General features: G+C 35.9%; 1 protein-coding gene across 1 annotated transcript; it reads right to left on the bottom strand.

The window, feature by feature from the left end:
• Positions 1 to 1,708: 1,708 nt before the first annotated feature.
• On the bottom strand, positions 1,709 to 36,016 carry LOC141342196 (beta-chimaerin-like). Its single transcript, XM_073846596.1, has 12 exons — positions 35,971 to 36,016; positions 33,271 to 33,326; positions 33,018 to 33,049; positions 30,020 to 30,133; positions 29,529 to 29,799; positions 16,736 to 16,822; positions 10,161 to 10,245; positions 6,240 to 6,413; positions 4,710 to 4,787; positions 2,943 to 3,080; positions 2,500 to 2,605; positions 1,709 to 2,076 (listed from the first exon to the last, which is right to left on the bottom strand). The coding sequence occupies exons 3-12, from the start codon at positions 33,047 to 33,049 to the stop codon at positions 1,905 to 1,907; spliced, it is 1,257 nt and encodes a 418-aa protein (XP_073702697.1). The 5' UTR covers positions 33,271 to 33,326; positions 35,971 to 36,016; the 3' UTR covers positions 1,709 to 1,904.
• Positions 36,017 to 60,495: the final 24,479 nt, after the last annotated feature.

Raw genomic sequence — 60,495 nt, 5'->3', positions numbered from 1 at the left:
CTTCACCTGTGATTTGGTGAAAAAGTCACTTTGGGGCATATTCCGACTCAGCTGTCTGATACTAAAACAATGCTGTTGGTCACACCCCTAAATTTGGAACAGGAAAACCGAGCTTGGAAAAAAACCAACGCCTTAAGAGCTGACCAAGCAGTAATTACAGAAACATATTTCACATACTGCAAATGTGAGGTGTTACAGCTTCAAGTAGTAATACAAAACTACTTACTAAAGTTGATTTTGACTGTCAGTAAGTCGAGAATCGAGATTTAAAAGTAACCAGATTTACATAATTTAATAAATCAGCATTTGATAAATTACAATCATAATTACAATCATTCTTCACAGAAATATCTTCAAAATAAAATGTAGAAAGGTCTTTTTTATCAAATCAACAAGGTGACGGTACCGTATGTGGGGGGGGGGGGGGATCACTGATCTCACCTCAGGAGTCTAAGATGAACACAATACACGCAATTTTGTTCAGCAACATTCTTGAAATGGGATCAAGTCCAAGGAGGAAGGAACAAGCACTAAATAAAAGCTCACAGAATCATTTTGTCCATTCACAGGGTGATGACGTAGATCACTCCTATTGTTGTCAGGGTGACCAAATAATAATTTGAAGGAGACATAGGTTAAACAGCATTATTAACACTGGGTGAACAAAAAAATAATTATTTACACTACATGTAAAATTAAAAAGTGCTTTACACATGATCTTAACTGTTTTACCATTATAGCACACCTACATTTACCAACCTCATGGCCCCCAAAAAATATTTTTTTTTAAAATCATACTTATACATATAATTTGAAAGGAATCCATCCCCCCCAAACTTAAATTTGCATAACCTTTAATCACTCTCAAGCCATCCAAAATGCAGATGAGTTTCCTCATCGGAATAGATTTGGAGAAAATTTAGTGTTGCATCACTTGCTCACCAATGGATCCTCTGCAGTGAATGGGTGCCGTCAGAATGAGAGTCCAAAAAGGGTCAAGAGCTTTTTCTCTTAATTAATAGTCTGGAGTTGTGTGGATTATTATGATGTTTTTATCAGCTGTTTGGACTCTCATTTTGATGGCACCCATTCACTGCAGAGGATCCATTGGTAAGCAAGTGATTTAATACTAAATTTCTCCAATTCTGTTTTGATCGAGAAACAAACTCATCTTGAAACTACAGTTGAGGTCAAAAGTTTACATACACCTTGCAGATTCTGCAAAAATGTTCATTATTTTACCAAATTAAGAGGGAACATACAAAATGCATAAAATGTTATTTTTTATTTAGTACTGAAACACAATGCATTAATTAACGGGGGTTAATTTAACTGATTTTGTCTTCTAAGAAGCATGTAAGTATCTTCTGTAGATATGATATTTAGGCAAAATAAGAAAAATCTACACATTTTCATTTTGTTCAAAAGTTTTCACCCCCAGCTCTTGGATCTCAAAATCATGGTAATTGTTGGAAAGGGTTCAATTACACAGAAATGTATAATTTTAATGCCTTTTATGTGAAATATATTATTCAGGTCAGTACTAAATAAAAAAATAACATGCATTTTGTATGAACCCTCTTATTTTTGGTAAAACAATTAACATTTTGCAGATCCTGCAAGGTGTGTGTAAACTTTTGACCTCAACTGCATATCTAAATTTTGGGTAAACTGTTCCTTTAAACAAAAATGCCCATCAATAGTAATCAATTCTGTATTCAGCACAAATATTTATTTGCTCCATGCTTAACAGTATTTGTTTGGGGGTTTGAAACACATTGAGTGAAATGTGCAATTAAATCCAAACTTTGTATGCAAACAATATCTCTGAAATGTGTGGCAGGCTGCTTTTTAACATGTACACGCTCTTTAAAGTCTTTAAAAGATGTCTTCATTTCAGCTGTTTAAAACAAGATGTCCTCCTGCTCTATCAGGAGCTGAACGATCAGTTTCTGGTATCTCATGTCGTTGAGAGTGGTGAGTGTGTTCTGGTCTGGGGGCCGCATGAGCGTTGGGCCAAAAACGATTCCTAGGTTCTCTGAGTTCATATAATTGTCCTTTTCGTACATGGTGACCCTGGTAAATATAGAAAAGACATGGAAAAAACACCTCAGACATTACAATTTTGATTATAAACATGCAGGTAGGTACCTGATATACAGTACTTTCCATGAATGGGGAAATGTGGCAAAGCTGGCTTGGCGAGTTAGAGGTAAAGCACAAATCCTTGAGGATTATTGTGTTGGTTTTTTAGTTCCTCAAGTGCACTGAGCTGAAAGTGCCGTATTGTGTTTCTTGTTTCCTTCTAATCAGTCTTATAAGTTTTATATTGCAGGGTGGCAGGAAGTAAATCGCTTTTTAAAGCCGTAGGGAAAATTCTTAAATGGAACTAAAACCTGAACCGGCTCAATGAGGTATAGAGTCATGTTATGAACTTTGGGACCGGTACCTAAGGGAGCAGTAAATGTGTGTGGAAATTCAATCCATTTGTCGTTTTACCTCTTCAGGTGTGTCATCAGGTACCGCAGGGTCTCATAGTGGGCTGGAGGAAGTTGGAGGAGACCATCATGAACTGCCTCCAGTCTAGAATCAGGGTCTGTTATTTCTGATAACAGAAAATGTAAGAAAATGTTTCAAAAAATACAGTTTAGACTTGTGAAAAGGCTGTTTTTAACTGCTAAAACTGGCAACTGTTCTTTATTATATATACTTCATTAATGTTATAGCACATACAATTTAAAATCTGAGACCACTAGTGAAAATCTATCTATCTTTAAAAATGCATACATCATTGTCAGTAATTATTTATTTATTAAGCACTGTATCAGATTCAAAATGTAGTTTAAATAATGATCATCAAAATAGATTACAATAAAAAGTTGATTATAACTGATATATAATTTATATTTTTTAATTAATATACAGATGTAAAAGTCTCTTACTGGCAGCTTGAATAAATTTGGAGTAGACGTCATATGTGATAACTGGAATGGGCAGATCTCGCAAGTAAAGCTTCAGAGCACCGGCAATTATATTGATGTCTGGGTAGATGATGGCACTGATGTCTGCCTTATCACCATCTGCAAATGAGAATTAGTTATCTGTTATGAATAACAGATTAATTACTATACTGTACCAACAATACATTGTTTTGAATGGAAAAGCGTGGGTTTTTCCATTCGGGTCGTGTGTTGATAAAACAACAGTGATATACAGTGAGGGAAAAAATTATTTGATCCCCTGCTGATTTTGTACGTTTGCACACTGACAAAGAAATTATCAGTCTATCATTTTAATGGAAGGTTAATTTGAACAGTGAGAGACAGAATAACAACAACAAAAATCCAGTAAAAGGCATTTCAAAAAAGTTAGAAATTGATTTGCATTTTAATGAGTGAAACATGCAAAACATGACTTAGTACTTGGGGGCAAAACCCTTGTTGGCAATCACAGGTCAGACATTTCTTGTAGTTTTGCACTCATCTCAGAAGGGATTTTGTCACACTCCTGTTTGCAGATCCTCTCCAAGTCATTTAGGTTTCGAGTTGGCAACTCAAACCTTCAGCTTCCTCCACAGATTTTCTACTGGCTAGGCCACTCCATGACCTTAATGTGCTTCTTCTTCAGCCACTCCTTTGTTGCCTTGGCCGTGTTTTTGGTCATTGTCACCAATGATACCCATCCACGACCCATTTTCAATCATTCTCACCCAAGATTTGACCGTACATGGCCCTGTCCATCGTCCATTTGATGTGGTGCAGTTGTCCTGTCCCCTTAGCAGAAAAACACCCCCAAAGTATAATGTTTCCACCTCCATGTTTGTCGGTGGGGATAGTGTTCTTAAGGTCATAGGCGGCATTCCTTCTCCTCTTTCAAACAGGGCGAGTTGAGTTGATGCCAAAGAGCTTGATTTTGGTCTAGTGGTACCAACAATTGGTAACACGCTGTAGCGTGTTACCAATTGTTTTCTGTGTGACTATGGTCCCAGCTGCCTTGAGATCATTGACAAGATCCTCCTGTGTAGTTCTGGGCTGATTCCTCACTGTTCTCATGATCATTGAAACTTCACAAGGTGAGATCTTGCATGGAGCCCCAGACCGAGGGAGATTGACAGTTATTTTGTGTTTCTTCCATTTGTGAATTACTAAACCAACTGTTGTCACCTTCTCACCAAGCTGCTTGGCGATGGTCTTGTAGCCCATTCTAGCCTTGTGTAGGTCTACAATCTTGTCCCTGACATCCTTGGACAGCTCTTTGGTCTTGGCCATGGTGGAGAGTTTGGAACCTGATTGATTGATTGATTCTGTGGACAGGTGTCTTTTACAGGTAACAAGCTGAGATTAGGAGCACTCCCTTTAAGAGATTGCTGCTAATCTCAGCTCATTACCCGTATAAAAGACACCTGGGAGCCACAAATCTTGCTGACTGATAGGGGATCAAATACTTATTTAACTCATTAAAGTGCAAAGCAATTTATAACTTTGTTGAAATGCGTTTTTCTGTATTGTTTTGTTGTTATTCTGTCTCTCCCTGTTCAAATAAAACCTACTATTAAAATTATAGACTGATCATGCCCTTGTCAGTGGTCAAACATCCAAAATCAGCAGGGGATCAAATAAGCATTCAAGAGGCCAAATGTTAGTTGAACACCTATAATACACATAATTATATCAGGTTGGTGTACAAATAATGTACAGTCTAACACAAACCTCTGTCGAAGGCCAGCCGGACGTCTTCTATGTGTTCTGTGAAGCCTGACACTCTGTACAAACCCTCGGATTTCAAACCTGGAAGAAGCAGAAGTAACACAGGTTACCTCAGCTATCCAATCACTGGATTTGGAGATAAACATGTAAATTAGTATTGATCAAACTGGGGTTGGAACTAACAACTAATCGGATAATCAATTAAAGATTTGATTATTCTTTCGATAAACTGGATCTGCATACTGCTTCTTGCCCAGTTCATCTATCATCCAATCACATATGTGTATAGGAGCTCCATCCCCAAATGGGAATTTTCTTTGTGGAACTGTTTTTAAAGGGATCTTGAACATTTTATGTGGAAAATAGCTTAGTTTAATCTTCTGTCGTTCGTGAAATGTTTTCAGTCTTCATGGTTATGGAAGCCTGTTTCCGCCACTGAATAAAAAAAGCATATTGTGATACAAACTTGAAATTCTGACTTTTTTCACAGAACTGAGATTTAACCTCAATTCTGTTTTTTCTCGCAAATGCGTGTTTTTATCTTGCATTTCTGACTTTTTGTCTTGCAATTGAGAGTTTATATCTTGTAATCCTCACTTTTTTCATGCAATTCTCACTTTTTTTTTTAGAATTGTGAGACAAACTCACAATTGCGAGTTATAAATTTTGTTCTCAGAATTACGAGTTTATATCTCACAATTTTTTTTTTTTAAAAGTCAGAATTGCGAGTTTATATCACAGAATTCTGATTTAATTTCTCAGAATTGCAAGTTTATATTTCGCAATTCTGAGAAAAATGTCAGAATTGCAAGTTTATATCTTGCAATTCTGACTTTATAACTTGCAATTGCGAGTATATATCACACAGTTCTGACTTCATTCCTCAAAACTGCAAGTTTACATGTCAATTCTGACCTTATAACTTGCTATTGCGAGTTTATATCACAATTCTGAGAAAAAAAGTCAGAATTGCGAGTTTATATCTTGCAATTCTGACTTTATAACTTGCGATTTTGAGATATGAAGTCAGAATTGTGTTATAAACTTGCAACTGCGAGTTTATATCTTGCAATTCTGACTTTATAACTCGCAATTGCAAGTATATATCACACAATTCTGACTTCATTCCTCAAAATTGCAAGTTTATGTCAATTCTGACTTTATAATTTGCAATTGCAAGTTTATATCTCACAATTCTGAGAAAAAAGTCATTATTTTTATTACTTCCATTTTAACATTCAGTGTTTATCTTTATACCAAGCAGAATGACAGTTGGCTAATACAGTAACACATTTTTTAAAGAATGCTCTCTTCACACAATAAGTCAAAATGTGGAGAATGTTTGCTCTGTTGTTTTAAGTTAGGTATCTAAGGATTTTTTCTTTTTGCACGTTTAGATATATGACAGGGAGACGTCAGAAAACAGAGCAGCTGAGAAATGCATACAGACAGTGATTAAGTGCCTTGCTGAAAGCCACAGGTGCTAGAGAAGATCTGGGATCTCCACATTAAAATGTTCTAGCACTCCAGTACCTCTGTGCTCGATCTCTTTGATACACATGTCCAGAACCATCGGCCGTGGCGTGTTGTGGGCTTTGACCAGCGTGGTGAGATCGCAGCTGAAGACCTTCTTGATCCTGCGGAGGTCCGGCTGACAGTCGCTGGGCACTAGTTTGGAGCACTGCTTGTGCACGTTCAGCCCACAGTCTGCAAGAGTAACCGGTCAAAAGGTTAGAAGAGCGTGACCCTGTTGTCTCCAAAGAAGCAAAAAGACAGACTCCAAGAGAATGGAGACCCTAAGTGTGTGCATGTGTGTCTAGGGGTCTGATGGAGGGTACGTCTTCAGGGGTAAAGTATACGTGGAGAAACAGGTGCGTGTCAGTCAAACTGGGTGGTAAAGTGTGATAATATCTGTCACATGCTGCTGTGTGTTTGTGGCTGTGTCGATCTAAGAGCATAACCTTGAGTGACTCTGGGTGTGTTTGCCAGCGGGCCTACATAGGTGTATCAGAGGCCTCTTGTCACATGAGTGAAGGAAACCAATTAAAAAACTAATTTTCCGCTCTTGCCCCCAGCAAAGATGGATTTTTGTGTCCAATTGTTTTACACATATTTAGTGAATCTGAATCAGGAATCTGTGGCCATACATTTCAACTGTTAAACACATTTTGCAAGTTTGTTTATTTGCTTTTCAGCAACACAATAAAGTTCAATTTGTTAGCAGTACTTAAAGTGATAGTTCACCCAAAAGCTATCCTAGGTGAATATTACTTTCGTCTTTCAGACAAATACAATCAGAGTTATATTAAAAAAATGTCCAGCCTCATCCAAGCTTATAATGGCAGTGAATGGGTGTTGAGATTTTGAAGCCCAAAAAAGTGCATCTAACCATCATAAAAGTACTCCACATAGCTTTGGTTGGTTATTGAAGGCCTTCTAAAGTGAATAAAGGCATTTGTGTGAGAAAAATATGCATATTTAAAATTTTATAAACTGTAATCTCTAGTTTCCTGCTGACAGGCGTTCACGCTTTAAATATGCCTATTTTTCTTACACAAATGCATTTCTTCACCTCAGAAAGGCCGTTATTAACACCCCAGAGCCGTGTTGGAGTACTTATGGATGCACTTTAATTTGCTTCAAAATCTCAACCCCCGTTCACTGCCATAATAAAGCTTGGAAGAGCCAGGACATTTTTTAATACAGCTCAGATTGTATTTGTCTTAGAGAAAAAAAGTTATATACACCTAGAGTGGCTAGAGAGTGAGTAAATCATTTGGGGGAACTCATTAACTATTTGTTTTGTGGCTATACCACTGAAACAGAGTTTTTGAAAGAGTTTTGCTACCAATAATGAGTGTAAAACTCCCCTTTTAGCTCCTCCACAATAAGAACATGTGGGAAATTTAAGTCATTTAAGTTGTAAGACACCTGGTTTGATAGCCTGCTTTGGCACTGGGACTGTGTGTGTGTATGTAGGGGAATGTGGTAGTAGGGTGGTCTGTCTCTCTGTGTGTCTCCAGTAGCATGCACATGCTGTCCCACTGTTCCTCATCTTCAGCAGTGCCATTAATCACACTCTCTGTCAGTTTTACTGCCTGCCTGAACCCCTCCTTCACATCTTTAGGCGACTGAGAGAAAAAACAAAAAACAGAAGAAGACAAAAAGAAAAACACTCTGTGTTCCCTCCATATGGGCCTAGGGACACATTCAACTCTGCTCTAATTCTCAATGTGTCTGATGACACTGGCTCGCCTGGGGGCCAGAGTGAAAGAAGAGAGGCTCCTGTGTGAAAAGAAAAGGCTTGAATAATGGCCCGAATGGATGAGACCATTTACAGTGTGAAAAACCAACAGTAAAGCCTTGTGACTGGATTAAGTTTATGTACTGGGTGTTTTGGTGAAAGTGCTGTCAAACAATAACCAGCTCCATGTTAACATGAGACCTGAGCAAACCTGTAATCTTGGAATTAAGGTGCATTTGCTTATCTAGGCCACATCTAGGAACATCCTTTATTGAAAATGGTTTAATGATTTATTATGGTTGGTATTTTAATATTTTATTTCATTTTGCCACTTACCTCACAAAACAAAACAAAGCAAAAACAAACAAAAAAACTCAGCCACAACAAAACAAAACACAAAATCACCAAAACCCAGTCACAAAAAAACACAAATCGAAACAAAAAACAAACTAAAACCCACTAAAAACAAAACCAAACAAAACCCAGTCACAGCAAAACAAAACACAAGACAACAAAATACAAAAGCAAACCAAACCAAATAAAACACAACTAAACAAAACACAATACAACAAAACCAAACAAAACAAACTAAAACCCAGTCACAATAAAACACCACACAACAAAACACAAAAAACTAAATAAACAAAACAAAAAATAAACAGAACCCAGTTACAACAAAACACCACACAACAAAATAAAAGAAATCAAACAAAACAAAAAACAAACCAAAACCTAGTCAAAACAAACCAAAACCTAGTCAAAACAAAACAAAACCCAGTCACAACACAACAAAACAAATCACAAAATGACAAAATACAAAAGCAAACCAAAAAACTAAACCCTAAACAAAACATGACATAACAAAACCAAACAAAACACAAACAAAACCCAGTCACAACAAAACATCACATATAACAAAAACACAAAACTAAATACAAAAAAAAAAAAAAATTAAAGGTAATTTGTGATTTAAGGGTGATACAAAATCACAATGTCAGGATTTATTTTGTAATAGAATTAACTTTTTTTTTCAACACTTATTAATCTTGTTAATTAATTAACAAAAATATGTTACTTAAAATTATTTATAAAGTTTAGGTTAACATAATATAGGTTAATTTCTATATACAAATATTGTGTATTTTTAACATAAAGTTCTACTCATCAGGATTAGGCAAGTTCAGTCCTAGAGAGCTGCAGCCTTGCAGAGTTCAACGCTAATTAAACACACCTGAACAAGCTAATCAATGTCTTCAGGATTACTATTTACTAAGGCCATAGACAGGTGAGGTTTTTTTTTCATGGTCATCAGCTGAACTCTGAAGGACTGTGGCTCTCTAGGACTTGCCTACCCCTGGTACAAATGAAATCCATAGTTCACACAAAAAGCAAACAAACAAAACAAAATATTGTCTTTTGTTGTCAGTCATACACATAACATAAGGGTCATAAGAGAAAATGATGACAGATATCTATTTTTTGTGTTAAACTATCCTTCATGTGTTATGCTCAAACATGAATGAACAATATAAAACAATAATAACAAAGATTTACTTAGAAATTAACCTAGATTCCCTGGGATTATATTGATATCCTACAAAAATTGTTAGTTTGTGATACAAATGTATTAATTGAAAAGAAATGTAACTTTATTGGAAAGCTATTGTATAAATCATATGCATCACTTTTATGTAACCTATAAAGTCTCATATTTTGTCATTCAGTACAAGTGTGTGTGTGTGTGCATCCATGCATCTGTTTATGTATGTTTGTCTGTGTGATTTGAAGTGTAGTCTGATGCAATTGGCTTTGATACAAGGAGACTGTCCTGGTTTACCTGGGTGTGCCTCTCTCACAGTACTCCATAGTGTACACAGTATGTTCCACTATAAATAGTCAACACTCAACAAAAGGCACTCAACTGGTTTGGACCAGGTGTCATTTAGGAATGCAAAATACCCACACATCAGCATACTAGTTAAAACCCTTATTGTCCCAGGTATCACTTTCAGTATTTAGCCTCAGGTAGCCACCGCTCGTTGGAAAAGTTTTACAGCCAATTAGGCATTGTGACCGGAATGGCATGAAAAATTATCTGGATCCTAAGCGGCCATTGGATTGTAATTTGAAATGAATAATGCACCTTGGCCGGTGTCATAATTCTGATGGAAATTTTATTTGTGTGGGGTTTGTGATTGGTGGAGAGTTACCTGAGCAACGGACGCCCTGGGCGATAAGACCCCACATGAAGTTTGCACAGTATTCACACCAGTGTGGCCCTCTGAAGGTGTGCACCTACAGCAAAGACAAAGCAGTCATTGTAAGTCAAACACACACTAGTTCACAAACACACACTGTAAACACACACATACATACATATTAGGCCAGTGATTCATTCATCTCTAGATTTTCATTTCCAGCTAAAGCTCATAATGAAAGTTCCACAGAAAATGAATGATTATATTTCCAGAGTATCTCTTACTGTACCTGACAACTAACAGAGTGTGTCTTGCTCAGACTAGACAAACATTAAGACTAGACATATATACATATAGACCTATTTTGTAGAAAGAACTATTGGTATTATTATTTTATACATTTTGGCAGGTACTGTCCAACATTGTTTAAGTTTAGTATTTTTTCTAGGGTAATTGGCTAATTTAAATTACATTAAAATCATTGAATTATTTTTTATATTTAGTTTAATTTCAGTTTGCCACCTTGCCTCAAAGAAACAAACAAAACCCAGTCAACAAAACAAAACAAAAACCCAAACAAAACAAAAACCAAATACAAAACAAAAACTCAAACAAAACAAAACCCAAAGAGAAAACCAAAACCCAGTCACAACAAATTAAATAACAAAGAACAAAACAAAAACCCAAACAAAACAAACCAAAACCCAGACACAGCAAAACAAAAACCCAAACAAAACAAAAAAACAAACCAAAAACAAAACAAAAAAAAAAACAAAAAAAAAACGAGACACAGCAAAACAAAAAACAAACAAACCAAAAACAAAACCCAGACACAACAAAACACAAACCCAAACAAAACAAAACCCAGTCACAACAAATCAAAAAACAAAACAAAAACCCAAACAAAACAAAACCCAGTCACAACAAATCAAAAAAACAAAACAAAACAAAACAAAAACCCAAACAAAACAAAACCCAGTCACAACAAAACAAAAACCCAAACAAAACAAAACCCAGTCACAACAAAACAAAAACCCAAACAAAACAAAACCCAATCACAACAAAACAAAAACCCAAACAAAACCCAATCACAACAAAACAAAACCCAATCACAACAAAACAAAAACCCAAACAAAACAAAACCCAGTCACAACAAAACAAAACGTAGTCACAATAAAACAAAAACAAAACAAAACCCAAAGAGAAAACCAAAACCCAGTCACAACAAATTAAATAACAAAGAACAAAACAAAAACCCAAACAAAACAAACCAAAACCCAGACACAGCAAAACAAAAACCCAAACAAAACAAAAAAACAAAACAAAAACAAAACAAAAAAAAACAAAAAAAAAACGAGACACAGCAAAACAAAAAACAAACAAACCAAAAACAAAACCCAGACACAACAAAACACAAACCCAAACAAAACAAAACCCAGTCACAACAAATCAAAAAACAAAACAAAACAAAACAAAAACCCAAACAAAACAAAACCCAGTCACAACAAATCAAAAAAACAAAACAAAACAAAACAAAAACCCAAACAAAACAAAACCCAGTCACAACAAAACAAAAACCCAAACAAAACAAAACCCAGTCACAACAAAACAAAAACCCAAACAAAACAAAACCCAATCACAACAAAACAAAAACCCAAACAAAACCCAATCACAACAAAACAAAACCCAATCACAACAAAAAAAAAACCCAAACAAAACAAAACCCAGTCACAACAAAACAAAACGTAGTCACAATAAAACAAAAACAAAACAAAACCCAAAGAGAAAACCAAAACCCAGTCACAACAAATTAAATAACAAAGAACAAAACAAAAACCCAAACAAAACAAACCAAAACACAGACACAGCAAAACAAAAACCCAAACAAAACAAAAAAACAAACCAAAAACAAAACAAAAAACAAACAAAAAAAAAACGAGACACAGCAAAACAAAAAAAACAAACAAAAAACAAAACCCAGACACAACAAAACACAAACCCAAACAAAACAAAACCCAGTCACAACAAATCAAAAAACAAAACAAAACAAAACAAAAACCCAAACAAAACAAAGCCCAGTCACAACAAAACAAAAACCCAAACAAAACAAAACCCAGTCACAACAAAACAAAAACCCAAACAAAACAAAACCCAATCACAACAAAACAAAAACCCAAACAAAACAAAACCCAAACAAAACAAAACCCAGTCACAACAAAACAAAACGTAGTCACAATAAAACAAAAACAAAACAAAAACCCAAACAAAACAAAACCCAAACAAAACAAAACCCAGTCACAACAAAACAAAACGTAGTCACAATAAAACAAAAACAAAACAAAAACCCAAACAAAACAAAACCCAATCACAACAAATTAAATAACAAAGAACAAAACAAAAAATCAAACTAAATCTAGTCACAACAAAACAAAAACAAAACAAAAACAAAACCCAGCCACAACAAAACAAAAAACTAAAACAAAACAAATAAAAAACAAAACAAAAACAAAAACCCATTCAACAAAACACATTGCATCAAAACACCCCCCCCCCCAAAAAAAATCCCAGTCATAAAAAAACAAAACAAAACGAAATACTAGTCATAACAAAACAAACAAACAAAACAAAACCCCAAACCAAACCAAACCCAGTCGCAGCAAAACAAAACCCAGTCAAAATACATAACAAAAACCCACTCAGTCACAACAAAGCTAAACAAAAAAACAAAAATCAAAACAAAAACCCAGTCGCAACAAAACAAAAACCAAACAAAACCCAGTCAACAAAACACCTTGCATCAGAGAAACAAAACAACAAATCAAAACTGCTGTGAAAACAAATACAAAAAACAAACAAAAATCAAAACACAAATGATAAATACAATTTTTTGTTTCAATTTGCCACTTCCCTCCCGAAATTCAAAAGAAAATAAAAATAAATAAATCAGTCTTGCAAAAAACAAATAAACAAAACAGCTCTGAAAACAAATACAAATATAAAAACAAAAACATCTGTTTCATTCCAATTTGCTATTTGCCTTAAATTCAAAACAAAATAAAACACAAAACAAAAAGAAAAAAAAACATAATACAAACAAACTTGCCTCAGGAAACAACAAAATATAAATTAAAAAACAAAAACAAAACACCACAAATAGAAAAAAAACCATCCACAAATATCGAATAAAACAAAAGTTTGGTTTTTCATTTTCACAATACAACCATCAAACAAGTTAAAATGAAAGAACCAGGAAATGTGACTAAAGTGATCACCCTTTCTGTCTGTCATCACCATCATGGCAAAGTGTTTGTACACTTACTCTTGGGTCATAGTTCTAATAATGTATTTAAATTCAGCTTATTTAGATTAACATGACGCGTGATGTTTGATGTAAGCAACAACAGCCAGTGACGTCAAACCCTGACACAGCAGCCAACCACTTAAGGGTCAGTCTGATGGCAAAAAGAACAAGACAAAACTGCTTGTATCCGACTTCTGAGGAAATTATCAAGCTTCTAAGTAAAGTCTAGAGAGTGGACCCCCCGTGAAGATTTAAATTATAATACATGTGAGTCAGATTGCAGGATTGCAAGGGGAAAAAATGTGTCTGGCATCTGTAACCAAGCTGCTGAAAGTCACACGCAAAGCATGTTCCCATGCACGCCCTTGTGCTGTCAAAACACAGCACGAAGACGCACAAAAGAAAAGACGCAACACAGGGTTTTGGAATGGAGCCCAGGTGTATGAATGCTGTAAAGTAAATATTGTCTCATAATGAGAATACTTTTCATCTCTGTCTGGAACTAGCAGCTGTTCCAAAAACCCAGTGAGCTATTGATTACTTTTACTCAAATAATTATGATGCATTTTTGATTGACACATTTGGAACACACCAATGAAACCTTAAAGTGCTACCTACGGAGTGTGCTCACTCGGTTTTGGAACACAGCCTCTCATCAAAGAGGTGATACTGAATAATCAATGATGCTCTTATGACCACCAGTGAAATTATGAGGAGGATGTTATAAGGAAGCTTTAAAGGGACACGTTGAAGTCAGATGATTGCTTTGTTTTGATCTTTCAGGGTTTAAAAAAGGAAGTCATATGATGGACCACTGTGCTCATTTTCAGCCTCAGTCATTTTTCAGAAGCTGAAAAAGCATAAAACGGAGGGAGAGTCCATTCAGCAGCAGGAGGTTATTGATTTGTGCGATCGATCCTATCGGTCTATAGCGCTGTTAATGGATTAAAAGCCTAAGCAGTTAGGCTCATAGGATAGAATTAAGCGTATTGATATGAGGCTCACAGTATGTGTACCGTGGATTTAAATGCTGTCAGCACATAAACATTTGAACGAGACATTAGTAAACATCTGAACAAACTCTATTGCCAAATATAGAATGCAATAAAAGTGACTGACTTCATCAGGCCCACACAACCAACATTTAACCATCATAACTATTCAGTCAAAACAACTGAGAAATCACAAACATATATAGTACATGCACAAAATATCAGCATATACTGCAATCCTGCATGTCATGTCAAAATGATCGCAATGAGGAGATATTTAAGTAATTATTTTTATCCAGTTTTGGTTCATACTCCCAAATGGATCCATGTGCGACTTGTTGATGGGAGAAAAATACTTAAATGATTTAATTCTACTTTAATATGTTATGTAACATAGTTTTTAAAACAACAAAATCATACCAGGTTCCATTGACTGTAATATATGAGCATTTTAAATTATTAAATTACCTTCACCTGTTGGCAGCTAGTTTGGATATTTTTATACTATGGCAATTAAGAGTCTGTGATGAGATCGGAAAATAGCTAGTAAGTTTCTAAATTCTCTTATGCTCGCCAAAACTGCAATAGTGTTATTGTGAAATATTATTACAATTATTATTATTACATTTTAACATATTTTAACATATTACATTATAACAGTTTTCTATTTTAACATATTTGAAATAGTGCTTTCAAATAATTAATTACGATTAATCGCATCCAAAATAAAAGTTTTTGTGTACATAATATATGTGTGTGTGTGTTGTGTACATATATTTGCACACTACAAATACATGCACACACACACACACACGCGCACACACACACACACACACACACACACACACACACACACACACACACACACACACACACACACACACACACATATATATATATATATATATATATAGTAGTCAACATTCAAAGTGGATCAAAAAAGTTCATCAAAGATAAGAACGGGTATTCTTTTTGGTTTTAGGACAAATTTGATGAAAGGTTTTGATCCATTTCGAATGTTGACTACTGTATATATATATATATATATATATATATATGAAAAAAACAATATATACTGTACGTGTGTGTCTTTATATATACATAATACATATACATAGTACACACACACATATATTATGTAAACATGTTTTGGATGCGATTCATTGCGATTAATTGTATGACAGCACTAATTTTAATATGTAATTTATTCCTGTGATGGCAAAGCTAAATTTTCAGCATTGTTTCTTCAGTGTCACATGATTCTTCAAAAACCATTCTAATTTGCTAATTTGTCAGTTACAAAAAAATTATTAACAATGTTATCCATTTTTGATATGTAATGTACATTTTTTTCAGGATTTTTTTTTGCTGAAAAGAAAGCAAATTTACATAATTTATTCAAAATAGAAGTCTCCATTGTCATCCTTGCTGAATTAAAGTATTCATTTATTCCTTTTGTTTTTAAATCTTTCAATCTTTAAATCAAAGTTTTGGACGGTGTAGACTACCAGTCAAAAGTTTTTGAACAGTTAATGTTTTTTAATGTCTCTTCTGCTTACCAAGCCTGCATTTATTTGATTCAAAGTACAGCAAAAACAATACAATTTTTAAATATTTTACTATTTGATTTGCTCAAAAAACATTTATTATTATTATTATTATTATTATTATGTTGAAAACGGCTGAGCAGAATGTTTTAGGTTTCTTTAATCAATAGAAAGTTCAGAAGAACAGCATTTTTCTAAAATAGAAATCGTTTGTAACATTAATAATGTCATTATAATCACTTTTGATCAATTTAAAGCATCCTTGCGAAATAAAAGTATTAATTTCTAGCATTTCTTTACCAAAAAATAAATAAAAAAATTAATTATACTAACTCCAAGATTTTGAATGGCATAATGTTACAAAAGCATTTTATTTCAGATAAATGCTGATCTTTCTATTCATCAAAGAATTCTGAAAAAATGTACTCAACTGTTTTAAATATTGATAATAATAATAATACTAAAAATGTTTCTTGAGCAGCAAATCAGCATATTAGAATGATTAGAATGATGCTGAAAATTTAGCTTTGAAATCACAGAAATAAATTGCATTTTAAAATATATTCACATAGTATTCAGTTATTTTAAATAGTAAAAATATTTGAAAATTTGACTGTTTTTGCTGTACTTTGAATCAAATAAATGCAGGCTTAGTGAGCATTTACTTCTTACTGTTCAAAAACTTTTGACAGGTAGTGTGGACACTATAATTTGACATTATATTAACATAACACAACCAGCACCCACCTTAAAGTTGTGGATCTTCTCATAGTTGCAGTGCTTCTCCGGTCCATCCCTGATTGTGGTCCGTCTGCTCAGTGGTGATGGGCTGATCTGTGAACAAGCCAAAATCTTAAGAGGCTTCCAGAGGAGGGCACCCTTACTGCCTAGATTCACCCCTAGAGCTAACGCCAACAGCTCCTGGTGCTTACGGTCCTTCTGGTTGGCTTTGTGAGGGGCTAATTCACCTTTCGCTGACCCCTTAGTGCTAACAACCTGGGCCCTGGGCATCGGAAGAGCCTGCATCTCCTCTAGAGGAAGATGAGAATAATGTGGAATGGGGGATAAAAGCAGAAACTGAGTCAGTCCTTCGCTCCTTAGTGATCTGGGTCGAATGAGAAGGGGGACAGTCCTGGTCCTGCATGGGCAGGGCTGGGGGTGGGGGGTATGGTGGGTGGCCTGCCTGGGGGCAGGAGTGTGTCTCACACAATAGCATACATTCAGCACTCTGAGAGAATAGCAATGCGAGAGAGAGGGAGAAGAGACAATGTGTCAGTCTTGTAGATACATCTCAGCAGGTTTCTGCAGTGGGATCAATGGAATCCTGAACACAGCGTTTGCAGACACGATTCCACCGCAGTTGCTTTGAGTGCGGATAATCCTGTAGCTCAAAGCCGAAGAGCTCGGTTTTATATGAAATAAAATCAGAGATTTGCTCTGAGAAGTGTAGGTTCACTCTTAAAAAAGGCTTTTTCGGGTTGTGGTTTAGCCTTCTAGCCCTCTCTCTGTCTCCTACTCTTCTTATTGTAACTTCTGTTACAAATCGGATCAGGATTGAAGCAGATTTACAGTCGTAATCCGGCATCACGGGATAATCCTATAGTGCCGGAATCACTTGTTTCAGGATTCAGACTTGCTTAGACTCTGTATAAACCTTGTCTTATGATCTATTTCGGGTAATCTAATCAAAAGTGCATAGCGAAAAATACAAATGTAAACAGGGCGCAAAATATATTGAGATCTGGAGCTCTAAAGGGACATGTTGATGGTATAGTTCACCCAAAAAATGAAAACTCTGTCATTAATTACTCGCCTTCATGTCGTTCCAAACCCGTAAGACCTTTGTTCATCTTTGAAACACAAATTAAGATATTTTTGATGAAATCTGAGAGCTTTCTGACCCTGCACAGACAGCAACTTGAACCACATTCAAGGCCCAGAAAGGTAGTAATTTAATGCAGCTATGAGAATACTTTTTGTGCACCAAGAAAACAAAAATAACTTCATAACATTTTGGTCGAACCACTGATGTTGCATGGACTATTTTATCAATGTTCTTACTATCTTTCTTGATCTCGAACGTGTCAGCTGCGTTGCTGTCTATGCAGGGTCAGAAAGCTTTTAGATTTTATCAAAAATATCTTCATTTGTGTTCTGAAGATGAACAAAGGTCTTACGGGTTTTGAATGACATGAGAGTGAGTAATTAATGACAGAATTTTCATTTTTGGGTGAACTATCCCTTTAAAAGTTTTTCAAATGAACCCAAAGTGGATCGAGGGGAACACACTTTTTCAAGAGAACACAAAAGCATTAAAAACGAATGTTTTTCTCCTATAGAATTTGAATAGAATTTGGTGTAGGATCTCCTTTGAAACCATTTTTAATATTTTTCAAATTTCACAAATAATTATAATGAAACATCAAGTATCGCAGGGAATTAGACTTGAATTTTTCATGTAGAAACACTAAGTATTTTCTTCCCAAATACATCACAATTAGGGCTGTCAAACGATTATTAATCGTGTCCAAAATAAAAGTTTGTGTTTACATAATACATGTGTGCACACTCTGTATATACATAATAAATATACACAGTACACACACATATATTACGTAAACACAAACTAGATGTGATTAATTACGATAAATCACGATTAATCACAATCTACAAAAACCTCATTGGTTCTTGCATGTCAAGCAAGCATGTTTAAGCTTCTGTGAATAAATGACTAAACTGAAGGATTAGTTCACTTCCAGAACAAAAATGTACATATAATTTACTCACCAGCTTGTCATCCAATATGTTCATGTCTTTCTTTCTTCAGTCGTAAAGAAATTACGTTTCTTGAAGAAAAAAACTGTTAGGGTATGTCGCATCTCATTTTCTCCTCCAAATTCAAAATTGTCCTACATCTTTGTAGAAGTACCGATCCAGTGTTGACAAAGTCAAAGTCCCAAGTGCAAACGCCCTTTACAAAAAAAAGGTAAAAAAGCAATATAGGTCGATTTTGAAGTTGTAGGAGAGAATGAGATGGGAGTTTTTTGACCTACCCTAACTGTATTGACCAGGCTTACACAGAGTACACATGCACATCGCAGACCTAGACAAGATGAGCATTTGAGATTAAAAAGTATATAAATTGTACTTTTTTTGGAAAATAACCAATTGTTTCGCTAGATACGGCCCTTCCTGTTTGCCTGGGATTGTTTAGAGCCCTTTGAAGCTGCATTTAAACTGAATTTTGAAAGTTCAAACTCGTGGTCACCATAGAAGTCCACTCTATGGAGAGAAATCCTGAAATTTCTTTACGACTGAAGAAAGAAAGACATGAACATCGTGGATGACAAGGGGGTGGGTAAGTAATCCTGAACTAATCCTTGAAGTGAACTAAACCTTGAAATCTGTTCATCATAAAGTGATGTGGTTTAACATCCACGGAAACTTTCTATTACACAAAAGGCTCTTTATAGTAAAAAATGTTTTTTAAAATCATTAAAATGTTCTTTAATCCAAGAATATCATGGTTCAAGTGGTTTTCTGTGGCATCACAAAAAAATATTTGGATTCTTTATTTTTAAAGGGATAGTTCACATAGTGATACTGTTGAGAATGTGCATCGAAGACATGCCATGGGGAAAAAAATATTGAATAAAGTTGTTATTGTTGTTTTCTTTGAAAAGTATTCTCGTAGCTTCATAACAGTACAGCTGAACCACTGATGCCACATGAACTATTTTAACCGTGTCTTTACTAACTTTCTGGGCCTTGAACTTGGAAGTACCATTGCTGTCTACGCAAGGTCAGAAAGCTCTTGGATTTCATCAGAAATATCTTAATTTGTGTTCCGAAAATTAACAAAGGTCTTACGGGTTTGGAACGACATGAGGATGAGTAATTAATGACAGAATTTTTATTTCTGGGTGAACTATCCCTTTAGTTTATCGGGGAACACATACTTTTGCAAGACAACGCAAAAGCATTGAAATATAATTTTCAACATGAATTGGTTCTTGCACGTCAAGCAAGCATGTTTAAGCTTCTGTCAATAAATGACTAAATGAAATCTGTTCATCATATGAAGTGATTGTGTCTCTTAAGAGCAATCAGATTTAACTGCTTGATTTAGATGGATTACTTTGTGAACTTACTGGTGTGTCAACATTTTTGCTGTGTGGACTTTTGTTTTCACAGATAAACAAAAGTCTTTGGGCTTGGAACAATATGAAGTTAGGTAAATAATGCTATCATTTTTTTTTATTACTGCCTACTTACAGTACCTGTATCATTCACTGTGTTAAAACGGATGTAGTAACATTGCAGGTTAAAAAACAACAACAAAAAAACTAATTATTAGAACAAAACATTACTACAATCTTAAAAGTAAAGGGTTTTAGTGGCATTGATGGTTCCATTAAGAAACGTTAACATCCACAGAACCTTTCTACTGCACAAAAGGTTCTTTAATCCAAGAATTTTATGGGGTTTTTTTTAAAGACATGATCTTTGGGAACCACAAGTGGTTTTCAGTGGCATCACTTAAAAATATATGGATCTTATATTTTTTTAAAAGGATAGTTCACATACTGATATTGCAGAGAATATGCATTGAAAACTGACACAGAAGAGACGAAACTGCTGAATAAAGTTGTTATTTTTGTTTTCTTTGTGCACAAAAAGTATTCTTGTAGCTTCATAACATTAAGGTTGAATCACTGATGTCACAAGGACTATTTTAATAATGTCCTTACTACATTTCTGGGCCTTGAACGTGTCAGCTGTGTTGCTGTCTAGACAGGCTCAGAAAGCTATTGGATTTGATATAAAAATATCTTAATTTGTGTTATGAAGATGAACGAAGGTCTTAAGGCTTGTCTCACAGAATCATCAGCCGTTGTCGTCGGATCTTCCAAGATGGATGTTACTGAACACCAGGCGTAAATGAGGATTTCTGTTGTTGCACCTAAACTGAGAAAGACACAGGCTGAGACACCGTGACCTTTCTCAGCAGGGGGCTGATGCCGGATCCAGCAACCCTGTCTGAGTATTTGCTAAAGCATCCAGTAGAACACACATGAGACTTCCTAACCTCACAGATACAGCAGAACTGATGGACCAGAATGGGTGGAAGGTCATTTGCATGATTATAATTAATTAACAAAATGATGAGATTAGGAAAGAATAATGGAGCTCTGACGAGTAAAAAAGAAAGAATGCTGAAGAGGAAGAAAAACAACTTGGCCACGGCTCACACATTCAAGAAGTGCCGCATTCAGAGACACGATGTACCTGATTTCCTAGAAAAGGTGAATAGAAGCCTGTCAGGGTTGTGTTGACTAAAAGTATGAGCACTGCTAAAAAAGCGCTGGTGTGGTTTTTATTGCCGCTGACCTCCACAGTGACACACATTTTTGTGTGCTGGGGGTATAGGGCTGTTAACATGTGCTCTACTGGTCGACTAATATGGGTTTTTAAAGCTGATGCCAATATCTAGGGCACAAAGCAGCTGATGGGCAATCTAATGGCAATTTATATAATCCACATAGTGCTTTTTGGTTTGTAGTCATAAAACCAAAGAGTTTAACATGTATTAAAATTAACAGCTTCAAGGAAAGCATTACATTGGTTTATACAGTTGAAATCAAAAGTTTACATACACCTTGCAGAATCTGCAAAATGTTAATTATTTTACCAAAATAAGAGGGATCATACAAAATGCATGTTATTTTTTATTTCGTACTGACCTGAATAAGATATTTCACATAAAAGACGTTTACTTATAGTTCACAAAAGAAAATAATAGCTGTTCTTCAGAAAAATCCTTCAGGTCCTACAAAAATCCTTTCCAACAATGACTGTATGATTTTGAGATCTATCTTTTCACACTGAGAACAACTGAGGGACTCCTATGCAAATATTACAGAGGGTTCAAATGCTCACTGATGATTCAGAAGGAAAAATAATGCATTAAGAGCCAGAGTAACTTTAACTTATTTTGTCTTCTGGGGAACATGTATCTTCTGTAGCTTCTGAAGGGCAGTATAAAATGAAAAAAAAAAAAAAAAGAGATTTAAGAAAAATAAGAAAAAAAGTGCACATCCTCATTCGGTTCAAAAGTTTACACCCCTGGCTCTAAATGCATTGTTTTTCCTTCTGAAGCATCTGTGAGCATTTGAACCTTCTGTAATAATTGCATATGAGTCCCTCAGTTGTCCTCAGTGTCCTCAGTCATTGTTGGAAAGGGTACAAATACACAAAAATCAGGAAAACCAAATAATATGTTGGACCTAAAGGATTTTTCTGAAGAACAGCGGGCAGTTTAACTGTTCAGGACAAACAAGTCACTCATAAACACTAAACAAAACAAAACAAAAAAAAACAGCTGTGGCTCATTCAGGTAACAACACAGTAATAAGATTCAAGCGTATGTAAACTTTTGAACAGGGTTATTTTTATAAATTCAACTATTATTTTCTCTTGCGGACTATAAGTAAACATCTTTTATGTGAAATATTTTATTCAGGTCAGTACTAAATAAAAAACAACATGCATTTTGTATGATCGCTCTTATTTTGATAAAATAATTAACATTTTGCAGATTCTACAAGGTGTATGTAAACTTTTGACGTCAACTGTAAGTAAAATAAGGTTTTTAAAGGGTTAGTTCACAAAAAAATGAAAATTCTGTCATTAATTACTCACTCTCATGTCGTTCCAAACCAGTAAGACCTTCGTTCATCTTTGGAATACAAATTAAGATATTTCTGACGAAATCCAAGAAATCAAAAATAATAATAATAATTGGTCTTCCAAGTTTGGAACGACATGAGGGTGAATAAATAATGACAGAATTTTCATTTCTGGGTGAACTATCCCTTTAAGCATAATAATCTCAACTGCTTAAGTGCATGTATTGTTTCAAAATGTAAACTACATTATCACTAATTCAGTCTGCTTAGAGCACCAACATCCAGTTCAGATAATCTAATCTGCAATACCAACACTGCAGCAAAAACAGTGACTGAGTCACACATTTAAGCTGTACAGTCAAAAGACAAGATAACTAGATGTTGGGGAGTGATAAAAGCGAAGAAGGAGACGGGGCGCGCAGACAGTGCGAGTGCATGAGCAAGACTTGCACTTTTTGTCTCAAGGCAGATGGCTTCTTGTCTCCTAATAAAAGAGGCACAAAGCGAAACACAAAAGAGAGACAATAAAGCCTAGCCTCTTTTTAGAGACCACTGTATTGACAGAAGAGACCCCCGCAGCTGAGGAGACAGACAGAACGAGGGCACAGAAAGTGTGTACAGTACAAACCCACATCTTATGTGAAACACACAGTGGGAAATGAATTCATTCAAAATACTGTCTATCACTGTCTGCACAGCAGGACATGAAGGACAAAAATTGCATTTTGTCTAACCGGCCAAAGAGACATTATTATGACTTATGTACAAGGCAACTGGAGGAAAGCAAAAAACGGATAATTCCAATCTTTCATTTTAAAAGCTGCAGTGCTGAAATATAATGTAAACAACAGTGATAAATCACCACAAAGCTCAGCGCTAATTCTAATAACTCCGATCCATCAGCAGCAAGTGGTTTTAGTTGGAACTTGCCAGGCCTGCAGAACACTTAAGCGATTACTTATTAGAAGAAGAGAGCCATGTGAACTCTAAGCTGCGCAGGTGACCGGACAGGCAAGGTAAATGTTTTATTCACATTAGCACGCATGAAAATTGCCGTCATAGAAAGACACACCCATAAATGTGACCAACAAATGCTTAGACACAAATAATGTAAATCAAGACGGTGACGTAGAAGTGATTTCAGGGTGTGTGAGGTCATAAAAATCTTAAAAAAGACAAAATTACTTTATAATAATTGACTGTTAGGTTGATGATGATGATGATGATTATGACGATGATGATTACATACTAATTGTAACACATCATCTATACCTTCAAGAGTGAGCCAATTATCACGGAAAGCCTTAAATATAGATCTATAACAATTTACATCATTAAAACAAAATGGTAGGTCATAAAGACTAGAACTATTATTGTTAACGAAAACAAAAACTATTCTAAATTGTTTTTGTTAAATAAAACAAAGCTAAAATAAATTGAGTTGAAGTAGTAAAATGACTTAAAACATTAACACTTAAAGTGCTAAAAATCTTATACTGCAACAGTACACACATAATACTAAAATAACACTGTTTATATTGGAATGAGTCTTGTAAGTGTGCAAGAATTGCAGTCACACTGTAATACAGTCACACAATATATTACAGCCAATATTAAAATGATAACTGCACAGTTATTATCATCAATCACCGAATTATAAGTCAGAGAATACCGAAATGGCATATTCATTGAGTTTTGGGTTTGTCATTTTATCTTCATTGCGCCAGATGTAAAATGCTGTCCGGATTAAGCTGAGGGAAATGTTCCAGAACGTTATGTGCGCTGTGAGACCAGATCAAAGTATGAAAACTGGATTTCTGCTGGTCTCAGCAAAATGACTGTGATGATTTATTTCTATTGTCATGACTGCACTGTACACACACTGTATTGAGAATAAACAGACAATCAAAATGTAACATGGTCATGATGCGTTTTAAATTTCATGGCTTTTAAATGTAAAACGCAAATGTTGATTATAGCAGGGTGGAATGCTCAGAAAAAACGTACGGTTTTAACTGGTGTCCTTACTACAATAAACTTGCATCACAGTGTGTGAGACATCAGAGAAAGAAAATCCAGTAAAGTGAATACTGGGCTGCAACAAAGCAGATGTAGTCTGAAGTATATACACTATATTCCCAAAAGTATTGGTACACCCCCTTCTAATGAACAGGTTTGACTAATTTTAAGCATATAATGATATTCTAGGGGACATTCAAGAAGTGAAACTTGTATAATGTATACATTCATTCCACACAGGCTGATATATTTCAAGTGTTTATTTCTTTTCATTTTGATGATTATAACTGACAACTAATGAAAACCCCAATTCAGTATCTCAGAAAATTAGAATATTACTTAAGACCAATACAAAGAAAGGATTTTAGAAATCTTGGCCAACTGAAAAGTATGAACATGAAAAGTATGAGCATGTACAGCCCTCAATACTTAGTTGGGGCTCCTTTTGCCTGAATTACTGCAGCAATGCGGCGTGGCATGGAGTCGATCAATCTGTGGCACTGCTCAGGTGTTATGAGAACCCAGGTTGCTGGTATACAGCTGCGTTGACCTTGGACCACAGAAAACACAGTGGACCAACACCAGCAGATGACATAGCACCCCAAACCATCACTGACTGTGGAAACTTTACACTGGACCTCAAGCAACATGGATTCTGTGCCTCTCCTCTCTTCCTCCAGACTCTGGGATCCTGATTTCCAACGGAAATGCAAAATTTACTTTCCTCAGAGAACATAACTTTCTGACGCTGTCTGTTGTTCAAGAGTGGCTTGACACAAGGAATGCGACAGCTGAAACCCATGTCTTGCATACGTCTATGCGTAGTGGTTCTTGAAGCACTGACTCCAGCTGCAGTCCATTTTTTGTGAATCTCCCCCACATTTTTGAATGGGTTTTGTTTCACAATTCTCTCCAGGGTGCGGTTATCCCTATTGCTTGTACACTTTTTTTTCTACCATATCTTTTCCTTTCCTTTCGCCTCTCTATTAATGTGCTTGGACACAGAGCTCTGTGAACAGCCAGCCTCTTTTGCAATGACCTTTTGTGTCTTGCCCTCCTTGTGCAATGTGTCAATGGTCGTCTTTTGGACAACTTCAAATCAGCAGTCATTCCCATGATTGTGTATCCTACAGAACTAGACTGAGAGACCATTTAAAGGCCTTTGCAGGTGTTTTGAGTTAATTAGCTGATTAGAGTATGGCACCAGGTGTATTCTAATTTTCTGAGATACTGAATTGGGGTTTTCATTAGTTGTCAGTTATAATCATCAAAATTAAAAGAAATAAACACTTGAAATATATCAGTCTGTGTGGAATGAATGTATACAGTATACAAGTTTCACTTCTTGAATGGAATTAGTGAAATAAATCAACTTTTTGAAGATATTCTAATTATATGACCAGCACCTCTATATGGCAAGGTTCAAAAAGAAATTATTGGTTCAGTCAGTGTGGTCTGCAGACAGCAAAGTCCTAATCTCAGCTGAACACCTTTGGTGTGACTTTAAATGCAGAACTTGAGCCAAAAACCCATCACCAAACACCAATGACCAGTGCATACACTATATGGACAAAAGTATTAGAACACCCATTCTTTAGAACAAAAAAAAGTCACTTTTGAATCTGTGGCAACAAAGATGGAAACAATTCATGCATTTATAAATTGTATTTCCATCTCTGTTGCTACCGTTTTGGAAGTGTCAAAAATGACTGTATCCATAGTTACAAGTCATTGGTGTCTGCTGATGAGTTTTTGGCTCAAAGTCTGCATTTAAAGTCACTCCAGAGGTGTTCAGTTGGGATAAGGATTTTGCTTCCAGACTGACTGAATCAATCATTTCTATGCACCTTGTCTTATACACAGAGGCATTGTCATGTTAAAATAGAAAAGGGTCCTGTCAAAGCTGTTGCTATCAAATTAAAAGAACACAGTCCCCTAGAATATCATTATATGCTTAAACATTAGGATTTGTACCCATGGAAGTTACTACAGTAGTCAAACCTGTTTATTAGAATGGGGTGTCCCAATACTTTTGGCAATATAGTGTATATGCAAATCCATATTCACAGTTTGACAGCTTGTTGAGGCTGCCCCCTAGTGGACATCTGTACAAAACTGTAAGATGAAAAAAAAAGATTAGAACCCTTAGCCAACTGAATCACATTAAAAATCCTCTAATGTCTGCAACAAAAAAGCAAACATGACTGGGTAAACAAACCATTGTACATTACCTTTGACTAATTCACAGATGTTTGATCATCATCGCTTATGTTTATTTCATAGAGCTCCCATGAAGAGCCATTTCACCTCAAGAGTGAGGCAACAGAATTCATAAAGAGGTAACGGTAGACTGGACTGATTTGATAAAAGTCTCCCGTCAGTGAACCAGACAGTGCGTCTGATAAATGAGAGACGAAACAACACATTCATGGCATTATCTTTCATCAAAGATGCACACCATGATGCTGAAACTCTCTCACACTTTTCTAATCTTCCAAATGCATGCAAAGAAATGCTCCTTCTTATTTGTCTAAACACCATTCTAATAATGATTTGCAAAAGAAGGTGTCTGACAGCACAATTTGTGTAAAAAAAAAAAAGGAAATGTGTGAATAAAAAAACTTTCTTGTGTTTACTCTTAGCAATAAAACCTTGATAACATCTATGGGCAATGCATAATGAAGCAGTGCCAGTGTCTACGTCCTGTTTTCACTGTGTGCAGACACAGAGATGTGCATTTACGATGAATTCTCTTGTTGAATTCTGCATATAAATACAATCTTAAATACCAAACATGGCTGAAATAAAGGAGCTAAAACAAAATTTACAGTATTACCGTTAGTTGAGTGTGGAAATGAGCAACAATATCTAAAAACAAATATATATACAATATATACATATATACAATGAAAAACAATAAAGGATCTAAAACAGAGCCATGTTGGAACTTTTTATGACTGATTTTAACAGTTACTATTATTTGGCATAAGTGATCATGGCTTGATTATAATCTCTATTGATTATTCAGTATATTATATCTTTAAGTCATTAGTCGGAGTGCAGAAATAAGCAATAACATCAAAAAATAATCAAATGTATCCCACATTTTCTGATTAGCCTACATTATATGCAACAAAAAACAAAGGTCCTAAAACAAAGCCTTGTGGAACTCCACACAAAACAACATTTTTATGATTGATTTGAAAAAAAAAAAAAACAACTGTCACAATTTCTTTTGTCACCATTATTTGGCATAAGTGTCCATGCTTTGTTTGCAATTTCTTTTGTTTATTCAGTATATTATATCTTTAAGTCATTAGTTGGAGTGCCAAAATAAGCAATGACTTCAAAAAACAATCTAATGTATCCCAGGTTTCCTGATTAGCCTACAGTATATGTAACAAAAAATAACAAAGATCCTAAAACAAAGCCCTTTGGGTCTCTACAAAAACCAGAACATTTTATGACTGATTTTAACACCATTATTTGGCATAAGTGATCATGGTTTGATTACGTCTATTGATTATTCAGTTTATTATCTCTTTAAGTCATTTGTCAGAGTGCCAAAATGAGCAATAAGGTACAAAAACAACTAAATGTATCATAAGTGTCCTGATTAGCCTACAATATATGCAACAAAAAATAACAAAGGTCCTAATACAGAACAATTTTATGACTGATTTAAACTAAAACTGTTACAAATGGTTTTGTCAGCATTAATTGGCATAAGAGACCATAGTTTGATTATAATGTCTATTGATTATTCAGTATATTATATCTTTAAGTCATTAAAGTGCCGAAATGAGCAATAACGTCCAAAAAACAACTAAATGTATCATAAGTTTCCTTATTAGCCTACAATATATGCAACAAAAAAGATACTAAAACAAAGCCCTGTGGGATTTCACAAAAAAATAGAACATTTTTATGTCCGATTTGAACAAAAACTGTCAACAAATTGTTGTATCACCATTATTTGGCATGAGGGACCATGGTTTGAATATAATGTCTATTGATTATTCAGTATATTGTATCTTTAAGTCATTAGTCAGAGTGCCTAAATGAACAATAACGTCAAAAAACAACTAAATGTATCCCAAGTTTATGGTTTAGACTACAATATATGCAACAAAAAATAACAAAGATCCTAAAACAAAGCCCTCTGGGACTCGACAAAAAAACAAAAGTTTTATGACTGATTTGAACAAAAACTGTCACAAATTGTTTTATCATCATTATTTGGCACGAGGGACCATGGTTTAAATATAATGTCTATTGAAAATTCAGTATATTATATTTTTAAGTCCTTAGTCAGAGTGCCAAAATGAGCAAAAAGGACCAAAAACAATTAAATGTATCATAAGCCTCCTGATTAGTCTACAACATATGCAACGAAAATAACAAAGGTCCTAAAAAAAAAAAAAAAACATTTTTATGACTGATTTTAACAAAAACTGTTACAAATTGCTTTATCACCATTATTTGGCATGAGGGACCATGGTTTGAATGTAACACTAAGTCGTTAGTCAGAGTTCCAAAATGAGCAATAACATCCAAAAACAACTAAATGTATCGTAAGTCTTCTGATTAGCGTACAATTTAAGCAACAAAGTAAAAAAATTACAAAGTTCCTAAAACAAAGTCCTGTGAGATACCACAAAAAAACACAAATTGTTTTAGCACCATTTTTTGGCATAAATGACCATGGTTTGATTACAGTGTTTATTGATTATGCAGTATATATTTAAGTCATTGATCATATATTGCAGACACTGTATGCTGTAATCTTAATAACGTGTTCTAATCTATATAAGAAGAGGTAGGGACCTCACCTTTTCTTCCTGCTGGAAAGTAACTTTTTTGGGCTCAGAGCAGGTCCGGTTGAGTCGGTGAGTGATTTTGTCCCTCAGGAGAGAGGTGTAGCCCAGATGCTGGTAGATGGGGTTTGTGGTCATCTTGGCAATGTATTCTGCTGCCTTTGTCTCAATATAGAGAGTAATGAGGCCATCTGTAACCAGATCGTGAACTGACTCGAAACGTTTCTCTCCCACAAAGTGCTTTCCATCATAAAAGAGTCGGTAGTTCAAAGTCTGGCCACCAAATCTGAGTGATAGACAGCAGTATTGCATATTACAGTATATTACAATATATTATTATATATTATTATACAGTATTATATAATATATTATTATGATTATATTATAATGAAAAAAGTACTTTTTATTAATAATTATTTTAAAGTATTAGGCAGCACAACTGTTTTCCATCTATGAAAACACTGTTAAAACAATATGAAATGACAATAAGACAAATGGTGTGTAACCTCAAAGCAAGTGTATATGTTCCTGGTTGTCTCTGACTCTCTCTGATGAGGTAAGCACCTTCTGTCCCAGCCAGCAGTTCATCTGCACGTTCTCTGGAAATCAGACCATGGAACCTGTACACAGACACCATAATTTACCCTGGTACACACACACACACACACACACACACACACACACACACACACACACACACACACACACACTTTCTTATGCTTACATATTCAAATGCACACACTCTCACTCAATTGACACAACATAAATCACTCTCTTTTTCTCTCTCCCGCATACACTATTTCATATTTGCACCCTCATGCACATCACTACACAAAATCAATATGGACCACCACTTATAACACTCACACACAAAAAAAGTGAAACGTTTCACACACAATCTTGAAGAAAGGAGGTAAAAAGTAACCAGATGGATATAAAAAGTAATATATTTAAATATAAAAATATAAAAAATATTTCTCAGCTTTACTTGACATTTGAACAAAAAGTGGCAGGTCCAAAATTATTCATACCCTTTGCAAACTGTTACAGTCTATGGGAAAATCCAAAGTTCTATACCATTCCAAATAGTCCAAGCTGTTCTAAAGCATCCTGATTACCCTGATTCATTGGGAACAGCTGTTTTAATCAACTCAACAGGTGAAAAACAGAAGCTCTCTACTGTTGGTTTGTGGACAGTCATGGCTAAGAAAAAGGAGCTCACTGAGGACCTGCGGCTGTGCATTGTGGCTGCCACAAGTCAGGAAAGGGCTATATTTAGACCATATCTAAATGTTTTGAAGTTCCTGTGGCTACAGTGCAAAGTATTATTAAAAAATACAAGAAGTTCCGCACTGTGAAAAATCTGAAGCCAAAAGTGACACCTGTGCTGACCAGGAGGATAGTGAGAGAGGTAAAAAAGAATCCAAGGATCACCACCAAGGCCATCCTGATGAATCTGGGCTCTGCTGGTGGCAACATCTCAAGGCAGACAGTCCAACAGACACTTCACACCGCTGGGTTCCACGGACGCAGACCAAGAAGGACACCACTTCTTCAGATAAGACACAAATGCTCATCTGGACAAAGAAGAAGACTTCTGGACTTCTGTTTTATAGTCAGATGAAACAAAAAATAATTTGTTTGGCCATAATGATGTAGCCTTCATTTGGCGTAAAAAAGGAGAAGCCTTCAACCTTAAGAACACCATCCCCACTGTCAAACATGGTGATGGGAACCTAATGTTTTGGGGGTGTTTTTCAGCCAGAAGACCAGGGAACCTAATCACAGTAAACAGCACCATGAAAAAGGAGCAATACATCAAAATTCTCAACAACAACAACATCAGGCAGTCTGCAGAGAAACTGGCCTTGGGCACCAGTGGACATTTCAGCACGACAACGACCAAAACACACAGCAAAAGTGATGAAGAAATGGTTAGCTGACAAATACATTAACATTTTGCAATGGCCCAGCCAGAGTCCTGACTTAAATCTAATTGAGAATCTGTGGAGGGAGCTAAAGATCAGGGTGATGGCAAGGAGACCCTCCAACCTGAAAAAGTTTGGAGCTCATCGCTAAAGATGAATGGGCAAAAATACCAGTGGAGACATGCAAAAAGCTGGTCAGCAATTATAGGAAGTGTTTGATTGCTGTAATAGCCATAAAGGCTTTTCTATTGATTATTGAGAAGGGTATGAATAATTTTGGACATGCCACTTTTTGTTCAAATGTAAATAAAAGATGAGTAATAATTTTTTCCACAATGATGCCTCTTGTACATTCTCATATTATCTTCTGGGAGACGTCTATGTCATTTCTAATAAAAAAACAAAAAACAAAACTTGATGGTTCATTAAAAGTGACTTTAAGTCAGAATTTGCCAGGGGTATGAATAATTTCGGGCTTGACTGTAGGGTCGGAAATAAATGAGGGCTTGTGGCAAAAATGCCACCAAAAGGAACAAAAATGCCCCTGCACAGTTAAACAACATATTACGGCTGTTGTGATTTAAATGAAATGTGAAAATAATTGAAAAGTGTCAATTCGTGGAATTACATTTAGATTCGCTCACACTGCATTTTTTACGCACTGTTTTGTGCAGCGTTAAGCCTTATAACCAATCAAACACGTTTCTGTTGAACTTAGAAATGCATTGGCTAATCAAAAGCGCTTAGATTAGTCAGCACTGAAAACGCCGGAGCTGTTGTTGAGTGTGCTCACTCGTGAATTCCCTCATTATAAATAACACAGTGCAGATACGATGTAAATAAAAGATTAATTTCGTAGCTTCAGTGATCATAACGGGAGTTTTTGCACAACTTGTGCTAGACTAGGCTAACAGAATGTGGTGCACCTAGAAAGAAATAAAAACGCTTTATATTGTTGTCTATATTGATAGCATTAATCCACAATAATGATTTTTGTCATAATATTGCAGCCCTTTGAGCTTCTGTTTTTTTACACATTTAATTTTAATTTTAGATACAATTTTAGATGTTTTAGAAGTCTAGATGTTTAAAATGTTGAATAAAGTAATTGGGTAAATCTATGTAGTATTTGACATTAAAGGTGATTATAAAAATTGCCCTCACAAAAGTAAAAAATCATTTCCAGGGGGTAAATATTGCCCCTTAATGGAAAAGTTAAATAGTTAACTAAAAATGAAAATTCTGTCATTAATTACTCTCCCTCATGTCGTTCTTTGACTCTGCATTATGGATGAATCACTAATGTCACATGGAATATTTTGTTGATGTTTTTGGTAGCTTTCTGGGTCTGGAACATGGTAGGACCCTTGCTGTCTATGGAGGGTCAGAGACCTGTTGGATTTCATCAAAAATATCTTGATTTGTGTTCCAAACATGAACGAAGGTCTTATGACATGAGGGTGAATAATTAATGACAGAATTGTCATTTTTGGGTGAACTAACCCTTTAATTTCTGACCTGGTACTAGTATTGATGTTTTGCTTCCAAAACACCATTAATAAAGTGAGACACTCACTCTCTTCCATAGTATTTGGGTCTGCTCTCCATCTGCAAGTCAGAGAGAAGAAGGTAAGAGAGAGAACAGACCGTTTTCAACACAAATCACTGGTGATATGGTGGTTACACACATTTTTTCTAACAAGGTTTTGCGTACATGGAGACAGTCTGAACATCTGCTCCAGTGTTTAGTAAAAGATATGCAGCATGAATCAATATGAGTCATGTTTGATAAACCTTGGGAGTGTTTACACACATTTTCCTGTATTTACCTCCTGAGGACATGTGATCCTCTTTGGTCTTGGCGCTTCCTGCTGTAGCTGGTACACTGATGAACAAAAAAGAGAAATATCTTTGCTATTTTTTCTAAATTGATACATGCTTTTTATTTGTCAACTGATTTTTGATTGATTTTGAATCTTTCACCATGAGCAGCAACCGAACAGGAGAAATTGTACAGTTTATTTTACCTCTAATCTTTATATTGCTGTGGTAAGATACTGATATATATATAGAGCATGTCAAAACACAGCATTCTCTGTTAGACATTAATCCATTAGGTTAGAGCTTCAGGACACACACCCACTATCACTGCTGTCAGACTAAGCTACAACGCATTATAAAAGTGGATTGGGTAATATTGGTAAAGCTATTGAAAAATGAACACTGCGCAAGAGGCAAACAGATAAATCAACACCAACAGTTGGTCAATATGGCAATGGCGTACATGAAGGGCCAGTATTTAGCTCAAGGGGTGGTTTAAGCTCAGATGTTTTGATTGTGCCTGTTTGTTTGAAAATGGAGTACAGAGAATGGAGGTTAATACCAGAAATTCCTCAGGTTATCCTCTCCTAAGTAATCAGCTTGCACAGGCAAGGTCAATTTGCGGTCAGTTCAAAAAAAATTCCTTTGATAGCGAGTTACTTCATTCATGATGATAAAAACTTTGACTTTGAATTTGGAGCCATTGGTTACGTTACTAAAGTGGAAATACACCTGTATCGTGTTACTCTTGTGAACGCTTGGCGAAGACTGACATGGAAGAGAAAAAATTGTTAGGGGTTGAAAACTTTTGGAATTATAAGATTAGGGTAAAATGAACTTCTGGGAAACTTGTAAGTATCTTCTGTAGCTTCTGAAGGGCAGTACTAAATGAAAAAAATATGATATTTAGGCAAAATAAGAAAAATGAACACATCCTCATTCCGTTCAAAAGTTTACACCCCTGCCTCTTAATGCAGCGTTTTTCCTTTTAAAGCATCAGTGAGCGTTTGAACCTTTTGTAATATGTTGCATATAAGTCTTTCAGTTGTCCTCAGTGTGAAAAGATGGATCTCAAAATCATACAGTCATTGTTGGAAAGAGTTTAAATACACAAAAATGTTGAAGAACCCCTGAAGGACTTTTATAAAGAAAAGCAGACAGTTTAACTGTTCAGGACAAACAAGGGACTCATGAACAACTATCACTAAACAAAAAAACACAGATGTGGATCATTAAAGGTAACAACACAGTATTAGGAATCAAGTGTATGTAAACTTTTGAACGGGGTCATTTTTATGAATTCAACTATTATTTTCTTTTGTGAACTGTATGTAAACGTCTTTTATGTGAAATATTGTATTTAGGTCAGTACTAAATAAAACATAACATGCATTTTGTATGATCCCTCTTATGTTGGTAAAATAATTAACATTTTGCAGATTCTGCAAGGTGTATGTAAACTTTTGACTTCAACTGTATCACTTTTATGATAAACATGCTTTAAAATTCTAAACTAAAATACTTTTTTTAAACTTGGATATTATTTGGGGAGGGTGGAGGTGTAAGAAAAATCATGGTGATCCAACTGTTCTGATATCATAATGATGAATAAAAAAGCTTCATTACAAAAATAAAATTCTTCTTAACATTATTAAGTATAATCTGTTATTATTATTTCTCAGGAAAAAAAACACTGCTTCACTGCTTATAATACAACAATCTTTTGTTCTGCCAAAGCAAATTCATGTGGTGCAACAAACATGTAAAAACATAAAACCTAAAATTGCACCATAGAAAGACACGCTACAGATCCAAAAGACTCTTTAAATATTAGATAATTAGACTTTTTATGACAAGGCAAGATTAGATCAGGTTGCAAAATTTTGTGTGGGATGATTCTTCTAAAACAAAATGTTATTAATTAATAATTTATGATACTAAATAAATACTATGTTTTTTATTTACTATATTATTTTTACATTGAAAAAAAAAATAATAATGAAATACATTAAAAAATTATGATTAAGTTGTGCATTCAAGGTTTGAGGAAAATCTTAAAGGAAAATCAAGAAAATCTTTATAATAAAATATCAAAATATATCCTGAAAGCATATTGACTAGAGGACTTTTGGACTCCAAAATGTGTAATAGAGAAGAGTTAAATAATGGCATTTAGATCAGTGTGAAGAGAGCAGCACAAGTGAAATGATCAATGCCGGCTCTAAAACAGCAGCAGATGTGCGGGGATACTTCAGCTCGACATGGACGTGACCTTCTCTTGATGACTTCATTAAAATCTGCTCATCGTGGAGAGCAGCAATTGGCCGCCGCAGTCCGAGCACAGACAGAGTCTGGACTCGCTACTCCGATTTTTCCTCATAGGAAGCAGGAAGGCATCTGACAACGATGCCAAGTTTTTGTCAAAGAAGCTCAGAACGAGCTGTGGGTTCTGGACAACGTCCACCAGAATGACAAGGACAGGGCCTGCTCTAAAAATACTGCACAGTGGGAGGGAATGCGAGGGAAAATGAGTTGAATCGTGGGATGGGCTACAAAAACTGAGATAATGATTACTGGCCAGGGAGACCTTCAAAAAAAAGTGCTCTTGAATCGCTCCTGTCCACTTTATCTCTGCCAGACCACATTCCCATGACGCAATGTTCTTCTGTTTAGTACATGTATAATGTTAAAAAAAGTATAATACTTACAGTAGGATTTCCATATCGGTGGCTGATAATCTTCAGGATCTACAAAGAAGGAAAAGATAATAAAACAAAGTCAGGATGTACTCTGTTCTGTGAACATGTGTTAAAATAACCATCTCTTGTCAGCTTGTTCTCACTTAACACGGCCTATGATATTTACTGTCAGGTTACAGAGTGGCTGTCATCCAAGGTTATTATATTGTTTCATTAATGTTAAGTTGTTCCGTAAGCTGTGATGGTAATGTGCATGGCTCTGACAACATAATCCTTCCTCTACAATCCCCTCAGGGGTGTGCATGTTTTAACACTTCTCTCCCCTGCTTATATAATAAATATACAAATGTGTTTGTGTAACACACTTGTACAACTAAAATTCGCTAAGCAAAGCACTCACATGGAGGAAATTCAAACACTTTATATTATTGTGGCAGACAAAATCACCGAATTCATTATAAAAAAGAATGTCAATATACTATTTGTTTTGCTTCCTCTTACTTACCATCTGTTCTGTTGTGCTAATTTTGAATTTTGAAGTTGGGCAGATGAAAAAAGCAATAATCTTTTTTTTTATTATTATTTCACATATTAAGGGAATAGCTATGCCCAAAATATAATAACCCAAAAATAAACATTTGCTGACAACCCATTCAAGACGTAGATGAGTTTGTTTCTTCATTGGAAGTTCAAACAGCTGATAAAAATCATAGACTGTAAAAAATATGGACGTAGTGTCCGTGACGTCATCCGTAGGTTTCTGCCGTCGCCATCTTGGAATCGCGTCATCGCGCGTCACTCCCGGATAATCGAAAATGGACAATAAGGACAATAAGGCGGGACGTGGGTGGAGTTGGGTGCTGAAACCACGCCTACTTAGCGCGCCAGTGGCAGAGCCATACAGAGAGCATACTCTCTGTATGGCTCTGGCCAGTGGTAACAGCAGCGGCAATCCCCCTGTCACTCAAGTGGCCACGCCCTTAATTATGCAGAACTTTACGGATTAATATAACTTAAACGGATGAGTTATAAAAAAATTCACCCCCCTCACAGTTGACATGAAGGGTGAGATTAGCTATATAGTCTAAAACCACTTTTTGAACCAGGCTGTAAACATGTTTTTTTCTGCTGTAAATTTGGGCATTTTAACATGGGGTCAATGGCACTGACTCCCTTTTGCAGCCAGTCTCTAGCGGCCAGTCCATGAATTGCAGTTTAAGCCACTTCCGTGTTGGTATCAATAGAGAGAGCGGGAGGTTGCCGCTTGATAAAAACACAATAATCCACACGTAATTGACGTGACTTTAGTCCATCAATTATTGTCTTGTAAAAATCTTGTGAAAATCTGCATGTTTGTAAGAAACAAATACAGTCAAACCTGAAATTATTCATACCCCTGGCAAATTCTGACTTAAAGTTACTTTTATTCAACCAGCAAGTTTTTTTTGGACCAGAAATGAGACAGGCTTCTCCCAAAAGATAATAAGACAAAGTACAAGAGGCATCATTGTGGAAAAAAATATTTCTCAGCTTTTATTTACATTTGAACATAAAGTGGCATGTCCAAAATTATTTATACCCTTTGTAAACTGTCACAGTCTATAGGAAAATCCAAAGTTCTATACCATTCCAAATAGTCCAAGCTGTTCTAAAGCATCCTAATTACCCTGATTCATTGGGAACAGCTGTTTTAATCAACTCAACAGGTGAAAAACAGAAGCTCTCTGCTGTTGGTTTTTGGACAGTCGTGGCTAAGACAAAGGAGATCACTGAGGACCTGCGGCTGCGCATTGTGGCTGCTCACAAGTCAGGAAAGGGCTATAAGACCATATCTAAATGTTTTGAAGTTCCAGTGGCTACAGTGCAAAGTATTATTAAAAATACAAGACGTTCCGCACTGTAAAAAATCTCAGAGGACGTGATCGGAAGCCAAAAGTGACACCTGTGCTGGACAGGAGGATAGTGAGATAGGTAAAAAAGAATCCAAGGATCACCACCAAGGCCATCCTGATGAATCTGGACTCTGCTGGTGGCAACATCTCAAGGCAGAGAGTCCAATGGACACTGCACACCGCTGGGTTCCACGGATGCAGACCAGGGAGGACACCAATTTTCCAGATAAGGCACACAAAAGCCCGCTTGGCCTTTGCAAATGCTCATCTGGACATAGAAGAAGACTTCTGGTCTTCTGTTTTACAGTCAATTGAAACAAAAATTTAACTGTTTGGACACAATGATGTAACAACATCAGGCAGTCTGCAGAGAAACTTGGCCTTGGGCACCAGTGGACATTTCAGCACGACAACGACCCAAAACACACAGCAAAAGTGGTCAAGAAATGGTTAGCAGACAAAAACATTAACGTTTTGCAGTGGCCCAGCCAGAGTCCTGACTTAAATCCAATTGAGAATCTGTGGAGGGAGCTAAAGATCAGGGTGATGGCAAGAAGACCCTCCAACCTAAAAGTTGGAGCTCATCACAAAGCATGCAAAAAGCTGGTCAGCAATTATAGGAAGTGCTTGATTGCTGTAATAGCCAATAAAGGCTTTTTCTATTGATTATTGAAAAGGGTATGAATAATTTTGGACATGCCACTTTTTGTTCAAATGTAAATAAAAGATGAGTAATATTTTTTTCAAAAATGATGCCTCTTGTACATCGTCTTATTATCTTCTGGGAGACGTCGGTGTCATTTCTAATAAAAAAAAAAAAGAAAAGAAAAGAAAAAACTTGCTTGAATAAAAGTAACTTTATGTCAGAATTTGCCAGGGGTATGAAGTATGAATAATTTCGGGCTTGACTGTATATCATTATTGCATTTTAACTTTAAACCATCGCTTCTGGCCAAAATACGAATCTATAATCTATAACCACACTTCCTCCAGTTTAAAAGTCCTTCTCCTGTTGTCCTCTGACAACAAAATCCAGTAACATATTTGTTTAGAACTGTTATAGACTGTTCTCTCTTGAAAACAGTGTTTGATCTGTGCATATTTCTCTCCTAATTCAGATTACTTTTTAACTGAAAAAAAGCAATGCTATGGATAGACAACTCACATTTTAACCAAGATGTTTACTAATGGACTAGATTTGCGTTAATTACTTGTGGATTATTGTAATGTTTTTATTAGCCGTTTAGACTCTCATTCAGACGGCACCCATTCACTACAGAGGATCCATCGGTGAGCAAGTGATACAATGCTGAAATTCTCCAAATCTGTTCCGATAAAGAAACTCATCTACATCTTGGATGGTCTGAGGGTGAGTACATTTGAGAAATAAGATGAGAAAACATTTATATCTTATATTATACCATTCTGTATAGTTTCTATATATACAGTGGTGGCCACAATTTTTGTTTGCACAAGGTGTCTGACAAGAATCTCATCATCATCCAGTCTGTCTGGAATGACATTAAAAAACAGAACAAACTAAGCGAGACTAAATCCAGAAGAACTGTGGCAATGTCTCCAAGATGCTTCAAGAGATACCTGCAAAGCTACAGTACTGTTAAGTTTAAGTTTACGTTTTAGGCACTTCTATAAAAATGCTGTAAAATGAGGATGATTTCAAAAATAATACCATAAACAGATTTTCTTTATCAATTAACTTCTAATAACTCACTTAAATCAACATTTGGTGTGACCGTCCTTTGTCTTTAAAGCAGCTTTTGCATAGTTTTTCAGGTAGCTTTGCAGGTTGGTTTCTAGAAGCATATTGGAGATGTTGCCACAGTTCTTCTGGATTTAGCCTGTCTCAGTTTGTTCTGTTTCTTCATGTCATTCCAGACAGACTGGATGATGATGAGATCAGATCTCTGTGTGGAGCACTGGCTGTTGTCAGACTCCTTGTGCAAACAAAAATCTCACTGGATTATTACAAAATATATGTTAGTAAATGTAAACTGATATTTCCTACTTGCACACTACAACAAAAGATAGAAATAACTGATTTAAAACCATTTTAACTGGTGAAAATACTAGTATTCTAATAATTTTGGCCACCACTGTATGTTTTCAAATAGTCTCAGAAATGCTCTTCAGTTAAAAATGATCAAATAACATTATAGTAAATACTTTCTAAATTAAGGTGGGATAAATGAAGGGTGAAGCAGCACTTCAAGTAAGTAAGCAAATAATTTCTCTAAGGAATGCAAGTCAGAGCCTGACAGGGTTCAGTAAGGCTGTTGAACAGACAGTCTGGAAATGCAGGTTTATTTGCATATATTATGCATACTAATGAGAACAGCAGTTCTGTACTCCCAGAGAAGGCTGTTTAAAAACACCTTAAAACAATATTTTAATGCAAATAACTGAATTACTGTTAATTTAATGTTGATTGCGGGCAGAAAATGACTTTTAAAAACATAAGATTACATATTTAATCATGCCCTCCTGTGCTGTATGCAAGTTACATTTCTCTACCGTCTGAGCAATTTAAGCTTGAAGTACCAGTGGAGAGCATGTGTTTAGGGAATCTGTAGTCAGCACAGGTACAGCTGCTACTACAAACCACACACAGGACCCATTTTAAGATTAAAAAAAACATTTGCAGGGGTCTTGAGGTGCGTTTTAAATGTTGAACTGCTTTTAACTTTGGCATGGTGTCTTAAAATGTAGCACTCATGACAAGAGTTGCATAAAAAACTAAATTTAGATGTGAAACAACAGCCAAATGCCCAACTGACAAACACATTCGTGGACATAATTAAGCACTTTGGTCAACCATAGTTGTTTTTGAAAGTGCTATATAAATAAAATTGGACTGAACAAACCAAATATAAATATTTATGTAATATATAATAAATTAAAACACTTTCATATGTTACTTTCAGTTTTTTAATACTTTTAAGTGCATTTTTTTTTTACAAAGTTTTACTGTAAAGGACATTTTAAATTATTATATTTTAATAATCTTTTGTCATGTATTAAAGAAGTACAATTAACGATTTGTTGATAACTAACACACATGTACAATAGTCTAGGAGTTGACCGATATGTGGTTTTATAGGGACAATGCCGATACAGATTATTACAGATCAAGTAGACCGATAACCGATATTTTGAACCGATAAATCTGGTGTCGAAATGAACGAAATTAAACATGTCAAAATTAACAATAACAAGGGCTCTGACAAAACTTTCTTAAAATTCTTTTAAATTATTTTATTGGCAAATCAGTTTTGAAAATGACTGAGCATAAAAAAGCTTAATATCCGCCAGACAATAATCCGATAATCGTTCCACCCCAACTTAAGTCCTAATTACTGTAAGTACTGTAGGTTATTAAGTATCTGAAATCATGATATTCAGTTCACACCTAAGTACAGTTAAAGTCAAAAGATTACATACATCTTTTTAGAATCTGCAAAATGTTCATTATTTTACCAAAATAAGAGGGATCATATGAAATGCATGTTACTTTTATGAGATATTTTACATAAAAGATGTATACATTTTGTCCATGAGAGAAAATAATTTATAAAAATTTATAAAAACGACCCTGTTCAAAAGTTTACATACACTTGATTCTTAACACTGTGTTGTTACCTGAATAATCCACAGCTGTGTTTTTTTTTAGTGATAATTGTTCATGAGTCCCTTGTTTGTTTGTGAAACTGCCTGCTGTTCTTCAGAAAAATCCTTCAGGTCCCACAAATTCTTTGGTTTTTCAGCATTTTTGTGTATTTGAATCCTTTCCAACAATTACTGTATGATTTTGCAATCTATCTTTTCACACTGAGGACAACTGAGAGACTCATATGCAACAATTACAGGAGCTTTAAATGCTCATGATGTTTCAGAAGGAAAAACAATGCGTTAAGAGCCAGGGGTGTAAACCTTTGAACAATGAATGAAGATGTTTTCTTTTCACTATCTTCTGCCAAAAAACACATATTTTTTTTATTTAGTACTGCCCTACAGAAGCCACAGAAGATACCTACATGTTTCCCAGAACACAACATAACTTAAATTTACCCTGATCTTCAAATTCCAGCTTCAAATTCCAGCTCTTAATGCATCATGTTCCTTCTGGAGCATCAGTGAGTGTTTGAACCTTGTGTAATAGTTGTATATGAGTCCCTCAGTTGTCCTCAGTGTGAAAAGATGGATCATACAGTCATACAGTCATTGTTGAAAAGGGTTAAAATACACAAAAATGCTGAAAAACCAAAGAATTTGTGGGACCTAAAGAATTTTTCTGAAGAACAGCAGGCAGTTTAACTGTTCAGGACAAACAAGGGACTCATGAACAACTAAACAAAAAAAAAAACAGCTGTGGATCAGTCAGATAACAACACAGTTTTAAGAATCAACTGTATGTATATACTTTTGAACAGGGTCATTATAAATTCAACTATTATTTTCTCTTGTGGACTATATGTAAATGTCTTTTATGTGAAATATCATATTCAGGTCAGTGCTAAATAAAAAAATAACATGCATTTTGTATTAACCCTCTTATTTTGGTAAAATAAATAACATTTTACAAATTCTGCAGGGTGTATGTACATTTTTGACCTCAACTGTATATTATTTCCATAAGTATGTAAGCTAAATTGTACCTTGTCACATGGGGTTAGTGGGCTTCTGTTCAGTGATATGGAGACTTTAGATTTTAACTGTGAAGGCTTTCATCAGCAAATATTGATATATGATTAATTGCACATAAATATTCATCATATCATACATTAAGCCAGCCTTAAGCAGGAGTAATTTATTATCTATGAATTATTAATGTTCCTAAGGTAAACAGTATAAAATCGGCCAAATAGCTCATCAAATTATTCACCCGAATCATTCTCTAAAGTCCAAAAACAAAAGACTGAAAGCATCAGTAGTAAAATAAATAAATAAAACAGGATTTTCAGGAATAAATTACAACAGTTCCTCTCAGTGCTCTCACAGTCTGGCCAGACAGGCTTCTAGAGAATCAATATTAGTACGTAAAGTGGGATTGACAGTAACTACACAAACCCATAAACAGAAATCTGGCAATAAGACAAAGACACTATTTCACAATGCACCCCACCAGTATGTGTCAGAAATAAACTCGATTTTGCCGCATCAGCATTTCCTCATTCAAAAAAGTACCTGAATCTCCTGATCATTCATGGAAAGATTACAAAAAGCTCCCCCACACAGTATCGCAAGCAATGACACACATTGTTGAGAATAGCATTATACAGCCTTGGAAAGTGTGTGAAAGTTCAGAATGAGTAAATGTGTGATCTTGTGTAAAGGCAGAAGCAGTTTGAACAAGAAAGACAGTAGCCGTTGTTTCAGTAAAACGATGTCTTTGAATGCATAAATCAGTGTGTGTTTTCATCTCCTCCATTCTCTTTCCTGCTGGTCTCTATGGATCCATGTCTTATTTCAGGCACCGTCTCTTACTGTCAGCACTTTCCTGCGGCCAGTCAGCATTTCCTCCCAGCCTACACACTCGCAACCAAACACAAGCTCAAAGTCCAAAACCACAACACACAGAGTGCTCCCTCCAAACCCGCTACAACCAAACATACAACAACATGGGTTCACTCTGTATATGTCTTCTTAAAATTCCACAGATTTTGTCAAAGGTGTTTATAAAGCCACAGGTGAAAAGCACACATGAAATCGAGCTGCCAAGCTAAGATACCCATAATGCCTTGAGTTGGAAAAAAAAAGGCAATCGCAATGCTGGGCCAAAATGAAAGGATTGCATGGTTTGAGGCTTTGGCATGTGCTTGCAAGGAGAACATTTAGCAACAACATCAAGCGATTTAGGCCTTTTTCTTTCTGGAAGACGATGATATGCCGAGGTTTATATGTTGGCTGAGGTTTAGATTTGTGCTTTTCTGCTCTCGATCCTTTGTAATTCATGAAGCAAAGTGAAGCAAAACATCTTACATGCAGACAGCAATGCAGAACTAAATATGGAGGAAAATGTTAAATATTTAAAGGAATAGTTGACCAAAAAATGATAATTGTGCATAAACTGTGGCTATTCATGTTACTCATGTTCAAGATATTTTGATATTCTGATTTAAAAATAAACATCAGGTTTGCTGTGCTTGTTTGCAGGACTGTACAATTTGGTGATTTTATATATATACTGCCTTTCAAAATGTTTGAGATAAGTAAGATTTGCAATGTTCTTAAAGGCTGTATTTATTTGATCAAAAATACAGAAAAAAAAAATGTAATATTGTGAAATATTATTGCAATTTAAAATAGTGGTTTATAATTTTAATATACTTTAAAATATATTTTATTATAGCATCAATACTCAATATTCATCAGTGTAACACAATCTTTCAGAAACAATATCTTTTTCAGGATTTTTTGATGAATAAAAGGTTAAAAAGACCAGCATTTTTTTATTTAAATCTTTTGTACCAATATATACTACTGTTGTAAAACTTTGAGGTCAGTAATTTGTTTTCTTTCTTTTTTTCTAAAGAAATTAATATTTTTATTTAGCAAGGATATGTTAAATTAATACAAAGTCATAGTAAATGAGATTTCTATTTTTAATACATTTTTAACTATTTTTAACTATTTTTGGGGATTATTCATCAAAAATCCCCAAAAAAGTAAAACAGGTTCAAAAATATAAATGCATCACAATTGTTTCCAACATTGATAATAAATCAGCATATTATAATGATTTCTGAAGGATTGTGTGACACTGAAGACTGGAGTAATGATGCTGAAAATTCAGCTTTGCATCACAGGAATAAATTATATTTTCAAGTATATTACATTAGAAAACTAATATTTTAAATTGCAATAATATTTCACACTATTACAGTTTTTTTCTGTATTTTTAATCAAATAAATGCAGCCTTGATGAGCAGAATAGACTTCTTTAAAAATCTTATTGATCCCAAACTTTTGAACTTACTACTAAAAAAAAATATTAATATTCATTAACAAACTAAAATACCATCAAAACAATATAAGAAACATTACTATTGGAATACTTAACTGTAGAACAAAAACTCCCTGTTGTCCTCTTACATCAAATTTCACTATACGCACTGTACTTGTGCATATTTCTCACCTGATTCAGACAAGACAAACCTTTCCCTGAGAAATGTTGGAAGTAAACAAAACATCTTAATTCAAGTTTCAGTGAATTACTTGTGTTTTTTTGTTTTGTTTTTATCAGTTGTTTGAACTCTCGTTCTCACAGCACCCATTTACCACAAAGGATCCATTGGCGTGCAAGTGATATATTGCTTCTGATGAAGAAACCAATTCATCTACATCTTAGATGCCCTGAGGGTGATTAAATTCAAGTACATTTTTACTTTTGGGTGAACTATTCCTGTAATTGGCCCTGTGTCCACTTTACAGTACTCAAGTGAGATGGATTAGCTTTCAATCTGTGTTTATGTGAGCGTATGTTTGGATTAGATTGAAGTTGTATTGTCTGTTGGAGCTCAAGGGTGCTGGCGTGCTGCAAACAATACAAAAAATGAATTATTCTTCAGTGGCTCATTTGGAAAATGTGATTTGTTTTGGTGATCTGCCAGGTGCTTTCTTTCGACTATCGCTGGATCTAACAGAGAGGCTGGAGAACATTGACGGAGGAAACCTCAGGGTCATGAGGTGCAGACCGCCTATTCACAAAACACTCCTGGCTACTTGCAGTATGCCAATTAAAAGTGAACAAAAGCTTCGAAAAGCCTGAATAGGAAGAATATTACAGTCAGTGCTTTTAGAATGGTGAAGGTTGTCCTTTGTGAAAGATACTGTAAAATATCAAACTATACTGCATCTTCCTTGATTAGACAGCAGCGTTGCTGCCGTCCTCAGGAGAAAAGGCTTTTAATTAAGCAAATTTCCTGCCTGAATGCTACAGGCAATCTGTGAGGAATGTTTGCCATTACTGAAAAAAAGAGACTAGATGAATCTGATTACAATGTGCCAAGGACAAATTGTTGGAGATATGCTGTAAAAGCTCTTATCATATTCTACTTCTCCCGTAGCACTATACGCATCCATTTGAGGTAATATTTTACAGGCTGGCTAATGTTAAATGTCATTCGCTTTTGATTTGAGGCTGGTGCAGGAAAGATTTGGTTGCTTCGCCTTAGAAGATTCGAAGCTGCTTTCAGATGGAGAGTTGGACGACTATCTGCAGCTCACACACACCCTCGCAGCTCCCACTTTCTTGGGCAGACTCTTATCTCTCACACAAATTAAAGCTCGGCGGATGAGAGGGAACAGGCTCTCTTAGGGCAAAACACACATAGAAATGCAGACGCGCAAGCAGTATGTACTTCAAATGAACACCCCGTCTAAAATATATGCATGCAGACGAAAAAAATAATCTATCTAATCCCAACACCCTTGCATACACACTCATCGCTTTTATTATTCTGGGGACTTTGACTTCAATTATTTTTATACTGATACGATTTCTAATGCTTGCCGCTAAACACTTGGCTAGTCCCTACAATGTGTGTTTTCAGGTTTACTGTCCTTGTGAGTAGCGTTTCCTTGTCAACAGCAGCAGCATTTGCAGGGCCATGGCAAAAAATGTTTGCCTTATGTGAATGTTTATTGAATGTGAGGCAATATTGGCAAGAAACATCTTTTTATCGAGTTGTCCTTGCTGGCGGCAAGCACTGCTATTCAGTTCATGAATCAAACATGATTTATGATCATTTCTTTTTAGTGAATCAAAAACAAAGGCTTAATTTGGAACAGGATACTAGAAAGTTATGCTGTTTTAAGTTCAGCAAAACAGCACGACCAGTGTGATTCATTAATAAATGACTCTTTTATTAAACCATAAAAAAATACTCATACGAATCCACTAAATCATTATCTTACTTAAAGTATTAGTTCACTTCCAGAATAGAAATTTCCTGAAAATGTTCTCACCCCTGTGTCACCCAAGATGTTCATGTCTTTCTTTCTTTAGTCGAAAAGAAATTAAGGTTTTTGAGGAAAAAATTTCCAGGATTTTTCTCCATATAGTGGACTTCAACAGGGGCCAACAGTTTGAAGGTCCAAATTGCAGTTTCAACACAGCTTTAAAGGGCTCTACACGATCCCAGCTGAGGAGTAAGGGTCTTGTCTAGCTAAACAAGCATTTTCAAAAAAAAAAAAAATACAAATTTATATACTTTTTAACCACAAATGCTCGTCTTGAACTAGCTTGACTTTGCGCATTATGTAGTCATGTTGGAAAGGTCACACATGACGTAGGTGGAAATACTGATCAAGAGTTTACAAAGTAAAAAGAAAGTCAAAGGCCTTTTACAATAAAAAGGTAAAACACTGATATCAGATGATTTTGAAATTGTAGTAGAAAATTAGATTTTTTATCCTACTCTACATTTCTGAACTAAGAAGAACTAACCACACGTGACCTTTCCAACATGATTACGTAATGTGTGAAGTCACGGACATGCATTGAGGAGTTCGTGCAAGATGAGCATTTGTGGTTAAAAAGTATATACTTTTTTTTTTTTTAGAAAATTACTCATCATTTTGCTACATAAGTCCCTTATTCCTTGGCTGGGATTGTGTAGAATCCTTTGAAGCTTCATAGAAACTGCAATTTGGACCTTCAACACAATGGCCACCACTGAAGTCCACTATATGGAGAAAAATCCTGGAATGTTTTCCTCAAAAAACATACTTTCTTTTCGACTGAAGACAGAAAGACATAAACATCTCAGATGACATGGGGGTGAATTAATCCTATAACTACGTGATATCACTATTCATCACTGATGAACAGTCTAAGGTGTGCAATTTTTTTCAGGGAAACGCACAGCGAACGTAGTTCAAGGCAGCTCTTGACCACATTACATGCCCTTATTACTTTGCCACATGGTTTCAGTTATTTCAAAGGACCTTACAGCCTAAAACAGCAAAATAGCCAAAACCTACAATGACACTGGCCAAAAAAATACAGTAAACAAAAGAATAAAAAAGACAGATTATTTCCATGTTTTGCCACAAAATTAAAATGGCGCTGTTCCTGAAGAAAATGAACTTAGTTTCACTATTAGTAGAGGCGCTGCTGCCAAACACTTTTCTCTTTCCAATAACTAAGTTATTAACTGCAGTCTGCTATCAACGGCTCAAGCTTCCATTAAAAATGAAAGAGGACAGGGAAGCACGTGACATGATAACCTTCGGGTTACAAGTCCAGTCGAGGTATAGATGGTGGAGAGAGTGCTGATTATTCACTCTCCCCACCTACATTCCCTGCCGGGCCTAAGACTCAAACCGACAACCTTCGGGTTACAAGTCCAACTCTCTAACTATTAGGCCACAACTGCCCCATAAGAAAAACTTGCTTAGAGAAAATGGCGTTTTGGAATTAGCAACGGAGGCGTTGGATGAGATGCGTGAGAAATTATTCCTACTTACAATAGCTTAAAAAATAATGCACACTGTGGCTTCACATCGTGACCGCATTATCACCTCGGGTGTGCATTATTTTCTAAGAATTCAACAGCCCATTGTCAATTATTTTGCATGAGGACAAAAGATTCAAACCTTTGCAGGGAGTTTGATTGACATGCGATCTGACCAATCATACCACAGAATCTGCCAATTCGCCCTCAAACAAACCACACAGGAGAGTGGATTAACGTCGATGCACTTGAACTTGAAAAATTGTGTGCATTGATGTCTTTCCATGGTTGAAATAAGATACCTTCTGTTCTGATGTTGGTTCATGTTTATTTTGTGCTATAACTAGTAAAGACGAAAAGAGGATCAGTTCACATGCCACTTGAACTGAGGCGTTACAGCGATCTGTCACAACATTAAAGAGTCATCTTGAAAAAGCCAGTTGCTAACAAGTGGCTAAAAATGGGACTACAGATTGCTGCAGACATTACATGTCATCTTGCTGAACAGGAAAACTCATCTACACACTAGTCTGTTTTTCCAGCCTCATTATGTTTACAATTGTGTTCTTGTGCTAATAATCTCGAAGAATCTCTAGAATCTCACACTTTCAGGAAAAGTGTTTTTAAGATAAAGAACGAAGAGTTGTCAGAAGCTTAACAGAGGTGATGCTGAAGTCATATGACCGTGGTGTAGTTTGTTTATTGCCTACATTTAGCTTTTCACATCTGCCAATTGTATTTGAGCTTCAACATGCATAGTTTTGTTCATTTATGAAGATTATTATGATGAAAGAATCAAAAACTTTAGTTGATTACAGATTTTATTTTATGCAAAAATCATAAAAACATACTGAGTTTTTGTTGAAGGAATAAAGGTGTATGAATTTAAAAACAGGGAGGGAGTTTGACTGACAGGTGATTTGACCAATCATAGCGCAGAATCTGCCATTTTGTCCAACAAACAAACCAGACAGGAGAGTGGATGAACATTGGTGCACTTGAACTTGAAAAATTGTGCGTATTGACTAGGGTGACCATATTCTGAGAATCCAAAAAGAGGACACCCTCCCCAGGATGCACATACTGCCCTCCAAAGGCAAAGTGCAGTAACTACGCATTTGGTCAAAATTGAGGCTTAAAATGGACTTTATGAAAACTGTTTTGTCTTGTGGCAAAGTCTCCTGATCAATTTTGTCCCAAAGAAATGAGAGTGTTTCCGAGAAACAAGAGTGTCAACATGTTTGACTAGCTGGCCTAAAAACTTTAAAGGCATTTTTCTCTGTTTCAGTGTTGGTGTAGTTACTGCACTTTGCCTTTGGAGGGCAGCATAGGTGCAGATGGTGCACAATGCTTCCCATTTATCACGACCACGAATGAACATCGGGTATTTTTTTGCAATTCGTCTGTGAAACTACATTTGCGTTTCGGCATGTTAGTGACACATAGGGCTGGGAATCGATTCCAAAAAGAATCGATTCCTCGATTCCGAGGCATTGGGAATCGAGAGTCGATTCCAACGTTTGGAATCGATCCTCTCATGGGGAATCGACTTCTCATTCAGAGCCGTTTTCAGTTCATCAAAACTTACCTCTTAAACGGAAGGCTGCATTCCATGAAGGCTGCATATTTCGGCTGTAAGTCATCAAACGTCGATTGACGAAAATAAACGTAATAAAAACGACTCATTACTAAACTCGTCTGAGTTTAAGGATGCAGCCTTCAGTATGAGAAGCACCCATTAATTTGCCTCTTGCTCGCTAATAGTTATAGTCTGATACATTTCGTTCGGATAGATCATTTAAATGAACCAGTTCAAAAAACGATTCAGATGTTATTTTACGGGAGAACTGGCTCATGATGTCCACAATTTTGAGCGCTGCACGACAGAATAGATCATGACGTGTCTTGATCTTATTTACATCTTAAATAAATGCTATTTTTAATCTTTCTATCAGCCAATGATAACTCTGAAAGAAAACGCAGAGAGCACGTATCAGTGGCCGAGAGCGCATCTGATTGACAGCTACGCCACGAGCTCTCATCCTGCATTTATTGCGAAATTATAGCTCTTATATCAGTGTTGTTGTTAAAGTTCTGTTTATTTTGTTTCAGTGTATAGTTTGCTAATTTTGTCATTTTATACACGTCACGTCTTGTTTTATTCATGCAATAAATGCATGTCCACTGCTGAGCTGTGGGTTATGACTAATTTCCTGGGCAATGAATTACAATTTGAAATCAGTCAGAGCTACAGAAAAATAGTATATATATATATATATATATATCTTTTTTTTTTTTTTTTACAAATGAAGCTTTATATTATGAGAAGGTAACTTTATACGACCTTTACATCCTGTATTTATTGCGAAATTAGCTTCCTCCAATCTAAAAAACAAGAATCGAAAAAGAATCGAAACAACAGTGAGGAATCGATTCTGGAATCGAATCCAATCGATTCCAGAACCAGGAATCGGAATCGGAATCGATTCCAAAATTTTCGGAATCGAACAGCCCTAGTGACACACAGCTCTTGCAGCGCAGCTCCTCATTTGTTTTGTTTTGACAACTGGGTCTTTCACGTCATCAGACAGGTACCTCAGAATAATGTCGGTGGGCAGTGGCTGCATTTAAAGTGTTGAATTAATGACGGTCAGTGAAATGAGGTAAAAAACCCGGACATTTTATGATATTTTACAAAATCCCCCCGGACATAATTTTATAGCCAAAAAGGAGGACATGTCCGGGTAAAAGAGGACGTATGGTCACCCTAGTATTGACGTCTTTCTGTGGTTGAAACAAGATACCTTCTAATGTTTATTCATGTTTATAGTGTGCTATAACTAGTAAAGAAGAAAAGATGATCAGTTCACTTGCTACTTGAACTACAGTGATCTGCCATGACACATTAAAGAGTCACAAAACAGTATTTATTGTTTGAATTTATTAAAAAATAACAACGTTTGAAAGATGAGACTCTGTTTCATACCAAAAGTAACCTGCTCTGTCTTGTCTGTTGGCGTGTTGTTAGTTTCGTCTTTGCTCTGCGTTGTATTTTGACTATGTTAGAACATGATTTAAGTGAGAGAGTGTGTGTTTGTTAGATGTAGCAATGGTAACTAAGGAGGCGGGTCTTTGTGAAGGGTTAATTGGTCACAGAAATTTGCCTTGTTGACCAATAGAAACCTGCTTTGTTTGAAAGTGACTTGTGTAATAGCTGTGCTCACAACACTATTGACAACTGACCTTTTCTGCCACTAATGTGGCCTCTTTTACTGCAGGTTACATTGTTACGCCAGTAGGTTACAACAAATGACCACATTTATGAGTGAGTCATTATACAGTAGTTCAACTGATTCATTCAGTGACACTGATTCATCCAAGAACAAAACACTACTATTTTGTTTTGCTCAAAGACACAGAATGGTTCTATTGGCTAGTTTGCATGTAACAATTCTTAAAGTAGCTGTCAATATTGCATGTAAAATGGAAGTGACTTATAGTAAATGGTTATTGTTGTGTCAATTGAAGTGTAGATGTGTAAAACCCCAGAAGAAATATGAAGAAAACACTGCCTGTAGAGATATTTGTTCCCAACAATGTCGGCAAAACCATATCCACACACGCAGCAGTCTGTTTCAGTCAACACACATATGTGAATACGCAATACACACACATTAAGTGCTGATCCAGTGTTTTCGGGGACATGTTCCAGCTCCTGTGGGGAGGCCATCTGTACAGTATGCTGCTCTGAAAGAGCTGGGCTATATTATATAGACTCCGCTTCTCTCTGAGGCACAGAATGCAAACCCACACATCTCTTCCACTTCACACAATCAGACTAAAGAGTGTGGGGATATAGAAGACAGGAACAGTACTGGCAAGAAATGTGGAGAAGTTTGTGACTATGTGCAAGACGAGGCATCAGACGGAGCAATTGTGAGGGAAGGCAAGATCAAGTGTGTTTATCCTGTAACACTGCATGCAACTGAGGGTGGGTTTGGGTATTTTCCTGTAAGGCTGTATGCCTTTGTTTAATTGTGTGTGTGTGTGTGTGTGTGTGTGTGTGTGTGTGTGTGTGTGTGTGTGTGTGTGTGTACAGATACAGTACATTCGCATGTACTCTTGGAAGCCCCTTACTTCTGATTAGCAAAGGAAACACACACACACACACACACACACACACACACACACACACACACACACACACACACACACACACACACACACACACACACACACACACACACACACACACACAGTCTCACGTAGCCAGACCTTTGACCAACATTATACAATGTCTGGTCTACAGTGCATTTTATTATAGCCAAAAACTGCCCACTTATTAAGAAAGAGATAGTCTGGCTGACATTTTAACTGACCATCCAGTTTGTTGTGTTTTTACATTCAATAGATTGCTTTCTGTAGGCCAAAACCCTAGAACAAGTTAGCATTTTAGCACTTCCAGTTTTATCAATGTGCCTGTAGCGCAAGTTAACATACAGTCAAACCAAAAATTATTCTGACACCAGATATAATGATATAATGTTTGATATTTTTTTACTAGTGGGTGCAGGACACTATGCAATAGTTCATTTATGTAAGTGAGGATAGCAAAATAAAGTAAACTGTGACATATTATACCCAAGAATTCCTCAAACAGTGGACTACCAGGAAAACTGATAAAAATTTGGGACCAAAAATTGTTCAGACACTTTGACCTGACCATGTTTTGCTTAAGTGTTTTTTCTTTAATTGCTAATGCAACGTTTTTACACCAGAAATTGAACAAAATTAAGCATTGCTTGGTAATTGGTCAACAAAGTATTGATAGTTGTGTAAATACTGTTATACTAACAGTTGTCTGAATAATTTTTGTTTGATTGTAATCCATTACATACCTTTCTATTAAAGTTATCTGACATTATCAAAATGAATTTATTCTGACACAGTTTAACTCTGAGTTCTTGTTATATTTTATTACCATTTTCTAAACTATTGTCACAGTTCTGTCTTGTCATTGGTTTTTCCCATTTGTCTTCCCCCCGTTGATCTGTCATTTGGTTTAGCCCTCGTCACCGTCATCTGTAACACCTGTGTTTTATTATCAGTCATCCATGTCACCTGTGTATCTTGATTAGTTTGTCTTTAAGAGTATGTCTTTGAGTTCAGTGTATTGTCGGTCCTTAACGTTACGTGTAGTGTGAAAGCCTTCAGTGTTCCTGCCTGTTCCTGCCTTGTTCCTTTTGGAGATTTATTAAATATATTGTTATTTGTGAATATCGTCTCGTCTTGTCCTGCATACACCCCTAACAACTATAGCGAATAAACTGATAATGTGACAAATGTTGTAGGTGTCTTTCTTTCTACAGTCGTAAAGAAATTATGTTTTTTGAGGAAAACATTCCAGGATTTCTCTCCATATAACGGACTTCTATGGTGCCCCCGAGTTTGAACTTCCAAAATGCAGTTTAAATGCAGCTCTAAATGGGCTCTAAATGATCCCAGCTGAGGCAGAAGGATCTTATCTAGCGAAACGATCGCTTATTTTCTAAACACATTTATAATTTATATACTTTTTAATATCTAAACAGAGTACACACAGAGCTAGAAAAGACGAGCATTGGAGGTTAAAAAGTATATAAGCTTATTTTCTTCAATAGTCAAAAAATCATATGGAGGTTTTGTTGAAGGAATAAAGGTGATGTTAATTTATGTCAGGCCTACAACCAGCTCCTAAAAATTGTTTATTTGCATGTTTATTTGAATATATAATAATAATAAAAATTGAAAATACTCAATAATAATATTTTGGAATAATAGAAAGAACATCATTTAAATTTCTAAAAAGTTAAAACAAATAAAAACAGCTGACTTAGCTATGAAAACTTCAGCCCATCTCAACTTAAAAAATAAAGTGGAATATGTATTTTTTCATTCATACTTTAGTTTGAGGACCAGTTCTCTTTATTAACTACACATTTTGTCTCAATAAACTTCTAATTTGTTGCTTATTTATAGTTAGTAATCTAGTTGTTAAAGTCATAAATCACCCAAAAATGAAAATTCTGTCATTAATTACTCACTCTCATTTCATTACTAACCTGAAAGACCTTCGTCCATCTTCAGAACTCAAAACAAGATATTTTTTGATGAAATCCAAAAGCTTTCTGACACTGCACAGACAATGCAACTGACACGTTCAAGACCCAGAGAGGTAGTAAAGACATCGTTAAAATAGTCCATGTGACATCAAGTGATTCAACTTTAATTTTATGAAGCTAAAAGAATCCTTTTAGTGTCCAAAGGAAACAAAAATAGACATTTTATTCAACAATTTCTTCTCCTCTGTGATAAAACGAAGATGAACAATGGCCTTATGGGTTTGGAATAGTGTTGGGCGATATGCTCAATTTTCATATCGTCCTATGGTCAGCCTGTGAGATCGCCGATACATGATACTATCGTGCTAATTTATTTAATAATCTCCATGTACTAAATTCCTAAATTTGTTTTGTAAGGGTAGTCTTGTTATTGGGCATGTGACTAAGTTGTGCGTGTACAGAGCGTTGATGCCGGAGAGGTTCAAGTTTACTTTCAGTTTCATTTTCTGCTATCTTCAGGGAGCGGTAAATGTGCGTGCTTGAATGCTATCGTCAAAGGCATCAGCAACTGACGATATATCTAACTATCGTCGATACACGATACTATCGTCTATCGGCACAACCCTAGTTTGGAACGACATGAGGTTGAGTAATAATGACATAATTTTCATTTTTGTGAAAATAAGGCATTAATATGTGCTAATAAACAGTCAATATACTACTATGTATGCTAATAAGAAACTAGTTCCTAAACTAAAGTGTTACATCACAACTGATATCTATTTAACTTGCTACTAAGTGTCTTGATTCTGCTAAACTGACAGATGTTGGTGCTCATGTATCAACCTCACTTAAAAATACTACTAAAAAACCCTGTAAACACATTCTCCGGGAAGTTGTGTAAAGCCAGTCAATCAGATTAAAGCTTGCCAGATAGAGAAAGTGCTTCCCAGTTTTGTGTGGAAAATGCATCAGACGGTCAGTGAACAGATTGTTGGGGGTCAGTGAGCCTGCCATTTGAGATTACACACATATACACGTGCACGTGTACAGTACACAAGCACACAGACACATCGGTAGCAGGGAGATCCATTGTTTGGTAATGTGATTCCAGAGGGTGATGGATGACAATGGGGATCTCCACAGAGGTGATTAATAATAAATGGAGAGACACAGGAAGAGGTGAGCATTAAAACTCTCTTCTCTCCTCTGGTTCTCAACGACACTCCATCCACCAATAAAACGGCAGGCTTAAATAAGCCTCTCATTTCACTCAGACTTACTGACTGTAAAACCACAGCAGAAGTCACATGAGAAACCATGGAAACTATTAAGATGACCACTAATGAACAGACCGTATTACAGTGGCTTCTGTCAGCAAGGAAAGCCTTTAAAAACAAGATTATAATAATGAGCAGCTTTCCGAAGAGCGAAAGAGAGAAAGTAGCATTTTCGGGCCAGTAAGTGATGTGCACGCCTCATTTAGCATCCCTGTCATCACAGGCTGAGGTTCCATTCAGTCTTTCGCCCCTTCATTCATGCTTTTTTTAGCTGTGTGCAACAGCTTAGTAAAGACCTTGAAAAACCGAGGTTCTTTAAGTTGACCGCTGCTATGTGACATTTACCCAGACTGTCTTCAACTTAAGAGTGATTCTGTTTGCATGAACTGATTGTATTAGTTCTGCTATTCTCTTTTTGCTTAGCGTTGACTCTGATGTTAACCAACTCCAGAACTAAGCCGATGCTGCCTGAAATTCAAAGAGGCAGAGTAAAAAAACTCGCAATCGCTGTTATGAGTTATCTCTCTTGCTGTTTGCTTAGCAGAGCTTTCAATCATGTGATCTGTTCCTGTTGTAGGCTCACATTCACTTCATTTCAACTCCAGTGAACCAGAAGAACACAGTACAACAGAAAACAGACATAGCTTTCATGATGACTATGACTAAGCACAGACGTGCAGTCAATATGAAATCATAAAGGAAAATTTTGGGGTCAATGAAAAAATGCATTGTTTTGACTCAAATCTACTAACATACAGTCTAGGCCGAAATTATTCATACCCCTGGCAATTCTGACTTAAAGTTACTTTTATTCAACCAGCAAATTTTTTTTGACCGGAAATGACACAAGCTTCTCCCAGAAGATAATAAGACGATGTACAAGAGGCATCATTGTGGAAAAAAATATTACTCATCTTTTATTTACATTTGAGCAAAAAGCGGCACGTCCAAAATTATTCATACCCTTCTCAATAATCAATAGAAAAGCCTTTATTGGCTATTACAGCAATCAAACACTTCCTATAATTGCTGACTAGCTTTTTGCATGTCTCCACTGGTATTTTTGCCCATTCATCTTTAGCAATGAGCTCCAACTCTTTCAGGTTGGAGGGTCTTCTTGCCATCACCCTGATCTTTAGCTCCCTCCACAGATTCTCAATTGGATTTAAGTCAGGACTCTGGCTGGGCCATTGCAAAACGGTAATGTTTTTGTCTGCTAACCATTTCTAAACCACTTTTGCTGTGTTTTGGGTCGTTGTTGTGCTGAAATGTCCACTGGTGCCCAAGGCCAAGTTTCTCTGCAGACTGCCTGATGTTGTTGTTGAGAATTTTGATGTATTGCTCCTTTGTCATGGTGCCGTTTACTGTGATTAGATTCCCTGGTCCACCGGCTGAAAAACACCCCCAAAACATTAGGTTCCCACCATTATGTTTGACCATGGGAGATGGTGTTCTTAGGGTTGAAGGCTTCTCCTTTTTTATGCCAAATGAAGCCTACATCATTGTGGCCAAACAATTAAATTTTTGTTTCATCTGACCATAAAACAGAAGACCAGAAGTCTTCTTCTTTGTCCAGATGAGCATTTGCAAAGGCCAAGCGGGCTTTTGTGTGCCTTATCTGGAAAAGTGGTGTCCTCCTTGGTCTGCGTCCGTGGAACCCAGTGGTGTGAAGTGCCCGTTGGACTGTCTGCCTTGAGATGTTGCCACCAGCAGAGCCCATATTTATCAGGATGACCTTGGTGGTGATCCTTGGATTCTTTTTTACCTCTCTCACTATCCTCCTGGCCAGCACAGGTGTCACTTTTGGCTTCCGATCACGTCCTCTGAGATTTTTTACAGTGCAGAACGTCTTGTATTTTTTAAAAAACATTTAGATATGGTCTTATAGCCCTTTCCTGACTTGTGAGCAGCCACAATGCGCAGCCGCAGGTCCTCAGTGATCTCCTTTGTCTTAGCCATGACTGTCCACAAACCAACAGCAGTGAGCTTCTGTTTTTCACCTGTTGAGTTGATTGAATCAGGGTAATTAGGATGCTTTAGAACGGCGTGGACTATTTGGAATGGTATAGAACTTTGGATTCTCCTAAAGACTGTGACAGTTTGCAAAGGGTATGAATATTTTTGGACATGCCACTTTTTGTTCAAATGTAAATAAAAGTTGAAAAATATTTTTTACTTATTATATTTTAACTTTAAGTCAGAATTTGTCAGGGGTATGAATAATTTCGGGCTTGACTGTATATATATTAGGGCGACCCCTTAATAGTTGACTAACCCTTGGTCGACGAGGAGAGGCTTAGTCGACCAAAATTTTATTAGTCGCTTCTGCTCGAAACAGTCTGTGTTGGACAGATTGTTAATGGCTGGTCATACAGATAAAAGTAATACATCTTTCGAATCTGTATAGACTCTACGTTTATTTGTGTGCACTCACAATAACAACGAAGCGGTCTCGTGTCTACTGCCGAATCACAGCTGTGCCAATACACAGCCATATCGCACAGCTACAAGTGTGATATTGCTTATATATTATCAAAGTTTACAGTAAAGGCATGTATTATGTGATAAAAGATTTATATTTCAAATAAATAATGTTCTTTTGAGCTTTCTATTCATCAAAGTATCCTTAAAAAATTTGTTTTCCATGATTTTTCACAAATAAGTTCATTCTGTTGAAGTCTCTTCTGCTTACCAAGCCTTGATCCAATGTACAGCAAATACAGTAAAATTGTTAAATATTTTTACTATTTAAAATAACTGTTTTCTATTTGAAATATCAATATTTAAAACATTACATTTTTTCAGGATTTTTTGATGAATAGAAAGATCAGCATATATCTGAAATAAAAAGCTTTTGTAACATTATACACCATTCAAAAAAGAAAGTACTTTAATTTAGCAAGGTTCTTTATATTGATCACAAGTGATGATAAAAACATGTATAGTGTTACAAAAGATTTCTATTTCAGATAAATAATTTTCTTCCTAACTTTCTATTCATCGAAGAAACCTGATCGAATTCTACTCAGCTGTTTTCAACATAATAATAATAAATGTTTTTTGAGCAGCAAATCAGAATATTAGAATGATTTCTGAAGGATCATGTGACTGAAGAAATGAGGCTAAAAATTCTGCTTTGAAATAACAGGAATAAATTACATTTTAAAATATATTGAAATAGAAAAGAGTTAATATAAATAATACAAATAGTTTTACATTTTATTTTCTTTGGATCAAAGAAATGCAGGCTTGATGAGCAGAAGAGACTTCTTTAAAAAACATTAAAAAATCTTACTGTTCAAAACCTTTTGACTGATGTACATTTTACATCATGAGTGTACATTTTAAAATATATTAAAATAGAAAATTTATATTCTTCTTACATTGTAATAATAACATTTTACAATATTTTATTTTTATTTTGCTAAAAGACCGACCAAACTTTTAAATGGTCGTATATGAATACATCAGCAATTTTTTGTTAATGGTGTGTAATGAAAATATATTCTTACATTTTACTTCATGATTACACTACATTACGGAATTTTAGATTACGGAAGTACAATTGTAAATGCTGCTCGGCTTTGATTTTAAAAGAATGAGATTTATAAGTATATAAGTAGTCTTTTAGCCGATGCTTTATCTGAACTCTTATCCAAAGCGACTTACTGAAGTGCACTTATCTGTCTGGAGCAATCTAGAGTCAAATGTCTTGCTCAAGGGTACAATGGAAAAGCGAGTCCCTCCTTATACTGGGATTAAACCAGCGACCTTCTGGTCAAGTGCCCCAAGCTTAAGCCAACACCCCCACTTCAAATTAAAAGGAATCAAATCAGCACGAAGCCATGAAATCACCCATAATTTCAACTTCATCATTTCTAAAACATTCACAAGCTTGCAGCACTGAGCTGCAGTCCCAGTTTTCCTTTAGGGAAACATCAAAGCTCAAACTGGCCTTTGATGTCAGAAGAGCTGAGCCGAGCAGCATCCATCTCGCCAGTCTGCCCTGCGTTTGTTTACAGCCCTGTTCTCGGCTAATATAAAGCAGAACGTGCGTGTTACACGCACACAACCTAGATGAAATAAGGTTTCTGGCAATAAAGCATTTTTCGAACATAATGATACTCCTGTGACAGACATGGCGAGCCTGGTAAAGGCGCGGTATACGGCATCCGATGATTACACCAGGGGCACGGAGCTAATGACAGCTCTCCGTACCGCAAACCGAAAAGACTCCCCGCCTTCTGCAGGCCTCGTGGCCGCAGTGCACTTCTGCTTTTTCAGCAACATGCATGTGAGATAATCTATTTGGGAATGGATGGCGACCACGGAGAGTCATGGCTTGGCTTGATCCCTTTACTGGATCTCAAGAGCCCGTGGCTTGGCGTGGAGGAGGAGCCGCGGTTCTGTGCGCCTGCATGAAGAGTTACAGCGAGCATGAAGTGAATTAGACTAACCCTCTCTTTTTCTCTCCCAAGGTCACTATTGAGCTTTAATGGAATGAGTGTGTACTCGAAAACCGTTCTTCTTTACACACCCATTCAACAAAGCTTGTTATTTGAACTCGTACTCCCTTGAGACATGTACTGTCCCTCAGATCATACACATCCCTCCTTCTGTTTTTACAAAAACGCAGTGCGCAGCATGAGAACAAGGTGTTAACATGCATTTCTGTGTGGGAGTGATTCTGAGCGCGTTTCCAGTCTTATCTCTCCTCACACTTGTGATCAGTGTATTTAAACACCTGCACACTCTTTTGTGCTTCTCACACCTCCAGCCGACCTGA

Source organism: Garra rufa, chromosome 9 (genome assembly GCF_049309525.1).
Source record: "Garra rufa chromosome 9, GarRuf1.0, whole genome shotgun sequence".
Lineage (NCBI taxonomy): Eukaryota > Metazoa > Chordata > Actinopteri > Cypriniformes > Cyprinidae > Garra > Garra rufa.
Note: the sequence above shows the minus strand (reverse complement) of the source record. Positions and strands in the feature narration are given on the sequence as shown.

Coding starts and splice junctions, on each gene's coding strand:
- LOC141342196 (XM_073846596.1), bottom strand. CDS start 33,049: ATGGAGAGCAGACCCAAATACTATGGAAGAGA. Junction 30,134..33,017: donor CCCAAATACTATGGAAGAGA/GTGAGTGTCTCA, acceptor GTCTGTGTACAG/GTTCCATGGTCTGATTTCCA. Junction 2,077..2,499: donor CTGATGACACACCTGAAGAG/GTAAAACGACAA, acceptor TATATTTACCAG/GGTCACCATGTACGAAAAGG.